The 72,089-nt window shown below is 39.1% G+C and overlaps 3 protein-coding genes across 3 annotated transcripts; all 3 read left to right on the forward strand.

Annotated features, from left to right (window-relative positions):
• Positions 1–30,505: 30,505 nt before the first annotated feature.
• LOC109155941 lies at positions 30,506–34,540 on the forward strand. Its single transcript, XM_019303666.1, has 2 exons — positions 30,506–33,329; positions 33,390–34,540. The coding sequence occupies exons 1-2, from the start codon at positions 30,506–30,508 to the stop codon at positions 34,538–34,540; spliced, it is 3,975 nt and encodes a 1,324-aa protein (XP_019159211.1).
• An 8,618-nt stretch (positions 34,541–43,158) lies between these two features.
• LOC109154815 (annexin A13-like) lies at positions 43,159–56,652 on the forward strand. Its single transcript, XM_019302557.1, has 4 exons — positions 43,159–43,659; positions 45,263–45,484; positions 46,185–46,274; positions 56,299–56,652. Exons 1-4 carry the CDS (start codon positions 43,210–43,212, stop codon positions 56,527–56,529), a joined length of 993 nt encoding a protein of 330 aa, XP_019158102.1. The 5' UTR covers positions 43,159–43,209; the 3' UTR covers positions 56,530–56,652.
• Positions 56,653–57,262: 610 nt separating this feature from the next.
• Positions 57,263–58,162, forward strand: LOC109155949. Its single transcript, XM_019303678.1, has one exon. The coding sequence runs from the start codon at positions 57,263–57,265 to the stop codon at positions 58,160–58,162; it is 900 nt and encodes a 299-aa protein (XP_019159223.1).
• Positions 58,163–72,089: the final 13,927 nt, after the last annotated feature.

The following is a 72,089-nucleotide window of genomic DNA, read 5'->3' on the forward strand; positions in this document are numbered from 1 at the left end:
TCCTCCTTCCTCCAGACATTTTTTGGTGGATTTTTTGATGGATCGTGTTGCGGCTGTTGCTGCTGTTTGGATCGCTTGACAAAATGTCGGAAGTAACCCTGCTAGATGAGTTCTTCTATTTGTCTCTTCAGCATGTTACATTCATCTGTGTCGTGCCCGGGTTGCCTATAGAACCTGCAGTACTTTGTTTGGTCTCCTTTCAGGGAAACCTTCATGCATTCTGGTGGGAACTCCACTATTCCCATCTCCTCCGCCTGTTTTAGAATGACACTGACGGGATGGGTAGGGGAGTTAAGTTACGCAAGGGGACCAGGCGAGGCCGTTCATGGTCTCGGCCTTTCCCTGCGGCCGGGTGGTTCGAGCGCGGTGCCTGGCTGGGCGGACCAGCTTTCACAGGCTTCCCACTTTTCCTACCGTCCTCTTCATCTTTCTTCTTTCTATCGACGTCCTCTACTTCGGCATAGCGGCTGGCCGTCCTCATCAGATCTTCGTAAGAACGGGGGTGGTGGGCATTCAGCTACTTGTGAAAATATCCCGATCTTAAGGCATGGATAAATATCGGGATCGCCGCCTTGGATTTGAAGTCGTAGACATTATTGACTTCCTTTTTCCATTTGATCAGGAAGTCTTTGAGGCTCTCGCCTCTATCTTGCTTTACTACGCAGAGGTGAGAGAAGGGTTTCTTACGTTGTATGCTACCGGAGAAGTATGTCAGGAAGCTCTTGGACAACTCCCCAAAGTTTTGGATCGATCCATCTGGGATGGTATTGAACCAGTCCTGGGCCGCTCCATCCAGGGTGGACAAGAACGCTCGGCACATGATGGCGTCCCCTGCCCCGATCATTACCATAGTAGTCTTGTACCTCGTCATGTGGACACGTGGGTCAATGGCTCCCGTGTACGCTTTGATAGCGGGTAACCTAAAGTCCCTCGGCAGAGGTACGTCCATGATGCTTGGGGAGAACGGTGCTGCCATCCGTACCTCGGGTTCCGGCGATTGCTCCCGTGCCTCCACCCTTCTTGCTAACTCCTCGATCCTTCTCTGCAGCCTCTCGACCAGGGCCGACTCGTCAGGGTCTCCATGTGTTGCCGTGGAGCTAGTTCATCGACGTGCCGTCCATCTGAGTGTCGACGCGGAGCTGGTTCCTCGACGTTTCGTCCATCTAAGTGCCGGTGTGGAACCCGCTCGTCATCGCGTCGCTCGCCTGCTGAGTGCCGACGCGGAGCCGGCTCATCGACGCGTCGCTCCGCCGAGTGCCGACGCGGAGCCGGTTCATCGAAGCGTTGCTCATCCGAGTGTCGACGCTCGTCAACGTGCCGGGGCGGGGCCGGCCCACGAGACTCGCCCATCCTTTCTGTGGGCGACCTCTCTGCTTCTCTTTCCTCGTGCCGGCGAGGGTCTCTAGCGGAGGACCCCTCTGCCAGTGACTCGGGCCTTTGCCGAGCGGGCGCCCCGTGTCCCAACCATTCCAGGGCAGAGCGGGAGGGTCCAAGTTGTCGTCTAGCCGGTCCACTTCTTTGGGCGCCCTCCCCTGGTCTCCCTGTCCTGGTACGACGCCTTGCGTCCCTCGCTGTACGGGCTGCGTCTCGGGCATCTACCCTTCGCGGGGATTCTACCTCTATTTCCTGAGGCCGCGGCGGGGCCACTTGGCCTTGCAGTCCCACCGCTACCTGATTTAGTGCCGCCGTCACTGTTTACTGAATGGTCGCCTGGAGGTTCATAACTTGGTTCGCCCCTCCATTATTGAGTTGGTCTCGGAGGTCCCCTTCATTGTTGAGTTGATCTCGAAGGTCCCCTCCATTGTTGAGTTGGTCTCGAAGGTCCCCGGGTCTCCCGTTGTTGAGCTGTTCTCGGAGGTCCCCTCCGCGATTGTTGGTGAGTTGGTCACGGAGGTCACCTGAGGCATTGCCATTGTTCACGTTGCGAGATCCGTGGGAGCTGCGGGACACCATTCTTTGCTGTTGAAAGATGAATGAGTTGTGTATGTAGTCGCCTGCTTGAGTTCGGCTCTCAATGAAAGAACCAATGACGGTAAATATGTTACCGGTAATAATTATATCAGAATAACGGATTGTAACAATGGTTGTATTGCCTTAGTTTCAGTATAGAAAATACAGTGTCCTTTGCTAGCTGAGGAGAGCCCCATTTATACTAAAGTCCTAACGGTAACAACATGGGACATAAATGGGGAGCCTAAGCTTTTAATTCATTCTCATCAATGGTGACTTCAGTGGCAGTAAAGGAGGCACCTGTTGGAATTCTGTCCGTTGAGGTTCCGCCCGTTGGTTTCCATGTGTTGTCGAGTCGAATACCCACTTGTGATCCTGTCGAGTACATTATTATTTAACATATTGAGTCTCTTTTGGTTTGGACTTATTGGTGTTTGAATATTAAGTTTATACTTTGAAATCTCATATTGTAAATTTGCCTTTTAATTTTTATGCAATTTATTTAGAATATATGAGTTTAATGTTTAATTTTATGCATAGTTGTCCTAAGCATAATATTCTGTTTTAAATTGTGCAATTTTATTATGCCTTTAGTAATGCATACTTTAGATGAAATTATATTAGTTTCTTATTAAGTTGGACTTATGCATAAACTTTAGTTGCAGTAGTACATGAATTTAAGCACGTTTAGTCCGTTAATTTAGTTCACCATTTAAGCTTTAATCATAGGTGAACAATACAGTTTACTGGTGTATACCCTACAGTTTTAGGTTCATACCCAAAACAGTTATACATTAAGTATATATGAATTGGGGAGTTATACTAGTTTTACGGCCATGACTTAAGAACATCTTGTGCCACTAGTCTCCTCCAATTGACACTTTACCTAAGATATTGGTTTTCAGTGAGACTTTGTCTCTTACCACCTTTCTTGGGTGTATATTTAGATTTTCCCATCACAATTTGGTATAATCTGTTTGCTTTTTTTTTTTTTTTTTAAGTATTCCTTGCCAATGTGATTTGTTTTTGGTTCATTAAAGAATAGCCATAGCATCTTTAATTTACTGAAATCTCCTAAGTTTTTAATCTTGGTTAATTAAAAAATAGCCACAGCATATTCAACTACCTAAGATTATTAAGTTATGATCTTATAATTTTAATTTGGTTAGGGAGTAACCACAACATCCTTAATCAGTTAAAATTATACGGAGTATATGTTAGGCAAGGAATTGATAGTTCTCTAGTGATCTTATAATTTTAATTTGGTTGGGGAGTAGTCACATCATCCTTAATCTGTTAAAATTATATATTAAGCAGTTTATCTTGATCACATACAGTTTTGGACATATCATTTGTGATTAATTATATGAAATATGATGGAATTTAGCCCACAGGCAATTTTGTTATATTTGTATGATTAATCACTATGAAATACTGGCATTCAAAAAAAAAAAAAAAATCACTATGAAATACTGGACTACGGTCATAATTTAGCCCACAGGCGATTATGTATCGGAATGTAGTTTAGTAATTTTATCAGTGATGAAGTTTAATTTTATGATGTAAACTTTAGATCATATTTCTTAATTTGCCCACAGGGATTAAGAAAATGCGCATTATTTCTTAAGTTTTATCATAATGGTTGTAATAAATCTTATTGAATAAAACTTTAGCCTACATGCAAGTTTTATGTCAATTGATTCTTCAACTCATTTGATAATTGTTTCATCATAAATAAATTTTTCAGTTGAATCTAATTGAGTAAAACTTTAGCCAACAGGCAAGTTTTATGTCACTAGGTTCTTCTGTCTATTTAGTAGTTGTGAAAAATATTATCATAAGGGTTTAATTGGATTTAATAGAATTAAAACTTTAGTCCACATGCAAGTTTTAAAATTATTATTGTGTGGACCATGGTCCATACAAGTTGTATCGATCATATTTGTATACTGTAAAATAATATACATTCAGTACAAAAATAATGTACATTGTATTCAGGGGATGTACATTATTTTGGTACTGAGTGTACATTATATTATATAATGGACATACAATACAAAAATAATGTACATTTAATATATTAAAAATGTACATTTTATTATGGTCCGCATAATACTGTGTGGACCATGGTCCACACAATAATTGACCCAAGTTCTATCTCAATAAATCCTTCAACCCATTAGATAATAATTTTATCATAATTTTTTAAGAATTTATAAATTTAGCTCAATTATAATTCTAAGTTTCATGATTTGCATTGGCAAAACATATATTCAGTCACTTCCCAAAATTTAGCTATTTTTATTAATTGATCTACGGATCTTGCTCAGTTCTTCGGACTAACTGTAGTAAGTTACGTGATTGGACATACCTCTTTTGGATTCCATTAATAATAAAGTGTATCTCTTGAGCCAAATTCTAACTTGGTTTTGGAAGGTGTATTTTTTTTTCTAGTATGTCCAACTATGGTGGGAAATTATATCTTCATTATTTAGTTGGACTTTAATTGGTACCAAAAATTGATTATTTAGTATGTCCAACTAATGGTGGTGAATTATATCTTCATTATTTAGTTGGTCAAATCAATTATGAGTATGTATATTATTAAGTTCATTTTATTAATTTCGCTAAAAAATATCTTAATCAGTGGAAGTGATCACTTAGAAAAAGATCATTAAGATGCTCAACTAAAGTTTATTGATTTAATTAGCTTCATACATCCTAAATTAGATTGTATGTCAAACAATATGTAACACCCATAATTTTTAAAAAATTTAAAGCTTATGAAATCAAGGCAAATCTATTATTAATCATCCCAACAGGGCATAAACTAATCATAAGAGTTGGGGTGTTATGCCACACCTAGGTTTAAGAACCTAGATGCACAGGGACAACTAACTAATCTAAGCATAATCCACAATTAATTTTCAAATACAATTCAAGGCACACAGGCCACAGCAACTATGACTAGAACTAACTAACGCTAAATCTGCAGGTCCGTCTAGTGCACTCTGAAGCTACTGGTCAGTACCTAAAAAGCATGCGCTGTAACAACCGTCAGCGAATAATGCTGGTAACTCACTCCAACACGTTAAGTACAATATAGGTAGATATAAGAAATCATTTTGAAACTGGAATACATATATACTTACGAGACTCTAATTTAAATCCAAGATCAAGACTCAAGACACAACAACAGACTCGATATTATAGAACAATCATAAAGACTAGCAAGCGTCCTAAGAAGGCGATACAATACATAATAGACAGATAAGCATATAAATAGCAAATAGAGACAACAAAGGAATTCAAGACAGTCAATTAGCAAGTAAACATCAAGGCACGCAATCCATCTTCCAACCTTATACCAAGTTCCAACCTTGTGGCTCCCCTCCGTCCTTATATCAGTTCCAACCTATACCTCCAGGCCACCTTTATATCGCCTCCCTTATTCCTCTGGGCAACTACATGCCCCCACCGGCAAACCACCTATCATCCACCAACATATCAAGATAGCACCGTAGTGCCATTCGCATGATCCGCACCTCTATTGTCAATATCAAGGGGTCAGTGCATATAGCCCCAACATGGCACCGCAACACTTATAATATGACCCATGCTCAACGGCAAGCTAGTCGAAGGTGGGTTTGTGTCTTTAACACAGTAACCGCTAGGCCTGTACCTTTAGTACAATGACCGGGCACTCGTTGTGCCAACCGCTAACAATTCATTCCCACCAATCACAATCTCAACATCAATATCATCTGTCACACCGGTCATTGCACAATGACCACGATACTCATCATCATTCAATCCATCAACACATAAACAATCAATAACAATCAAGACATAGCAACAACGATACGTACTACACATAAATTTCTAGAACGGTACTCAAAACATCAAACGAGACTCGTACACGACAAACGGGGTACAACGGGACACGAGAAAAAACACCACGACCTACCAAAAAATTCCAGCGGGTGGGTGGCTGGTGGAGGACCACTCGCCAGCCACCCGCCGGCGGGCAGCCACCATTCCAGCGGGTGACCGCGGGCAGACCACTACCCGCCGGCTGCCCGCTGGAACAGTGTTCTCGGGCAGCGGGTAGGTAGCGGGTACCCGTGCCCCCACCTACCCCCCACTGATACTCAGGCAACTGTTCGGTCCCGGTATCTCTCGTGGAATCCAAAACCATGTCCAGACACATTCAAACACATAACAACAACACCATGGCTTAATTAACGGAATCAAATCAAGAATCGCACCAAATACGTTCTAACACCATTTCTAGACATGCCAAGACTCAACATTAATCATATAACGGTTCAGGAGCATCCAGAACCTCAAGAACATCAAGAAATCTATATGGAAAGCCCTAAAGACAAGTTCTACGCTAGACTCAACACCCGATCATGCACAAACCCACCTAAATATACCAAGAACATCACAACAACGAGATTCACGATATAAACCCTAGGGACAAGCTCTAGACATAATTAAAATACAAGATCACACATATACTCAATCACAATTATCAAGATCACTAAGATTATCAAATAAACACAATATAAATCCTAGACAAAGCTCTATCAAGACTCAATCACAGAATCACACATCAAAGGATCCAATAAATAAGATATAGCAAGGAAAATAGGTTTTGTAAGACATGGGTTACCAGTAGTTTTAATTAAAACTCCTTACAACTTCCTAATGTCTTTCCTCAATCGATCCTCCCTAAGCTTGGTGATGGGGAATTTCTTGGCCTAGAGGAGATTTCGTGTAGGGAGAGGGAGATATGGGTGATAGGGTTCTAATGCCTCCTAATCCCCCCTTTATATAGGTTAGGATCCCTAATACGGATCTAACTGGGTAAGAGGTTTAAGATTCCTAATTAGAATATGAATAGTAAAATGTCTACTTTCTTTATTCCTAACAGGATTAAGGGCTTAATTAGAGATAAGGGTCCATGGTCCATTGTGGACCACATTAATTAATCAAGGGAATTCTAACTAACTTTAATTCTTTTTAACTATTTGTTTAACGGAATTAATTAAATAATTAATCTGGGATTAAAGTCGTAACACGGAGTGTTACACCCTCCCTCCTTACAAGAAGTTTCATCCCCGAAGCTTAGAAATCATTTTGGGGATAAAGAGTCAGAATTAGTATATTATTACATAAGGAAAAAATATATATATACACACACACACACACACACACACACACACACATACACATATAAATATACTGGTATAAGCTTAACTATTGTGCTAGCAAAATGCACCAAATAATAAGGTTATGAATATGCAACTCATGTTATGTAAATTTTATGGATGAATAATAACATAACATAGAAGTCTTGCCCACAGCATGTTTATTGTTTAAATAATTTATAATGATTTAACATATAGGATCACAAGTTGCATCGAACATGCAAATATAATTATTTATGTACCTAAATAAGAGACTAATACCACGCGGGTGCAGATTCAAATAGCCATATAATCATTATAAAGCACATATGCACATATATCAACACAGGCAAACCACATTTACAAATGGATGCAAACATTAATATGTAGTGTAGCATGTCGTGAGCCAAATGCCATATATACAGGATTTATACCTAATCATTGTGCTAAACAGACTATACCAAATACTCACAATTACAAAATAACAAGCCTAACACGTATGATAATTAACTACTATGTTATATGCGGAACCTGCAAGTCGGCATGCCTATATGTATACAGTCATAATTATGCTAAATATGCAATTTCTTAAGTCTATAGGCATAGAGTATGAAGGCATGTGAACATATTTCAAGTCTTAAATAATAACTAGTCCTATGGAATCACACAACACATACACGTATTATTCAACGTGTTAAACTAGTGCATGATTTACAAATAAATTCACGTACTCAACATCGTGGCATAAGCCAAACAATTATCATATAAATTCAGGAAGGTCATAAATCATATTATAATTACCCGAACTAATAAAAGATCGGTTTTCGATGAAAAGATCTTCATGTAAGCAATTAAGAGAAAGGTTCTTGTTTCTTATGGGGTAAATAAACTTTGGGGAGACGATAGAATTAGGACCTTCATATTGCACATCACGAATAATGATGGATAATCAGAAGTATTTACATAAATACTAACGTTTAGCACATACGAAATATTTCACCGGATTTCATATACGAATACTTTATGTCTAATTCGTACGCCATGAATACACGGGGTGTTATACGGGATTGTTCATAGCATACTAAGTATACAAGTATTAGCACGTATATTCAGATTGCTTGTAATTAATAATATTGTATATATATGCATAGTGTGATACCTTATAGCATACAGTTTTGTCTAACATGAATGTGTGTAAGTATGTATTTTAACACAAACATGCGAGCTATCTGATTTGACACACAATACATACACTATGGAAATATAAATCTCCACCTACAATTTGAACATGCAATTCACATACAAATATTCTTTAAAATAACATAGGTTCATAAATACTAAAAGGTTTATCTTTGAGAAATCTTGACAGAATTTGATCACACAAGCATTTAGGAAGATCAGTTTTATCTCGGGATAAATAAATTTTAGATAGGCATAAATCTTACCTCTAGAAGCCAAGAATACCTAAACAACTTAGAATTCAAGACCCTTGATTGCTAATTTCCTGAATCAATTGATGACCTGATGATGAGGTTAAAGTTTTTGATTATTTAGGGAAGATAGGAGTTGCAACATAGAGATTATGCGAGGAGGAAATATAGAATTAGCGTTATCTCAGGATATGTGTGTGTGTGTGTATATATATATATATATATATATATATATATATATATATATATATATATATATACAAGGTAATGTAATTTGTACGGAATAATATTTCAGGGTTAGGATATAATAATAATAATAATAATAATAATAATAATAATAATAATAATAATAATAATAATAATAATAATAATAACGATAATATGCGTGTAAGTGTAGCATACGAATATAGTTGGGATAATTACATACTTTAGGATCATATATATATATATATATATATATATAATAGAAGTTTAGGGGAATATGTTTAGAATAATAGGGATATATCTATATATGTATAAGTGTTTGTTCGGGGGTTCTTATCTTAATGGTAAAAAGTATAAGGCATTGGAAGCTTGTGGTCCACCATGCAACATTGACCAAAGTCTAGAAGGATAGTTTTAAAATAGTTTGGGAGGGTCAAGATGGATTTCTTCCAAAAATAGTTTTGAAGTGACCACTTGGTTTAGGTTTCCCAGATTTCTCTCAGTTTCTCTTAGATTGTCTTCTGGGTCAAACTTGGTACATATATGTATAACTATGTACACGTATATTAGAACTACGAGTATAATATTGGGCCCAACATGTAATAGGTTTTATGACGATATTAGGTAATAGAGTTTGGGGACAAGGATTACTACGTACCTTACATATATATGCTCCTACGTACTTATGCATTTATCTATTAATTATATATATATAATTAGGAAATAATTCAACCTTCATGTTTAAGTATAGATTGTTATTCACATATTAAACACATAAGGAATTATCAAGGAAGACATACAAACGCACAATCGATCAATAAAACGAGAAGTCAAGAAATCAACATATCTACAGTGGGTACGAGGTAGGCAGTCGACCGCCTGTCAGGGTCCCACTGGAACACGACAGTGGGTACGCGGTGGGAGGTCGACCTCCTGCCAGGGTCCCACTGGAATGTGACTGCGAAGAAGGAACCACTTCGGAAAAGTCCCAAGAATGAACAAATTCAAGTCCAAACAATTCCACACTCATATGAACAACAAAAGGGACTTGAATACATGGTAAACATCAAGGAATAACATTATTATGATATCAACAAGGAACACGGGAGACTTAAACGAAAGTTCAAGACATCATAAGGACCACACATCACATTCCTCCCCCCCCTAAAGAATAAAGCTACGTTCCCACAACTTTCAGGCAAACTCATGCATGTACTTATCAAGCAATAAGTAAGTTAGCTATCAAAATAATCGAACAATCACCAGTAAGAAAAGTGAGCAATTATCGGTCAAATAAAGTCGTTAATTGCAAGTTCCAAAATATTCCATCAAATAACAAATATCCAAATAATGCATATTGACCAAATACTTAAGCAATAATATGCAAGTCCTTGGCCGATATATGAATGAATTAATTAGAAAAATAACCCAACTTTCATGCTTAAGCAAATAACCAAGTCCAGCATTTATTAAGAAACATAATCAATAGCATGTCAAGGTAAATTATAATCAAAGAATGATATGTGACAAAGAATGTAAAAGTATGCAAGGATATCACAACCTTGGAGCAAGCGAAGGAAACAAGGAACAAGTATAGGGAACTTAACAGAAAGCGATAAATAAACTCACAATCTCACCGCGTGTCCTAAGATTCTTATATCCTAAGAACTTAAACACCTAGAGTTCAAGCTTAACGTCCTAAAGTCTTGTCTTAAGGGCCTTATCCTAGGGTCGAACTTAGGCTCTGATACCAACTGTAGCACCCCTAATTTTTAAAACATTTAAAGCTTATGAAATCAAGCCAAATCTATAATTAATCATCCAAACAGGGCATAAACTAATCATAAGAGTCGGGGTGTTATGTCACACCTAGGTTTGAGAACCTAGATGCACAGGCTACAACTAACTAATCTAAGCATAATCCACAATTAATATTCAAATACAATTCAAGGCACACAGGCCATAGCAACTATGACTAGAACTAACTAATGCTAAATCTGCGGGTACGTCTAGCGCACTCTGAAGCTACTGGTCAGTACCTGAAAAACATGCGGTGTAACAACCGTCAGTGAATAATGCTGGTAACCCACTCCAACGAGTTAAGTACAATATAGGTAGATATAAGAAATCATTTTGAAACTAAAATACATATATACTTACGAGACTCAAATTTAAATCCAAGATCAAGACTCAAGACACAACAACAGACTCGATATTATAGAACAATCATAAAGACTAGCATGTGTCCTAAGAACGCGATACAAGACATAATAGACAGATAAGCATATAAATAGCAAATAGAGAATAAAGAAATTCAAGACAGTCAATTAGCAAGTAAACATCAAGGCACGCAATCCATCTTCCAACCTTATACCAAGTTCCAACCTTGTGGCTCCCCTCCGTCCTTATATCAGTTCCAACCTATACCTCCAGGCCATCCTTATATTGCCTCCCTTATTCCTTTGGGCAACTACATGCCCCCACCGACAAACCACCTATCATCCACCAACATATCAAGATAGCGCCGCAGTGCCATTCGCATGATCCGCACCTCTAGTGTCAATATCAAGGGGTCAGCGTATATAGCCCCGACATGGCACCGCAGCACTTATAACCTGACTCATGCTCAACGGCAAGCTAGTCGAAGGTGGGTTTGTGCCTTTAGCATAGTAACCGCTAGGCCTGTACCTTTAGTACAATGACCGGGCACTCGTTGTGCCAACCGCCAACAATTCATTCCCACCAATCACAATCTCAACACCAATATCATCTGTCACACCGGTCATTGTGCAATGACCACGATACTCATCATCATTCAATCGATCAACACATAAACAATCAATAACAATCAAGACATAACAACAACTATACGTACTACACATAAATTCCTAGAACGATACTCAAAACATCAAACGAGACTTGTACACGATAAACGGGATACAACGGGACACTATGAGACATTGGGAAACATCAAATAGGGAAAAGCACCATGACCTACCAACAAATTCCAGCGGGTGGGTGGCGGGTGCAGGACAACCCGCCAACCACCCGCCGGCGGGCAGCCACCATTCTAGTGGACTAGGAATTACATTCATATATATATATATATATATATATATATATATATATATATATATATATATATATATATTACATTCATATACAAGAAATGATTACAACTTCAGTTACAACAAATTATATTCAAATTGGTGCGGCTAAAAAGTCAAACGTTGTGGAGAAAAGGGAACCAATATGGATGCAATTTAAGAATTTAAACATGGTAATCCACACGAGAACGAAATGCACAATATTTAATAGTAGAGGAGAAGTCTCTCTAAGAGGCACATATTAGACATTCTTAACATTTGCTACGAGAGAGACTAATGACATTCATCCATTGTTATTTAGTACAAGAAAAAGAGAAGGATGAAAGAATGGTGTTTTTGGATGATTGGATTCAAGTTGGGAGTTGTTAGATTGGCCATAGTTGAACTGGTTGAGAAATTATGTGTTAAAAATCTTAAAGGTAAGAGAATCAAGGAAATGGAGAATAAACTAAAGAAAGGTGTGAATTCATGCGTACCATTTGAATTGATGAGAGTACAATGTTTCATGCAATTACCACAATAACTTTTCTAATGTTGGAGAATCTATCTTTTTAGAACTATAAAATTTTCCTTTTACATTTTAGTGTAGCGCAAATACTCAAAACATATTTCATATCAAATTTTATATGGAGTACTTATTTTGACTTGTGATTTTGGAGAAGAAATCGATTTTTCAAATTTTCCCTCACATGAACATCAGATTTTAACATATACATTGAAAATTTGTAAAGCGTAGCACATAATGATGTTGAAACTGACGTTGTAACACAAACGATCTGTAACGCAGTTCGGGCAAACAACCCTAATCTGCGAGGCACTTCTCAATTTGAGAACTTGCCTAAATCCACTAAAAGCTCAATATTTAAAGTACACTGTTTGGAACCTGAGATTACACAATAGAATGATCTTTCCTACCAAACTATTGAAACCTAAACACATGTACTACTTTCTAGGGGAATTTAGTATCCTATTTTAAAAGACTCTCATACCTCACAAGATCAATGTTGAATGCCTTGGTTCTACAATAAAGGACAATCCCTATTTATAGTAACTACTCCTAACATATTCGTGAATAACAAAACTATTCCTAATCAAACTAGAACTAGAAAAACTTCAATAACAATTCCCTTTAGAACTAGTATTCTTCATTAGCTATTCCTCTTATGACTGGTATTCCTTTATAGAACTGGAATTCTTTTTGCACAACTTTGACAAAACACTTTGAGTCAACATTCTCCCCCTTTGTCAAATTTTTGGCAAAAACCTTGATTCTATAAAAAGCTTTGACTTCTGACTCATCTCCCCCTTAATTGATTCCATGTAAAAAAAAAAAAAAACATTGACTTTTGACTCATCTCCCCCTTAATTGATTCCATGTATCTTGGTTATTGGTGAGTGCTATCGTTGAGTATGATTTGTTTAAAAAAAATTCCCAATTAAATCAGCCTATCACATCTAATTTCTCCTCTGTTATTACCATTAACGCCTTTGATTTCATCACTTCTCCTCAATCGCGACATCCCGAAGGGACATTGCACATCAGAGGAGCGCGACGCCAAAGCTGATATAATCTGTCGAGAATTCTTTTAATCGGAGATGTATTCTGGCTATGTAAACATGAATCCACTGAGATTCCATCAATCTGTCTCTTCTGCCTTACGATCGCATCTAGATTTCCTGACGGAATTTCGAACGTACTAACTCTGCGCCATCATTAATTTCTGGAAATAGCACAAAATCTGGTGAAAGTTTTTCCAAATGATCTCTAAAATATCTGATATGATCTTCATGGGATAACCTAGACGAAACTGGAATTTCTCCAATTTCCGGTGACATAATCATCGCCGGAAAACGCTCCGTTGCGACCGCCATACCACCCTTGCCCTCCAGTCGCACAAACAGGTTGGTGGTGGTTCGCGCTCATCTTGAATATTTTGGTAGGGTTCCTGTGAAATCAGAATAGGGCTCATAATGATCGTTGCAGAGCCATCATCCTTTTCTTCATCTGGTTCTGTTTCTGTTTTGTGATTTTGCATAACAGTAGTCAGAGATGTTGGAACATTTGTTTCAACAACTCTGGGACTTTCGTCATCATTAGTGGTTATTCTTGAAATTGTGTCATTAATAACCACATTCATGGATTCCATTGTACTGTCTGCACTGAAAGTCTTACTGTTTGATGAATAACTTGAATAGTCTAGGAATATTTCTTGGTCCCCTTTGATGTCATGAGAATTTATGTGTCCCATATGTTGGTGCCGTGATTGTTTTTTCTTATTAGTTGTCTGTAAACCAGATAGGTCACCATCCCATGTATAGCATTTGTTTGCGGACCTTTTTCCCATCATGACACACGTGTGATTCTGATTAAACACAGTGCATTTGTCTTTAGAGAATTCTACTTTGAGTTCATCTTCACAAAGCTGACTTATGGTGATTAGATTTGTTTTTAGACTTTGTACTAAAAGGACTTTTGGCAACCTAGGCAGCCCATGGACATTCAAGATGCCGCTTGCAATGGTCCGGCCTTTTCCTCCATCTCCAAAGGTAATATGTCCTTCATTCTTATACTGGATGTTTTCCAGATTTTTTGGATTTCCTGTCATATGCCTTGAACACCCGCTGTCAAAATACCATACGTTTTGTTCTTTTCTTGTTTTTGAGGTGTAGGCAACATTCTGATCTTTTCTTACCCAGATTTTCTTGCTTTGTACTGACCAATCTCTATTGATTTGTCTGTAATACAGATCATTTTGTCTTTTAAAGCAGTATGCTTTTATATGCCCCAGTCTGTGACAGTAATAGCATCTGATCCTCCTTCGGTGTTGGAAGTGATGTTGCGACACTTCGGGAATTTTAGAAAAATGATTTTCATTGGATGCTGGATTTGGAGATCTAGGCCTCTCAGTTAGTTCCTTGCTCTCTTGTAACAGTTTGGCCTCTCTGCCTTTCGACTCCATTAATTCATTCTGAGTATCTTTAAGGCATTTTTCTCCTCTATCTTTTTCATCTTTTAAAAACTGATTTTCTTCCATGAGATCTAGATTTATTTTGATGATTCGTTCCCATTTGGCATGTAGTTGAGTATATGCCTCTAGTAATTCTTGTATATCTTCTCCATTGTTATTTTCATGATTTGCGGTGAATGCTACGAAATTGGTATTAGTGTTTTCTTCACTATCTGAGTCATCACTTAATGTTGTCATGTATGTCTTGTTCTTCCTTTTAAAGTATGTTGGACATTCTGACTGGATGTGTCCAAACCCTTTGCACTCATAGCACTGTATCCCTTCTGTGTTTGATAGTCCTTCTATTGGAAACTCCATTAGGATCCTGCTAGTAACTTAAGCAGTTTGGCTCTGATACCAATTCAAAATTTGTAAAGCGCAGCACACAGTGATGTTGAAACTGACGTTGTAACACAAACGATCTATAACGCAGTTCGGGCAAACAACCCTAATCTGCGAGACACTTCTCAATTTGAGAACTTGCCTAAATCCACTAAAAGCTCAATATTTAAAATACACTGTTTGGAACCTGAGATTACACAATAGAATGATCTTTCCTACCAAACTGTTGAAACCTAAACGCATGTACTACTTTCTAGGGGAATTTAGTATCCTATTCAGAAAGACTCTCATACCTCACAAGATCAATGTTGAATGCCTTGGTTCTACAATAAAGGACAATCCCTATTTATAGTAACTACTCCTAACATATTCGTGAATAACAAAACTATTCATAATCAAACTAGAACTAGAAAAACTTCAATAACAATTCCCTTTAGAACTAGTATTCTTCATTAGCTATTCCTCTTTTGACTGATATTCCTTTATAGAACTAGAATTCTTTTTGCACAACTTTGACAAAACACTTTGAGTCAACATATATACATGAGGTGATAGACTGAAATGGCAACTACGTAAATAATTCATGTACTAAATATGGTCACTCTTATAATTAAAGGACTGAGTTACTATTATTATGGCACAATTGATAAGCTAAAAAGACCTTTTTCATATTATTATTATCAAAAAAAAAAAACAAAACAAAACAAAAAACAAAACAAAACCTACCATGTGAGCCAAAGCTTCCATGACAGTCATCCATGGTAACCAATACGCCATAGCTTCTTTATCCATGTTGATTTGGACGGAGAAAACATCTTCTTCGTACAGATTAAATGAAGAAGCCAATGCCATTTTTTTAATTTTTTTTTTTTTTAGTTGTTTAAAACCTTTTTGAATAAGATGCCACACAATCAAAATTAATAGATTATCTTTTGGTTGCTTATTAAAAATTGTAATTGCACTATTTTAACAATTTTAATTAAGTGTTTAATTGGCTTTTTTATATAGTTCAAGCCCTCAAGAATCTAATTGCATTTTAATATATACACATATAGTTGATCGATTCTTTGATTCTTTTTCTTTCTATTTATTTTATTGTGGTCAAATTAATCTTTAAAAAATGTTACTAACTGCTATAATTATCACTAGATTTTCGCAGTTATATAATATGATAGTTTTTGTATAATTAAAAAAATTAATTAATTAACAGGGATTGACTCTTATAGGAGTGTATAACATTGCTTTTTTTTTTTTTAATGTCATCTTATAATTTTTAATTTGACCTTTTGAACCCAACAACTTGGACAATTGATAAGTATATTGTTAATTTAAAATAATCTAGAAGTGTGAAAGCTATACCCTTCATTTATATCCGTTTTTTCATTATTCTTTATATATATATATATATATATATATATATATATATATATATATATATATATATATATATATATATATATATATATATATATACATATATATATATATATATATATATATATATATATATATATATATATTATACTATAAGAGTTGTACTATACAATATTTTGGTAAAAAATACCCCTAATGTTATAACTTTCGTTATCTTTTCCAACTATTGTTGCCATATACCTGCATCCACCATATATTTTCTTATATTCTTCAATGGTAATAATATATGGGCATTATATATTGGAGTAATATATAAGTTATTTCCTAAAATATAATTATCAGATTTTAAAAAATGGTTTACATAATAATAATAATAATAATAATAATAATAATAATAATAATAATAATAATAATTATTATTATTATTATTATTATTATTATTATTATTATTATTATTATTATTATTATTATACCCAAAAATCTAAATAAATCTGGTGTTTGGTTCACACATGGGAATTGGAATCGAAATGATAATCAAATACTTGGTAATGCTATGGGTTTTGGTGAAAGTTGTAACACCCCGTGTTACGGCCTTTAAATTCCTGACTAATCATTTAATCAATCCCGTTAATAATAATTAAAAAGGGTTTAAAATTGGTTAGGATTCCCTTCAATTAATTAGTGTGGTCCACAATGGACCATGGACCCTTATCCTTAAACCAAATCCTTAATCCTATAAGAAATAGGATAAGTGGTGTGACACCCCGTAAATCCTACTCTAGTCAAGGATTAATTAGAGAATTAATCCTAGTCTTCTTGTTAATTTATTCCTAAAAATCCTGAAAATTCAATAGTCGGATGACTAGAATTTGACTAGTCAATCAAGGTCAAAGTGTTGTACCTTATGCTTGTTGGGTTGTTCCCTTGTGTCCTTATTCTTCTAACTTTAGTAACTTTAGTAAGGTGTCTTTCGACCTAAAGTTTGTGCTTCAAGCTAACCTAGCAACATCTCTTCATTTCATCCACCAACACTCTAAACACAAAATCTCTACCTTCTCTCTAAGAATTTGGTAGCTTCTTCTCCAAGCCAAAATTTGGGCATCCTAAATCTTACAAGTTGTCTTCCAAGATTCCTACTTTCCTAATCTTGAGCATAGGGGAGGGTAAGATCCTTGATCTCTTGGTGTTCTTAGCATCCTTTTAGTTGTCTTTTTCTAAAAATAGAATCTTTGTTGTCTTTTGGTTTTTTTATGAAGTTGGTGTTGAAGAAGGGCTTTAGGAGAAGCTTTCTAAGGGTGAGAAAGTGAAGTTTTAGGCTACAAAGGTAACACATGCTTTACAAAACCTATTTTCTTACTTATATGATGATTTCGTGGCTTCTACTTGTGATTCTTGTGTTGAAATGTGAGATGTGATGCATTGTCTTGTGGTAATGCATGTTTAGAGCTTGTTCTTAGGGTTCTTGTATGTCATTGCTTGGCTATTTCTTGGGTTCAAGTCATATTGTTGTATTGTGTGAGATTTTGGGTGTTTTGGACATGAATTTGGACTTGTTGATGAAAATCCCCGAAGGGATTATTTTTGGAGTACAGGTCGGTACCCGCGGGCGGAACGGCGGGCAGTGCACCACCTGCCGCCCCACCCGTGGGGAACCTGGCTCGTGGGTTAGTGTACCCGCGGGCGGAGGTCCACCCGTGGGGAACATGTATGAATGTTGGCGGGGATTTATTCCTCGTGATTCTTTTGACTCGGTATTGATGTTTTGACCTCCCGATGTTGTTTTATTGGGCTATTTGTGAGTCTTCTTGATGTTTTGTATGTCTAGAACGGTATGTTAGGAATCCATGTAGGATTTGGTGTCTTGAATCGTGCTTGTGGTCCAACTTTGTGATTCGTTGGATTGAGGTTAAGTCTTGTATGTTCTATGGAACTACTTCTGGTTTACCCGTTTGATAAGCATGCTAGTTTGATGTTGAAATGCTAGTATGTGCGGTTTGTCCTTTCCTATTGAGATTGGCAACTTGTGTTGACCATCATTTGGTGTCAGACTGTGATCCTTCGTTGCTGAGTATGGTTTCATATCTTTGTTGTGATCCATTGATTGATTCCTATTATGTGAACGTATGTAATCATTGTACCCTTTGATTGATGCTTGATTAAGGTTATTGTGGAACCTTAGTCTTCTTTGTAATGATGATGACTTGTGTGACTATGATTGAAATTGGTGGTGTGACCTGAGCGTAGGCTCATATGTTGGAGATTGTGTGATTGAAATGAATGGTACCCTCGTGTACTCATATGTCGGAGACTTTGTTGGAGATTGTTGGAGTGGGGACGACGGTCCCTAGCGGTATAAGGTTGGAATCAAAAGTACAGGGTGACACTCGAAGGTAATGGTTGGAACTGAAATAAGGCCGGGGGTAGCCATAAGGTTGGAACAGGGCATAAGGTTGGAACTTGGAACTATGATACTTGTGACATGTAGTTGTCACTATGGCATGTAATTGCCAATGTGTGAATGTGTAATCCTTTCTAATGAGCATGTCTTGATGTATTCTACTTAGTGATCAGTAGAATACGTCTCGAGTTGTATTGTTTACAGTTGGCATTCTTACCTTGTGTTGTCATAAGGATGTTGACTTCCTTTTCCTTTGAGAGTGTGAATGAGTCTTTGAAGTTGACTTCTCTCTATGGCTTTTGAAATGATATATACTGTATTCCGTTTCGAAAATGGTTTTGACTTATACTTATCTATATATGCTATTTAACGCGTATTGGTGGGTTACCAGCAATTTCGCTGACCGGGTGTCATCCCCTATCTTTATGTTTCTTTACAGGTTTTGAGTAGCATCTTGGAGAGCGCGCTAACAGATCGTTAGTTAGTGTAGCTCATTGTGGCTTGTTTTAGTTAGACTTATGGCCTGTGAGCCGTGGATCTTTATGAGTATGACTATGACGTTTTGTTTAGACTTAGCCTGTGCACCTATAGATGTGTAGGTGTGGCATAACATCTCCCGTACTTGTTTATTAGCTTCCGCTTTAATTTAATCTTAATGAGTAGACCTTATATCTTCCTTAAGCTTTAATTGGTTTTAAAAGTTGTTGAAAATCGGGGGTGTAACAAGTGGACCCTTACCACTAAGACCCTAGTTGGGACTCCTAAATCTATATATAGGGACTTAGGAAGCATTTAGAAACCCTACCACAGTTAATTCTACCACATCAGATATTCCCGAAGGGAAACCTACAAAGAGATCCCCTGCCACCAAACGTAGAGGAATCCACTGGAGGGAAATCTTAGAAAGAAGAACCTTAGTAGCCAAGGATATCGATTAGGGCTAAGAGGTAACCCATGTCTCGACAAAACCTATTTTCCTTGCTATATCTTATTCATTGGCTCCTTTGATAAATGATTCTGTGTTTGAGTCTTGATAGAGCTTTGCCTAGGGTTTATATTGTGTTTATGTGATAATCTTGATGTTCTTGATATTATGATTGATTATATGAACGATCTTGTATTTTGATTATGTCTAGAACCCTAGTGTTTATATCGTGAATTTCATATTATGATGTTCTTGGTATATTTGGGTGGAATTATGCATGATCGGGAGTTCAGTCTAGCCTAGGACCTGTGTTTAGGACTTTGCATATAGATTTCTTGATATTCTTGTGGTCCTGGATGCTCCTGGACCGTTATATGATTTATGTTGGGTCTTGGTATGTTTAGGAATCGTGTTAGGACGTATTCTTGGTTTAATTCCGTTAATTGAATACGTGGTGTTGTCATTATGTCTTTGAATGTGTTTGGACATGGTTTCAGGTTCCACGAGAGATCCCAGGACCGAAAGTTGCATGTGTATCAGTGGGGGGTAGGTGGGGGGACTGACCACCCACCACCTACCCGCTGCAAGTGTCACTGTTCCAGCGGGCAGCTGGCGGGCGGTGGTTTGCCCGCCGACCACCCGCTGGAATGGCGAGTGACCGTCGGCAGGTGGTTGGTGGGTGGTCACCCACCCGCCACCTACCCGCTAGAAATCGGTCGGGGTTCGGGATGTTTTCCCCTGTTTGTTGTTTCTTCGTGTTCTGTTATGTCCCGTTACACCCCGTTTGTCGTATATGAGTCTCATTTGGTGTTTTAGGTATCGTTCTAGGAATTTATGTATAATATGTGTCATTGTTGTTATGTCTTGATTGTTATTTGATTATGTGTTAATTGATTGAATGGTGATGAGTATCGTAGTCATTGCGCAATGGCCGGTGTGATTAATGATGATGATGATGAGAGATTGTGATTGGTGGAAATGAATTGTTGGCGGTTGGCACCACTTGTGCCCGGTCATTGTACTAAAGGTACAGGCCATAGCGGTGACTGTGCTAAAGGCACACACCCACCTTCGACTAGCTTGGCGTTGAGCATGGGTCAGGTTATAAGTGCTGCGGTGTCATGTTAGAGCTATATGCACTAACCCCTTGATAGTGGCACTAGAGGTGCGGATCATTAAATGGCACTGCGGCACCATCTTGATATGTTGGTGGTTGATAGGTGGTTTGTCGGTGGGGGCATGTAGTTGCCCGGAGGCATAAGGGGTGGTGATATAAAGGTGGCCTGGAGGTATAGGTTGGAACTGATATAAGGACGGAGGGGAGCTGCAAGGTTGGAACTTGGTATAAGGTTGGAGAATGAACTGTGTGCTTTGTTGACTACTTGTTAACTGACTGTCTTGAATACCTTCGTTGCCTCTAATTGCTATTTCACATGCCTAGCGGTCTGGTATACCTTGTATTGCGTTCTTAGGAAGCATGTTAGTCTTTATGATTATTTTATGCTGTTGAGTCTGTTAACGTGTCTTGAGTCTTGATCTTGGATTTAAACTAGAGTCTCGTAAGTATATATGTATTCCAGTTTCAAAATGAGTTTCTTATATCTACCTATATTGTACTTAACGCGTTGGAGTGGGTTACCAGCATTATTCGCTGACGGTTGTTATACTGAATGTTTTTTAGGTGATGAGCATAAGCTTCGGAGCGCGCTAGTCAAAGCCTTGGACTTAGTAGTTGGCCTGCGTGCCTTGAGATTATATTTGAATATTGAATTAAGGTTTTATTATGCTTAGTTAACTTAGCCTGTGCACCAAGGTTCTCAAACCTAGGTGTGGCATAGCACCCCGATACTTATGGTTAGCTATATGCTCTGTTTGGGATTCAATCAACGGATTTGCCTTTATTTTATAAGTTTTAAATATCTCGGAATTTAGGGGTGTTACAAAAGTATTTTGCATGTTTGGTAGAATGGTGGAATTGGAATGATTACTATTGGTTTTACAGCTTTTGGATGCCAGTTGGCGGGCCAACACTACCGTAAAATACGTAAAATAAGGGTTTAAATGAGTGAAAGATTGAAGTGATAGAGAGAATAATGCGATATTATTTTTCTAGAGTTTCGGCCGCTAGAGTGCCAGAATTGCCGTCCCTTTACATGGTGATCCCGGGGGAATATTTATAATAGAGTACAAGATTCCTACAAGGAAAGTATGGCTGACGTAGAGCCAATGCTATATGGGCAGTAGGGCTTGTTGGAACCGTTGGTAGAAAAACAAATAATAATCAAATAAAAATAAGATTATTATTTTTCTGGAAAGAAAATAGGGAAGGAAAGATGGAGAATTTTTGGCTCGTGTTTGGTGTTGGGTTTTTGCAAGAGTCAAGCGATCACTCTTTCCTTAAAACCTTATTTGCCACTTCCCAAAGATGCTAGGAAAATTGTGGCCTAGGCTTCCCAGGATAAAACTTGCTATGATTCAATGTTTGAGCATTCAAACAAAGAATCCGGCGAGCAAGACAATGGCTATGAACACAGTATAGCTCAAGAAAGAGTAAAAGCAGAGAGGTTTTGAGGCTAAAAAGATGAACTTTCGTGTTTCAATTTTCTGTGTAAAAACTCTACTGCCCAACTCTTTCTTATATAGGGGTGGAGGACTTAATTAGCTTTTAATTAGGCACTTAAGGGCACCCCCACTACACCTGGTAACAGCAACCATTACCATGGGTTTCAATTCAAAATTTAAGATTGGAATTAATTCAAAGAATTAATTACGTAACAGTAAGAATTGAACACCCAACGGTCACAGAAAACAGTACAGGTTCGTGCAGGCCGAAACTTCCAATTTCGACCATCAGGCCGAAACATGGAAGTTTCGGCCATGGCCCTTATACAGTCTCGGCCCGCCAGGCCGAGACATAGGTTTCGGCCTGTCCAAGGCCGAAACCATCTAGGCAGCTAGGCCGAAGCCTCTGAGGTTTCGGCCACACCCAGTGGCGTGTGTTAGAAAAGATTCCGAAGTTTGGCATAACTTAGCCCGCAAGGCCAGCCAATTTCCGGACGACATTCGTGCCCGCAGGTACCGGCGCACACGAGCTCGGGCTTGAATCAAGCCTCGTGCGGGAGTCACTGTTTTAACGAGGAGTGGTAGGGAGTCCGAGATCCCCACAGTGACGCGCTCCGTTCCATAATTTAGTTGTCCCATTGAACCTAGATGCCAGCTAGGTTGGGTATCCACTATAGAACTTTTTAGTCCAAGGGCATTAGACCCATTCCTTGTGTCAACTTCTCCACAACTTCTTTGCCTAACCATTTGGTTAGCGGATCCACTATATTGTTTTTTGACTTTACGTAGTCAATCGAGACAACACCAGTTGTGAGTAGTTGTCTAATGGTATTATGTCTACGACGCACATGTCTCGACTTACCATTATACATATGACTCTGTACTCTCCCAATTATGGCTTGACTATCGCAATGCACACATATTGGAGGTACCGATCTTTCCCAATTAGGAATATCCTCTATAAAATGGCGTAGCCATTCAGTCTCTTCACAACCTTTGTCCAAGGCTATCAGCTCAGATTCCATCGGGGATCTAGCAATCACAGTTTGCTTAGAGGATTTCCATGCAACGGCTGCACTGGCTAGTGTAAACACGTAGCCACTCGTGGACTTAGAGTCCTTAATATCATATATCCAGTTCGTGTCGCTATACCCTTCAAGTACAGCGGGATATCTCCCGTAGTGCAGTCCAAGATCACGAGTATACCTCAAGTATCTCATAACCTTTACTATTGCCTTCCAGTGCATAGCACCGGGGTTACTCGTATATCTACTGAGTTTACTAACCGCATAGGCAATATCCGGCCTAGTACAGCTCATAAGATACATCAAACTACCAATAACCCGAGCATATTCCACTTGTGAAATACCTTCTCCGTGGTTCTTGGTTAGATGAATGTTTGTATCAAACGGTGTTCTATCCATTTGACCATCATCCTTGTTAAATTTCTCAAGGATTTTGTCAATATAATAATGTGATTGGCTCAACACGAGACCATCGGGTCTTTTAATGATTCTAATCCCGAAGATTAAATCAGTCAAACCCATATCCTTCATGTCAAATCTCGCATTTAACATATTCTTGGTAGACTTGATCATCCGATCATTACTACCAACGATGAGAATATCATCGACATATAAACAAAGAATGACGTAGCCATCTATCGTTTCCTTAACGTAGACACATTTGTCACTTTCGTTTATTTTAAACCCGTTAGTTAACATCGCATGGTCAAACTTCTCGTGTCACTGCTTAGGCGCTTGTTTCAAACCATAGAGCGATTTAACCAAATTACACACTTTCCTTTCTTGGCCCGGAACCACGAACCCTTCGGGTTGTTCCATATAGATTTCCTCATCTAACTCTCCATTTAGGAAAGCGGTTTTCACATCCATTTGATGAACTTCCAAGTTCCGCAGCGCGACTATAGCAAGTATCATTCTTATGGAGTTTATTCTCGTCACGGGAGAATACGTGTCGAAGTAATCGAGGCCCTCGCGTTGCCTATAACCCTTGATTACAAGCGTAGCCTTATACTTCTCGATGGAACCGTCTGGTTTCATCTTCCTTTTAAAGACCCACTTAGATCCTAAGGGTTTACTACCCGGAGGAAGATTAACAAGTTCCCAAGTGTGATTCTGTAGGATAGAATCCACTTCACTTTTTATAGCCTCTTTCCACATTGGTCCTTCTGTAGAAGTCACGGCTTCTACATACGTTAGAGGCTCGTTCTTTATCAAACAAGATAGAAAATCGGGTTCATTTTCTAATAAACAAGTTAGAGTACCCGAATCATACTCTAACAAGTAAGTTAGAAAATCAGGACCGAATGATTTTCCAACTCTCGCCTGCTTACTGCGTCTCGGCTCGAGCTTGGGTTCTTTCTCAGATTCCCCACTATCATTATCCATAGTTTCGTCAAACGTTCGTTTTGACGTACTTGGTCCCTCATTGGACCTACAAGGAAATATATTTTCGAAGAAATATGCATTCCTTGATTCTATTATCGTGTTCTCGTGTACGTCCGGATTAGGGACTCGATCGTGTACTAAGAATCGATAAGCACTACTACTATGTGAATAGCCAATAAAGATACAGTCCACCGTTTTAGGACCTATCTTTATTTTCTTAGGTGTTGGCACCAACACTTTGGCAAGACACCCCCACACTTTCAGGTACTGGTAGGAGGGTTTCCTACCGTTCCACAACTCATAAGGAGTCTTATCGAGCTTTTTGCGGGGTACCTTATTCAAAAGGTAATTACTTGTCAAAATCGCCTCACCCCACGCATCTTGAAGTAGGCCCGAACTTATAAGCATCGCATTCATCATATCTTTCAATGTACGATTCTTTCGTTCGGCAACACCGTTCGATTGAGGTGAGTAAGGTGTCGTACGCTCGTGTATGATACCTACACTTGCACAAAAGTCACCAATCTGTGCTTCATACTCACCACCTCTATCGCTTCTAACCTTCTTAATTCTCTGATTAAGTTGGTTTTCCACTTCATTCTTATAAAGAATGAATTTATCAACGGCTTCATCTTTGCTTTTAAGCAAATACACATAGCAGTATCGTGTGTTATCGTTGATAAACGTGATAAAATACTTATTACCACCTCTCGTTTGTATCGATCTAAAATCGCACAAATCACTATGGATTAATTCAAGTGGTTCAGTTTCCCTTTCAACCAATTTGAAAGGTACTTTCGTTAGTTTTGCCTCAACACAAATTTCACACTTGTTATTTGTGTCAATTGTAAAGTTAGAAATATGGTCCATGCTTATTAATCTACGCATAGAATTAAAATTAACATGACCTAGTCTACCATGCCACAAATTGGAAGACTCAACCAAGTAAACAGAATTAACTTTGCTTTTATTGATAACAGGAATTACACTGAGCTTGAAAAGCTCATCAGTTACATATCCTTTACCAACAAACATCCCTAACTTGGACAAAACTACTTTGTCTGACTCGAACACCATGCGAAAGCCATGCTTGTTCAACAGAGAGCCAGACACCAAATTCTTCCTCAGCTCATGAACATACAGCACGTTGTTCAACGTCAGTTCCTTCCCGGAAGTCATCTTCAGAACCACCTTGCCCATGCCTTCCACAGCAGACTGAGCGGAGTTTCCCATCCACACCTTTTCACCCTCAACGATCTCAAAGTTGTTGAACATCTCTCGGTTGCAACACAAGTGCCTGGTTGCATCGGTATCAATGAACCACTCACGAGGGTTTGAGCCCACGAGTTTCACCTCGGTCACCATAGCCGAAAGGCTAATCTCGACCTCCTTCTGACTGTTATCTCCAACAACATTGGCTTCAGAACTCTTGTTCTTCTTCCTTGGAACCTTGCATTGAGATGCTCTGTGGCCATGCTTGTCACAATTGTAGCATTCACCAAGAAACTTGTTCTTGGTAACGCCACCTTTCGGACCTAGCTTTCGCTTGTCCTTCTTGTTCCATTTGGAGCTCTTACCGTGCTCCACAACATTGGCCTTAGCGCCAACAACGATAGAAACTTTCCTATCATTCGTCCTGTTCCCTTCCTCAATCCTGAGTCGCTAGATCAGGTCCTCCATATTCATCTCATTTCGCTTATGCTTAAGGTAGTTCTTGAAATCCTTCTAACCTGGAGGCAAGAAGTGGATCACAGATCCCACTTGGAAGGCTTCACTTAGCACCATGCCCTCGTCACGGATCTCGTCAAAGATTAATTGCAAATCTTCTACCTGACTTAGCACGGTCTTTGAATCAACCATTTTGAAGTCGAGGAATCGGCCAACCACAAATTTCTTTAAGCCGGCATCCTCACTTCGGTATTTATGATCCAAAGCTTCCCACAACACTTTTGATGTGCTTATCTTTCGATATACATCATATAGCGTGTCACACAATCCATTCAGGATGTAGTTTCGGCAAAGGAAGTCCGAATCCTTCCAATAGCCAACCGCCATCACGGATTGTGCATCTTGTTCCTTCAACTCGGGAACCTTCTCGGACAAGAACCTTGCCAAGCCGAGAGTTGCTAGGTAGAACAACATCTTCTGTTGCCACCTCTTGAAGTTCGAACCAACACCGATGAACTTCTCCGGCTTTTCAGCCGAACCACTCGGTACCGAAGGTACCCGAGACATGGGAATATATCCCTCAGTGCTCCCACCATCTTGTGAACCAACGTTCACTGTTGTAGCTTGGGAATTAGCAACATTGTTGCCGTTTCCTCCATTGTTGTTCTCAACAACATTTTCTTCCCCATTGTTAACGATAGGCACCTCTGTGTTCTCCATTTCTTCAGGGAAATTAGAGAAAACAACCAACGGGAAATCAAGGAATAAGGTTTTAAGACTGTTGGAACCGTTAGTAGAAAAACAAATAATAATCAAATAAAAATAAGATTATTATTTTTCTGGAAAGAAAATAGGGAAGGAAAGATGGAGAATTTTTTGCTCGTGTTTGGTGTTGGGTTTTTGCAAGAGTCAAGCGATCACTCTTTCCTTAAAACCTTATTTGCCACTTCCCAAAGATGCTAGGAGCGTTGTGGCCTAGGCTTCCAAGGATAAAACTTGCTATGATTCAATGTTTGAGCATTCAAACAGAGAATTCGGCGAGCAAGACGATGGCTTTGAACACAGTATAGCTCAAGAAAGAGTATAAGCAGAGAGGTTTTGAGGCTAAAAAGATGAACTTTTGTGTTCCAATTTTCTGTGTAAAAACTCTACTGCCCAACTCCTTCTTATATAGGGGTGGAAGACTTAAATAGCTTTTAATTAGGCACCCCCACTACACCTGGTAACAGCAACCATTACCATGGGTTTCAATTCAAAATTTAATATTGGAATTAATTCCATAACAGTAAGAATTGAACACTGGAATTAATTCCATAACAGTAAGAATTGAACACCCAACGGTCACAGAAAACAGTATAGGTTCGTGCAGGCCCGGTCACAGAAAACAGTGTGCCGGCGCACACGAGCTCCCTTTTCAATCTCTTCTAGTTGGAATTTGATTTGCACCCCCCCCCCCCCCCGCCACGCGAGAGAGCCTCTATGCTATACAATTCTACAAGCTTCAAAAGAGCTCTTATATATAAGGGGGGAAAATCCTCATTCCAAACCAATGTGGGACAAAGCTCACTTTTTCCCTTCATTTTTCCAACTCAATGGGTCTACTTTGAGAATCAATATCTCATTCACCCATTATCCGTTTTGAGCGTACAATATATCGATCTCTTCGTCTCACTACGAAGAATCCGAATCCACTTTGGCCCGACCCAAATTGGAAGTGGACCCCACTGATAATTATACCACAAAATAGCCACTTAACATGCTATTTTATGCCATTTTAAGCTATTTCTTCCAACAGGGCTAACGTAGATCCAATTCGGATATGGAATCCGGCCTACTTCATACCATAACTGTCTAAGCTAACAAAGGAAGCTACTTAAAATAAATAAGGAAGTCTTCGTGAAATCTGCCTGTAACTGCCTCTAGATTAGGGATGGGAATTCAACCCGTCCCCGACGGGGAAAACCGATCCCTGCCCCGACGAGGGCGGGTTCGGGGATTTATTTCGGGGAACGGGGGCGGGGATAGGGGGAATTTCCCAATCCCCGCCAGGGACGGGGACGGGGATGGCATTCCTCACCCGGTCCCTGTCCCCGATCCCCGATCCCCGCCTCATCCCCGAATCCCCGTTTTTTTATATAATATATAATATGTATTATATTAATAATAAAATTTTAAAAGTAAAATACTATTATATTTAGCATGTTGTTACTAGTATTCTACATCATATTTGGTTGTTTTTCCAACTGTTTAAACTGCCCTATTTTTTTACTGTTAAAACTATCCAACTTAAATAGTGAATTACCCCATTTTTTTTCCATTGCAATATGTCTAACTGTTTTATATTTTGCATGCTGTTAATATCATATTGTAACATAATAATATATTGATAAAATTATATAATGAGGTTTGTTGATTAATTTTATATTTGATTAATTAAATTATTCTGGATTTGGACTTTGTTTAAGGATTCGCTTAAAAATATGAATTTTTGATAAAATATTAGTATATTTTTTTCATAGGTATAAATCAAAAAATGGGACGAGGATTTCCCGTCCCCGAAAAATCCGCGCGAGGACGGGGATGGAGAATAATTCTCCATCCCCGCCGGGGAACGGGGCGGGGATGGGGAATGGTTTTATGTATAGGGTTTCTCTCTAGGGTTTTTCTAGAGTTCTCTCTACATCTCTACTAGGGTTTCCTAGGGTTTCGACTATTTTGCTAGGGTTCCGACTGCAATCAACGTTGTTTTCACCGGCGAAACATCTTGCGTTAGCAGCGTGACGTTGCTGTTGAAGGAGGCCGTGATGGAGAACCAGCCGAACGCCGCTGTAGAGGAAGAGCTGGTGGAGGGCTACGCGGGAATATCCTTGATTGACGAAGAAGAGGTTCTGGTTCCGGCGGGAGGGGCAGCGACGCCAGACGGTGGGGGGGAACGCCGGACATGGGTTCTAGTAGGGAGGTTTTTGACTCGCAAATTGGTCAAACTTGAGTTCATGCGTGAAGTCTTGGCATCCGTGTGGCAGCCGGTGTGTGGTGTGCAGGTCTCGGAATTACACCCAAATCTGTTCATGTTTGTTTTCTACCATCAAACGGATTTGCAACGGGTAATTGATGAGGGACCATGGGCGTTTGATAATCATACATTAGTATGTAAACCGGTAGAAGATGGGGTGTTGCCGATTGATGTGGAACTGGATAGTGTTGACATGTGGGTCCAAGTCTATGGTCTCCCGATGGGCTACACGTCTATGGTCATTCAGGAACAAGTGGGTAATACTCTGGGTCGGTTTGTGAAGGGGGGTGAGAGATTTGATGACCGGCCGTGGAAAGCGTTTTACAGGATACGTGTTAGTATTCCGGTGGCAAAACCGCTGCGTCGAAGGATGAAGTTTGCAAAGCGGGATAAGACGTGGTGCTGGGTGAGTTTTAAGTATGAGAGATTACATACTTTTTGCTTCTTCTGCGGTTTATTAGGCCATTCCTACAAATTCTGTTTACAAGCAAGGAATTCTACTCTTACTGTGGATCAATATCCGTATGGGGTGGAGATGAAGGCAGGGTTACCACGAGGGCCAAGACCCGTGGGTGGTTCTTGGTTGATACCCGTGGGGGGGAAGAGGGAGGAGGTGGTAGGGGAGGGGAGAGGGCGGGGTACATCGGGAAGGGAGGGTGCGGTGGTGGAAGGAGGGTGTCCGGTAGGGCAGCCGGTAGATGGGGAGGGTGTGACATGCGGGCCTAAGCGGCGTAGGGAGGAGACGAGGGGTGGTGAGGGAGGAGGGGAAAGGGTTGGAGAGGATGTGGTAATGACAGACATCTCAAAAAACTTGTTCATGGCGGGTTCTAGTTCCCAGACCCGCCCGTCCCAATGAGTACCTTGAGCTGGAACTGACGTGGCTTGGGTGATCCACGAACAGTTCGGGAAATGTTGGATATGGCATCCAGAAAGAAGCCCGATTTTATTTTTTTAATGGAAACAAAAGTTGCTAGAGATCATGCTGAGCGGTTACGTGTGAAGTTAGGGTTCCAGGGGTTGTTCTATGTGGATAATAGGGGACGGAGTGGCGAGTTGGCTCTGTTCTGGAAAACGAATGATACAGTGCGTCTATTAAGTTACTCTCGTAACTATGTGGATGTAGAAGTCCAGGTGGATGGTTTGGCACCCTGGAGGATGACGGGCTTTTATGGTTTCCCAGATCGTGGTGATAGGGAGGAGTCTTGGAATCTTTTGAGACGCTTGAGGTCCCGTTCTATGTTGCCTTGGGTTGTCTTGGGGGATTTTAATGACTTACTATTTCAGTATGAGAAAAGGGGGCGATGCAGGCATCCGGAATCTTTGTTGAGGGGTTTCGGTGAAGCATTAGAGGACTGTGGATTGATACAGTTACCCATGATTGGCTATCAGTTCACATGGGAAAAGGGGGAGGGGACGGAGGATTGGGTGGAGGAGAAATTGGATAGAGTGGTGGCGACTGACGAGTGGCGGGAGGTGGTGGAAGGGGCCCGGGTGTATAATGTTCTGACCAGGAGATCGGATCACTCTGCTCTGTTTCTTGACATTCGGCCAGGGGAGGGAATTCGAGTTGGGTCGCGCCAATTTCGCTTTGAGATGGCCTGGCTGTTGGATGAGGGGTGTAGGGGGGTGGTGGAGGAGGCGTGGGGGCGGGGGGTGGAAGGTTTACAGGCCCGGATTGAGAGATGTGGTATCAAGTTGCAGAGATGGGGTGGTGATCGCTTCCATAAATTTGGGAAACGGATTGCTAATCTCAAGAAACAGCAATTGAATTGTCGTGGTCGTGTGAGCCCCGAGGCGTTAGCCGAGTTCCGCCGTTTGGAGTCTGAGCTAGTAAGATTGGAAAAGCAAGAGGATGTATTCTGGAGGCAGAGGGCGAAGCAACATTGGCTTTGTGGGGCGGATGCAAACACTCGCTTCTATCACAGGTATGCTTCTGCCCGAAAACGAAAGAATACTATTTTACGCCTTAAAGATGAGTCGGGGGGTTGGGTAGATGGTGAACCAATGAAAGCAGTTGTGATGGACTACTTTAATAATATTTTTGCTGCTAACCCCGATGTGTGTAATGGAACGGACTTTTTTGCCTCTATCCCAATTCGGGTTACTCACACACATAATGAATGGCTGAATCGGCCGTTTGACCCGGGAGAAGTGAAAAATGCGTTATTTGCTATGTTCCCAGACAAAGCTCCAGGACCGGATGGAATGAATCCGGGATTTTACCAGAAGTTTTGGGATATAGTTGGTCCAGATGTGACTAGTTGTGTGCTGCAGTGTCTGAATACAGGGTCTTTACCAGTTGGGCTTAATGAATCGAATATTGTGCTTATCCCGAAAACACAGTCCCCTGAGATGGTTACGGATCTACGCCCGATTGCCTTGAGTAATGTTGTTTACAAGGTTATTGCAAAGGTAATTGCTAATCGTATGAAACCCCTGTTGGGCGATATTATTTCTGTATCGCAGAGTGCTTTTATTCCTGGCAGGTTGATTACTGATAATATCTTGATAGCAGCTGAGGTGGGACATTTCCTTAACAGGAAACAGTTGGGTAAAGTGGGGTGGGGAGCATTGAAGCTGGATATGGCGAAAGCCTATGATAAGATGGAGTGGGCATTCTTGAAAAATATGATGTTGGCGTTAGGCTTCCAGGCTGGATGGGTAAATTTTATCATGGAATGTGTCACTACTGTTTCGTATAATATTATGATCAATGGTGTGTCAGGAGGACAATTAATCCCATCTCGCGGACTCCGGCAGAGAGATCCTCTGTCCCCGTACTTGTTTCTTATCTGTGCAGAGGGGTTATCATTATTATTGCAGCAGGCCCAGGACAGAGGAGAGGTTCATGGCTTAAGGGTCGCGAGGGGTGCACCACCTCTTTCACATCTTTTGTTTGCAGATGACAGCCTTCTGTTCTTTAAGGCAAATATCGGAGATGCACAGGCGGTTAAACGGTGTCTTACTAATTATGAGAAGCTCTCTGGTCAGACTATTAATTTTAATAAGTCAAATATATGTTTTAGTAAGAATACCCAGCAGGTGGAAAGAATTTCGGTGGCGGCAGTTTTTGGGGTTCATCAGGCACATAACTTTGGAAAATATTTGGGGTTGCCGGCTTTTGTGGGGAGGAATAAGCGGTCAGTGTTTGCTTATGTGGAGGATAAAGTAAGGCAGAGAATAGGCTCCTGGAATAAGAAACTTTTGTCGCGGACGGGTAAAGAAATTTTACTCAAAGCAGTGGCGCAGGCAATGCCAACGTTTACTATGAGTGTATTTTTGTTGCCTGACTCATTATGTAAGAATCTGGAGCGAGTTATGAATAGATTTTGGTGGCGCAATGGAAGGGATGGAGGGGGAATACATTGGCTAGCCTGGGACAAATTGAGTGTACCAAAGAAATATGGGGGCCTGGGTTTTAAGGACTTGAGAGCTTTTAATGTGGCTATGCTGGGTAAGCAGGGCTGGAGATTTTTGACAGACCCCAATTCTTTGGTCGCAAGAGTTTTTAAGGCAAGATATTACCCGAACACAGATTTTTTGAATGCCTCAGTTGGAAATAACCCAAGTTTTCCATGGAGAAGTATAATGGCCGCCCAGGAACTCATTAACCGAAATGTTAGACGAAGAGTTGGAAATGGGGACTCAACGTTAGTTTGGGGGGACCCGTGGTTGATGCGTGAATCTGAGCCAAGAATCGTATCAGAAAAGCCCCCTCACCTTGGGGAGGTTAAAGTTTCAGGTTTAATTGATCCGGCAACAGTTACCTAGGACATACCTTTGCTCAATGAGCTTTTTTCAGAGGTGGAGGTGAAGCAGATTTTGGCTATTCCAATTAGCCCAGCCTATGATGATATGTGGTATTGGCATGGGAACCCTAAAGGGGTCTATACGGTAAAAGCTGCTTATCGAAATTTAATGGGAACCATAGACGCACCCCCAAATGGGTTCACATCTTGGAATAAAATTTGGAACCTCAAAGTACCCCCGAAGTGGAAAGTTTTCTTGTGGAGAGCTGTGAGAGGAGTATTACCCACCACCATGAACCTATATAATAGGAGGGTAGATGTCCCTTTAGCATGCCCTTTGTGTGCTCTAAACTCTGAAAATGTTTTACACTCTTTGGTACAATGTGAATTTTCTAAAAGTGTGTGGAATATTTCGGGATTTGTTGTGCAGAGTACGGTGGATGGTGACTTTGGTGTGTGGCTTGAATTATTGCTCCAAAATATTGATGCGAAACAGTTTACTTACATGGTGGCTATTATGTACAATATTTGGATGCAACGGAATACGGCGGTGTGGGAGCATAAGGTGGGTAGACCACGGCTTGTATATGAACGGGCAATGGCTACATTGGCGGCTTGGAGCACGGCCACGAATCGAGGGGAGAGGCAGCATCAACCTTCCGCTGCTACTGCCAACACAGGGCAGCCCGTGTCACGGCAGTCCGCTGCCGACGCTGCGCAGGCCGCTGCCGACGCTATGCAGCCCGGGTCGCGGCTCCGTTGCTTCTTTGACGCAACCTATTCGGCCACAACACAGCAAGGGGCGTATGGTGTTTTACTCCAGGATGCGAATGGAAATTTTTTGGCAGCCAAAAATGGCCCCTTACTACTTTGTCAGGGACTGTTTATGGCGGAGGCGTATGCATGTAAGGAGGCACTGTCTTGGCTTAGAGATCGTGGAGTCACGGAGGTGGAGTTACGGTCAGATTGTTCGAATTTATGTCACACACTTGGCAATTCAGCGACGGAGGATCGCACTTATGATGGTTTAGCTGTTTCAGCATGTCGAGATTTGATGTCTATTTTAATTTTCTGCTCTATTATTTATATTCCTCGATCGTTAAATATTTTAGCTCATACGTTAGCTCAGTCAGCCTCTGCGCAGGCAAACTCGATGTTATGGGAGGATAACCCTCCCTCGTTTATTTCGGCTTTGATTGATTAATATATACAGCAGTTTACTTTCAAAAAAAAAAAAAAAAAAAAAAAAAAAAAAAAAAACCTTTTTTAATTAGGGAATAGAGTTTTTAATTGAAGGGGTAATCAAATCTCATAGTTGTGTTGTAAAAAGTTGTCAACCAAACACTAACTATGATTTTGATACTCATTCCTAGTGTGTAAACCCATGAACCGAACACACCCTAAGATTTTAATATAGAGTAATAATATTAGGCATTGATTTTTGCACATCGCGCATAGAAAATACTAGTATAACTATAAATTTGAATAATTTATTCTTGTATATATGCACCATGTTGTATGCAAAAAAAAACAAAAAAAAAAAAACAAAAACAAAAAAAAAAAAAAACAAAAACAAAAACAAAAACAAAAACAAAAACAAAAACAAAAACATATAAAACTTTCTTTTTATTTTTATTTTTAATATAATTTTTAAATATATAAATTTTATATAATACTACTAAACTAAATATCGCAAAAAATTAAATTGCACAAAAAGGAGTACATAATATCTAATACTATCTAAATATAAATACTAAAAAATTTCACTAGTGAAAATATTAAAATCTTTATAGGTTGTGACTAGAAGTGATCACATGCCAATTTAAGATTGAACCAAATAAAAGCCGGTGCATAAGTTAAGCATTTTGCCACCTCTAGTTGTGACCTAATGTAGTCAATTCAAATAAAATTATGTGATTTGACATAAAGTTTGTTATAAAATAGTTGAAAAAATAGCATTGCTGGATTTGAAAAATCACAGAAATCAGAGAAAAAAGTTGGTAATAGTACTTTTGAAGCAAGTGAGGAAATTTATGAGTGAATGGGAGGAGAGGATGTGGAATTGGGGTGTTGGACAATAAAGTAGAGAAAAAGGGGAGAGGCAGTCCGGAATCAGAGTCATTGTCTACTAGACAACCATTATCAAAGCTATCACTACACAACAAAAATTTTCGGGACTGTACTTTAACTTGTTACACATCATTTTCAGCTAACTTTTCCTTCTTTCACACTCAAAAGCGAAGTCCTATTTGCCTCCAAAATGTAGAATCACTACTTTTTTTATTAGGGCTTGAACTCATAATCTCTTACTTGGAAGAGTCACTTCGTGTCACTAGATCACAAAATCATTGTCTAATTCAGTGACTTTTTAAATAAGAGAATCAATGCCTGATATCCAAATACAAGTGGCTATCAAGACTCGGTCACATTTAATCTACCACATAAATATTAACTGAGCCACCTATGTGAACAACTTTTTTCCAATTTACTCCCCCTTAGGTCTTGGCTTTCTCCGGCCTACTCCCTTTAGTCCCTTTGAATTTTGGATGTTTTTATCGTTCACACATCTCAATTCCACATCAACAAACAATCAACTCATGAATGGGAGAACCATCTTTTTCTTCCCCTCCAAGTCTTTCCTTTTATAGTTTTATGCATCATTAATGTATATATGACTAAAATTGTGGTGTAGGATTCACGTTAACATTACAATTCACTTTAACAATTTGAAAGTGTTAAAATACAAGAAAGAATTATTTACACGAATTTTTTATGTAAGTATTTTTCACTTTTGATTTTCGATTATTATACATCTTTTAAATTTGGTCTTCGACCAGTGGTGGATCGGTGCCACAATGGGGACAGTGGGATCAGCTGCCCCCACTCACCTCTTCCCACTAATATATATTCATATGTAAAGATAACCAAGTATTTAGCAACTCAGTTGGTTAAACTTTGGTTATAATATATGAAATGGTATGGGTTTAAATCCCACCTATAACACTTTTTTTTTTGTGAAGTCTATAACACTTTAGTATATTTTAGTTCTACCCACCTTTTTTGTGAATCATTTAGTTAATGTAGTCCACAATATTTTACTATAAATATTTTTATAACATTTCAAAGTGTTTTAAAATTTCACCTTACCCAAGTACAGTTTTGGCTTCATTCCTAACTATCATATAGTCTATCATAAATATTTTATTATAATTTATTAATGTATTTGAACCGTATATATTATAGGTGTTTGATATTTTGGCATTAATAATTCTAAAATCATTTTAAGTACGCCCCCACTCATGTAATTTTCTGGATCCGCCACTGTCTTTGACTATATGTAATTGTGTGTTTTACGTCCATGTTACTCAAACTCAAATAATAGAAATATCTTATCCTTTCAAATAACTAACATGACAATGATGTGCGAGATTTTAACTTAGGGTCCGTTTGGAAAGCAGGAAAATGACTTCTGGAAAATGTTTTTTGGAAAATGAGTCATTTTCCGGAAAACATTTTCCTTTCCAGTGTTTGGTTGCATTATGGAAAACTGTTTTTCTGTGTTTGGTTCATTTTCTGGAAAATGAGTAGAATTGTATAATTAAACATTTTAATTATTTTATTTAGAATATTACAACATGTATAATAATATATAATAATATAATATTAATTTTAAATATAATAAAAAATAGCTAAGTTTTTCAAAAAAAAAAAAACTAATAATATATCAAAAATATTAAGGTGGTGGTGGTTGTGGTGTAGTGGTAGTGGTGTTATTCGTTATATAATAATAATAATAATAATAATAATAATAATAATAATAATAATAATAATAATAATAATAATAATAATTGGTGGTGGTATGACGGTGGTGGTGTGGTGGCGGTGGTATGGTGGTGGTAGCGACGGTGGTGGTTGCGGTGGTATGGTCGTGGAGGTGGGGGCGGCGGCGGTGTGATGGTGGTGGCGGTGGTTGCGGTGGTATGGTGGTGGCAGTGGCGACGGTGGTTGCGGTAGTATGCTGGTGGTGGCGGCGACGGCGGTAGTGGTGTTTGTGTGCTGGTGGTGGTAATATGACGGTGGTGGCAGTGGTCGTGTGGTTGCGGTGGTGGTGGCGGCGACGGTGGTTGCGGTGGTATGATGGTGGTGGTGGCGACGGTGGTTGCGGTGGTATGGTGGTGGTGGTGGTGGCGGCGGCGGTGGCGGTGTGGTGGCGGTGGTGTGGTGGTGGTGGCGGTGGCGGTGGTATGGTGGTAGTGGTGGCGGCGATGGTGGTTGTGGTGGTATGGTGGTGGTGGCGGTGGTAGCGGCGACAGTGGTTGTAGTGGTATGGTGGTGGTGGTGGTGGTGGCGGCGACGGTGGTTGCGGTAGTATGGTGGCGGTGGTTGCGGTGGTATGGTGGTGGCGGTGGTATGGTGGTAGTGGTGGCGGCGACGGTGGTTGCGGTGGTATGGTGGTGGTGGTGGCGACGGCGATGGTGTGAAGGTGGTGGTGTGGTGGTGGTGTGGTGGCGGTGGTATGTGGTGGTGGTGGTGGTGGTATGGTGGTGGTGGTGGTGGTGGTAGTGGTTGCGGTGTTGGTGGTGGTTGTGGTGGTGGTGTGATGGTGGCGGGGGTATAGTGGCGGTGGCGGCGGCAATAGTGGTGGTGATGGTGGTATGGTGTTGATGATGTTGGTGGTGGTGTGATGTTGGTGTAAAAGTTGGAAAATGACTTCCCCCCAAAAAAAGGGGAAGTCATTTTCCTCCAAAACAAGCCTATTTTCCAAAGTCAACGGAAAATGATTTTCGTTGACTTGATTTTCCAGGCACATCCAAACACTGGAAACTTGGAAAATGATTTCCAGAACTCATTTTCCAGGTTTCCAAACACACCCTTAGTTGATCAGAAGGATAAAATGTAACATGAATTTGATAGTCAATAACTAAAAATGATAAAGTTACAATATAATTGTTAGAGAAATAAAAGTGAAAATAACTCGTTAAATTTTAGTGCATATCTTGCTCCGCAAATTATGCCATGGAATCGTGTTCACCGAGAATGGTGAACACAAGGCAAAACGACGTCGTTTTTAAGCAAAAAAAAAAATATTTCGCGAATGTGGAGTTAACGGCGCGCGTTTGATCAAATTATGAATTTTCTGTTTTGAGATTATGAATTTTATGAAAATTCATAATCCCATAACAGAAAATTCATAATCCCATAACAGAAAATTCATAATCCCATAACAGAAAATTCATAATCTCACAACTGAAAATTCATAATCTCATAACAGAAAATTCATAATCTTATTAACAGAAAATTCATAATCTCATGGTTCCAAAGTGAATGTGTAGGCATGGTTCCAAAGTGAATGTGCAGGCATGGATTCATAATTTATGAATGTCCGTGATTTCGGACGGGAATATGTAGGCATGGTTCCAAAGTGAATGTGCAGGCATGAATTCATAATTTATGAATGTCCGAAATTATGAATGTAATGAAAATTCATAATCGCATAACAGAAAATTCATAATCTCATAACTGAAAATTCATAATCTCATAACAGAAAATTCATAATCTTATAACAGAAAATTCATAATCTCATGGTTCCAAAGTGAATGTGTAGGCATGGTTCCAAAGTGAATGTGCAGGCATGGATTCATAATTTATGAATGTCTGTGATTTCGGACGGGAATGTGTAGGCATGGTTCCAAAGTGAATGTGCAGGCATGAATTCATAATTTATGAATGTCCGAAATCTTTGTTCACCTCAAATTAAAGTGAAACCGCAAAAATGTGAAAATAAAGAAAAAAAGTCACGCAATTAATTAAGAAAAAAAAATAAAAAAAAATAAAAAAAATAACGGTGTACTAACACCGTTGGAACCGTGTTCACCATGAATGGTGAACACGGTTCCATGGCATAACGTCCCATCTTGCTCTCAGTAAGGCTTGAATTGAAATAAAATGGTCTTTTTTTTGCCATTAAAAAGGGTAATTGGTGAATTACATGCAATATGTACAATATGAATTAGACAGTTAACTTATTTATGATGTAACTCTGTAAACTTATTAATTGCACTATGACTTGATCGATAAATCGGAGATGTAAATATAAATCAAACGTCCAAATACATGCATCACCGGGGCATACCCCTGTTTACACCAAAAAATAAAAGCCAAATCTAAAATAAATGTGTCTAAAAGAGAAACAAAACACAAGTGAGCCCTTACGGCAAAATAAAGTTTGCTGTGCATCACATGATTAAATCATGTGCACCAAAGCCCTTCAAATGCAGAACAAATCATGTGGATTCGAACCCCGGCCAAGCATGCCCTTGCGCGCCCACTCTGCCACTGCACCACACTGCACTGTATGCTCAATCTCTCAAAAATAATATATGTTAAGTGAAGCAGCCAAGCGTCCACAATAGATAGGGAGAACTCAAGAAAATCCTCCTCCATGAGTGAGAGTCGACCCAACGCCCTGAGGCTTCAAGTGTTACTCTCTTCCCGACCAACCAAGAAGTCCACGTTGATAAATCCATACAAAATAAACTAGTTGAATTCTGATGCCAAGAATCGGGTTAACCCGCATCTAAGTTGGTCGACCCGATCCAGAACATGCATGAATCATGCATCACGTACAGCTATCCTCTATCATCAGCAAAGCGCGTTGTGTAAAAGAAAATCAGGAAAAAAATCAATCAAAAGCAAGAATCACCTAATAATCCGGTAGATACCAAAGATAGCCATCCTTCCTTCCACGGATCAGAGACGGTCAACCAGCCAACTCACCGGAGCTCCGGCGTTCCCGATTGACTCGCCGGCAAATGGAGAAATACGGCCACCCAGAATCCACCGGAAAGAGAACCAACAAAAAAACATTACGACATACACCCAACACATCCCGGCAACACAGTCCGCCGGAAAACTTGAACAATCCAGACCCAAACCTCAATCTTCGCCAGCGGCCTTTTTCTTGTTCTTCTTCTTTTTCTTTTTCTGCTTACCAGTGCTAGGAGGTTCCGGGTTTCTGATTCCAAGACTAGATAATAGTTGTTAGCTCATGATATTAGTTAATTTGATTATTGATTGCATTAATTAATTGTATATGTAAATATACTTGATAAAATCATTTATAATTTAGATAGAGGACAAATTGCGATCAACAAATAAAAGATAATGAAGTAATGAGTCAAAATTAAAAGAGTAAAATTAAATGTGACAATGTTACAATATATAATCGAAGACTAAAAATTAATTTTTTTTCTCTTATAATTTATAAGTAATTATTCAATTCAATCCCGTTTAATGATAGAACAGTTTGTATCAAACACTACTAAAATTAATTTTTCAAAGAACTTATCATGAATTACTATGGTAAAGCTCCAAAAAATATAATTTTCAAGCACGCCAAAATCATAGATTAAGACCGATGGGTCCGATTCACATGAGGATCCATCCTTAGGTGATTACGTGAGGCTAATTTTGTGCGTTTATTTTTTTATTTGGATGGTCCAAATTTGATTTCCTAACATAGATTGATATGTTTTGTTAAAGTGAGGTTAGTAGTGTATTTTTATATTTTTTTTAAAGTGTGAATCATGGGTAATCCATGACCAAATTGGTTTCCCATTTTCTTAAATCATCACTGTTGCGATTTGGAGTCGCGATTTCTTCATCATTGATCGAGTGTTCGCCCATGCAAAGTGTTCAGTATATTTTATTTTTTTCGCTTGTGCTTTTGAGTATAATATTGCATATATTTAGATGCTGGTATATATGGAAAAATGTTTGGGTAGTACGATTGTGCATTCGTATGTGCTGGTTGTGCAACCTGTCGTTATATCGTGGACCGCGATGCATAATCGATTATGCACCGCGCATCAAAACGGCGTCATTTCTTTAAGTAAAGAAACGACGCGATGTTAGTGTTAACGGAGTGACACTACAGTGTATCTAAACCGACACTGACTCACGTATTATTTTTATATTATCAAATGAAACTGCAGTTATATCAAAATGATACTGTAGTTGTGGTGAAATGAAACTTCAGTATATATAAAATGAAACCGAATAACATTTCACATATTTGAGTGTATATTGTACAATGAAGCTGTAATTATATCGAAATGATCATGTAGTTGTGTTTTAATGAAACTATAGTATATATAAAATAAAATTAAATAACATTTTCACATATTTGAGTGTATAAATATTGAATGAAACTGTAGTTATATCGAAATGAAACTGTAGTTGTGTTGAACTGAAACTGCAGTGTATACAAAATAAAACTGAAGAACAGATCAGAGTTATTTTTTGTGGAACGGCGCGAAACGAATTCTGTTTCTTTTCATTAAATAAAACGATGTCGTTTTGATGCGCGGTGCATAATCGATTATGCATCGCGGTGCACGATATAATTTGCCTTGTGCAACCTAGTGTTGTAACTTGTAAGTTGTGTACCGTAGGCTGGTGGATGTGCATTACTGAACGTAGTTTGGTGCATCGTAGGACATTGAGATGTCCATCGTAGGATTTTTTTTTTTGGTGGTGTTTGAATGCAAAACCAAAGAGTTACCAATGCACAACATTCGGTATAAGAATGCATGATATTTTGTATATGAATGCACAACTTCTAGTAAGACTGATTTACACCTAACTGTATATTTTGTAATATTTTAAAGGAATTTTTTCCTTAATTTGGTTCCTTTTAATCTCAGTCGTGCATCATTCTGATTTAATGGTCTAGATTAGTCCTCATGTCCTCACCTAAGTATGGGTCCTTATTTGATTTGAACTATATATATATATATATATATATATATATATATATATATATATATATATATATATATATATATATATATTTTGTATATGAATGCACAACTTCTAGTAAGACTGATTTACACCTAACTGTATATTTTGTAATATTTTAAAGGAATTTTTTCCTTAATTTGGTTCCTTTTAATCTCAGTCGTGCATCATTCTGATTTAATGGTCTAGATTAGTCCTCATGTCCTCACCTAAGTATGGGTCCTTATTTGATTTGAACTATATATATATATATATATATATATATATATATATATATATATATATATATATGATCAGGTGCAAAGCTTGTGAAACGTGTGGATTAATCACATCCTTTGATCTTGCCAAAATCAACAGCCCAGAACATGGTTGAAAAAATCCAGGCGTCTAGCGCCTAGGCGGTGATTAAACGGCATCTAGAAGTCTATGCATTTTTTATTTTTTTATATTTTTTTAAAGACTAATAATTATAAGTTATTTAATACTTTAATAGTTATTACTAAAATATTAAATATTAACCTAAAAATATGTAAGGTTTGAACAATTTATAGTTATTTCATTCAAAACGATATCATTTTGAGTAAAATAATCTATTAAAAAAAAACAATAGCTAATCACCCGACTAGGCGGCTGCCTAAACCACTGATTATGGTGATACGCTAGGTGCGTTACTTTCTAGTTTAAGGTGCGTTACTTTCTATTTTAAGGTGCATTAGTTCGAAGCTTAAGGTGTCAGTTTTTTTTTGAATGCTACTGACCCTATTACATTGTAGTATCTGTTTAAACATATTTTCTCAACCTATTGAAACACAAAGAGTCAACAACGCCTCAACTGATGCTCGATCTCATGACCCCCCATATGAAAAATTCACCACTGACACTTGATTATTTGCATTCACACGTTGTCAAGGAAGCACATTTTGTTTTAAATTTTTTTTTTTTTTTATTGAAGCCGTTGATCAATATTAGATAAAGTACTCACCTCATTTTTTATTTGGGAGAAGCTCGCATGTGGACTATATATAAATTCTGCCCCTATCTGTCCTACTTACCCAAAAAGGTACTTTTCTACACATGGCCACCAACTCCTCCATGGAACCATACTCAACCCAAGCCTGTGAAAATATCTGCAAACAGATTCATGCCTCTCTGCTTCACCACCGGCTGAGCCTCCTGATTGGAGTTCTTGCCTCCCCGAACCGGGTCGAGTGCGAGAGGATCAGGGAGAAGTACAAGGAAATGTACGGAGAGGACCCGGTCCAGAGCCTTGAGGCCGCTGATGAAAATCAACCGGAAACCACTCAGGCTCTGGCCACGGTGCTGCTCAGCCCCCACGAGCGCGACGCCGCCTTCGCCCGGGAGGCTCTCCGGCGGGATGACGTAAATTTCAGGGCGCTGGCGGAAATCTTCACGTGCCGAAAATCCAGCCACGTTCAGCTCATACACCAGGCTTATGTGGCCAAGTTCAGAAGGCATTTAGATCATGATATTGCCAGCATTGAAACACCCTCCCCCTACCAAAAGGTTAGCACTCTTAACATGTAATAATCTATTTTTTTTTTTTTTTTTGAATGCTACTAGCTCTATTACATTGTAGTATCTGTTCATATACTTTCTCAACCTACTGAAACACAACGAGCTAATAATGCCTCCATTGAGGCTCGAACTTACAATCTTCCAAATGGAAGTCCAACCCGGGTACCATTAGACCACATAGTCCTGGTCTATACTAAAATTTATGCTAAAATTTATTTGTATATTTATGCTAAAATTTTACAATTTCCTGATTTAAAATTTCAAATGAAGTCTTATTTTGTAAATAAAGCCAAAGACTGGTATTGTGCATTTTATACAGATTCCAAGCCAAAAAGTATGGGATAATATTGATACTAGTATGGAGACAAATAATAATTTTTAATAAAAATATAATCTTTTTTATTAATAAAAAAGTAATACATTTTCACTAATATTTTTCAAAAATAAGTAATATTGTTCAATGAAAATATAATATTTTAACATCTATAAAAATTATTACACTTACACTAAAAAGTATTATATATTTACAATATATTTCATATGATAAAGTTTCTTCATACAAGGTTTTGTTTTGTTTTTTTTTATTCATATAAGTTTACATTGTAAAAAAATAAATAAATAAATAAATAAAAAAATCACGCCTTGCAATTTGTATACAAATGAATTAAAAGAATTACTGAAGTTTCAATTAATCTAAAGTAACGAATATTGAATATTTAATTTAAATTTATCAATAGTATTATATCAGTGAAGATTTAGTTGAAATGTGATATATCCATAATACGAGGCTAAACATTATATCATGAGCCAATATGTCAAACATTTTCTTAATTGGCTAACAATTAAGATTAACTTAGTGTAATATTGTCTCAAATGAGATGTGTAATATACAAATTTTTTTATTTAAAATAAAATAATGCATTTTATGAGATTATATAAAATAGAATTAATTCCACTAGAGGTCTCTTGTCTTTGGTGACAATTTCAAATTTAGACACAGACTATCGTTTTTGTCATTTTACATCCCAGACTATCGTTTTTTGGACACATTTAGTCCTTTTCATGACTTTATCTATTTTTAGTAAGGGTATTTTTGTCTCTTCATATTTTTCTTTTATTATTTTTCCGGTTTCAACCCGTTTAATTGGTTTAGAACTTTAGGTAACCTCTGATTTTTAGTAACCATATTTTTCAATCGATTTTTAGTAAAGTTCTAAACTAATTAAACCGGTTGCAACTAGAAAAATCACAAAAGAAAAATATGAAGAGACAAAAATTCTCTTACTAAAAATAAAAACAGTCATGAGAAAGACTAAAAATGTCCAAAAAAACGATAGTCTAGAATGTAAAATGGCAAACACGATAATCTGGGACTAAATTTGGAATTGCCACAAAAAACAAGGGACCTCTGATGAAATTAACTCTATAAAATATTATATTTTAATTATAAATATTACATGTCTCATAGTGCTATTTTTACTTTAATTTGGGGTTTTTCTTTCTCCTGTCTATGCATTTCCAGTTTTTCTTTTTCTAATTATTAAAAGCAAGATTTTATTTTGTGTTTTTTTTTGGGGATTAATTATTGTAGATATTAATGGCATTGTCTGCATCACATAAAGCACACAATGCTGATATTAGCCAACACATAGCCAAGTGTGATGCTAGGAGGTTGTACCAATCAGGGGAAGGAAGGTCAGGGGGAGGCATTGATGAAGCTGTTGTGTTGGAGATTTTAAGCAAGAGAAGCATTCCACAGCTCAACCTCACTTTTTCTAGCTATAACCACATCTATGGCCATACTTATACCAAAGTAAGTCTTTCTTTACTACCTCCTTTTATGCACAATCTTTTCGGCTTCTTTCAAATTCTTCTTGTTAGCATCAAGTGCACAATTGATGGGCTTGACCCTTTACCGGTCTCTACCCAACAATTTTTGTTTGGACTCAATTCCGTGATTTTTTTTATATCACTTGTTAAATCAAGAATTTACCACTATATTAAAAGCTATAGCTAGTAGCGAAGACACAACTTTATTTCCTTATGGACCGCCATCACATTTTTGAGAGGAAGGTGTTGGACTTGGCCATTCACCGATCTCCGCCCAACAATCCCTCTAGCCACCAATTGATGAACTTGACCATTTAATGGTTTCCGCTCCACATCATTTTAAAGCAACAAAAAATTTTAGATCAATATTTTTTATTATAGACTCAAGCCTTACTAATGTAGTTGTAGTAATGTGGCGCTAGTTTCTTGCAATCATTTTATCCTGGACCATGCTTCGATCACCTTACAATGTAAACCATTGACATAATGTCTATTTTTAATACATTAATTAAATGTTCATATTTTTTTTTTTTTTTTTTGTATCAAAGGTTCATTATTAAATATATTATCCAAAATTGAATTTTTAGTACATTAAAATGAATTTTAATCTCCGGAATTCCATATCATTTATTGGAAATTTTATTAGTTATTTTGAGGTTTGTTTTTTATTGTTTGTGTTGCAGTCTCTAAAGGATGGATGTTTGGGGGAGTTTGAAGATGCATTGTTGACTATAGTCAAGTGCATATGCAGTCCTTCCAAATATTTTGCACAGGTGATTTATATACTTTTCACGTTACTATATAGAAAGAGGTGGTGACATTATTATTATTATTATTATTATTGTTATTATTATTATTATTATTATTATTATGTAAATAGTAACAATGTATTATTATTTTATTTAAAAAACTAACACGTCTTTTTATTTATAATATTCAACATTATTACTATTTAACATTATAAATGTTTTCATAAACCAATATTGAATTAACTAAATTTCATATAATTTGTTCTTAAGCCATTTTCTATTCCGTCCATACAAGAAGTTACTCAAAAATCACATAACTCAAATCGACAAGTATAAAATTGAAAATTTATTTGGTTAAAAGTGGTTGTTTTGAATAGTTTTTAATTTACTCTCAAAATAAATAATGGATTAATGGTCTGTGCAGGTTCATATTTTAGTATATTACCTAGCACATTTTATTTTTAATTTTTTTAAGTGGGTAATAAATGAATAAACCTACTATTCGTCTATTCGAACCCATCTATTAATCAAAGCTTGTATAACCCCATAAATTATTTCTCAATCAATTAGTTCCTTAGTTCTAATGCTAATAACCTTACAGCACGTTTGGTTCACGGAATGAATTTGAAGGGAATAGAAATGCTATTCCATAGGAAATGGAATAGGTAAGGAATAGAATAAGAATTATATTATGTTGTTTGGTTGACTGAGGGAATAGACTTTAGTAATTGTATTTCAATGTTTGGTTGGTTAAATGAATAGAAATGCAATAAGTTTTAAAGACATAAATACCCTTATACAAAATAATAATAATAATAATAATAATAATAATAATAATAATAATAATAACAATAATAATAATAATAATAATAATAATAATAATAATAATAATAATAATAATAATAATAATGGAATTAATTAAACCGGGGGTCCGACTTAATTAACTCGAATAAGAATACGGAAAATAAATAAGTAATATGAACGTTATAACAAAGGCCGTGAGACCGTAGATTGTATTAAATGCCGTAGAATTGGCGGTTACAGTAGTATTTCAGGACAAAGTATGTAAGAACCGTAGATCGTAGATAGCCTGCCTTAATGAGACAATGTGGGGGGTTTTTATACAACCCCCACCCCTAACCGCCACCCCCTAAGGCAGGGGGTGGTTGGATCCGAGTTGACCGCGCCCGGTCTCGCGACCGGGCCGCGCTGCGGGGGCCAGGCCGAGCTCATCATGGGCCCGGGCCGGGCTCGGCCTCCTGGAGAGGCCGGCCTGGCCTCCAACGTGGCCTGTGCGGGGGCCACGTGGCGAGGCCTCGGCCGAGGCGGGTACGTGGCGCCGCCCCGGGACCCGTTCTTGCTTCGCGACCTCGGGTCGGTTCGGGTCGATTCCCAATATATCCGTCATCAGTCCCCTACTCTCCGAGCTGCGAGTAATCGTCAGTGAAGGAGAGTAGATGCCCGGCCGACCCACCAAAATGCCGACCCCGAGATGTCCGCGTCCCAGCCTTATAGGTGACGTCAAAGTGCACTTCTTGTGATAATAATGAGAACTCCATCCAGACCATGACTCCTTCATCTGCTAGGGCGGGTCGGCCGAGAATCATGTTGTGGGCGCAGTTCATTTTGACGACTACGAACTCGACCTCCCACCTCTTGGTGTGAGGTGGGGTGCCTATCTCCACCTCCAAAGTGATCGATCCCTCTGTCTCGATTGAGTCCCCCGTGAACCCGGATAGGGGGGTTCGTACCTGCTCCAGCTGCCCTCTTGAGAGTCCCAGCTGGGTGTATGTGTCGTGGTACATGACGTTGACCGAGCTACTCGTGTCCACGAGCACCCGGTGCACCACCACGTTGTTGATGTCCAGCTTGACCACCAAGGCGTCCCGGTGGGGGAGGGGCCCGTCAGGTAGGTTGGCGTCGGTGAACGTGATGGACTCCCTCTTTGGTTTCTTCTCGTGGGGTGTTCGTGTGACCTCCCCCACGTACAAGTTTCTCGCTCACTTCTTCCGCTCGGCTGGCGAGTCCCCTCCCTCGGGCCCCCCGAAGATGACTTAGATAGTACGTTTCCTCGGGGGCTGGGAGTCCTCTGTCATCTTCTCCTCCTCCTCGGAGCTGTTGTTGTGGTGGTCCCTCTTACGGGGAGCCGAGGTGGATGGCGCCTGGCCACCCCCTTCCTCCATACATTGCCTTGCTTCTGGCCCAGCGTCTGGCCTTGCGCCTCGCCGGGCTTCTTAATGAATTGGCCGAGGTAACCCATTTGGATGAGCTCCTCGATTTGTCTCTTTAGGAGGATGTATTCGTCTGTATCGTGCCCCTTCTGCCGGTGGAACCTGCAGTACTTGTTGGGGTCCCCCCTCGCCGATATCTTCATGCACTCCTCCTTCGGGAATACCACGATTCCCTGGTCCTCCGCATGCGCCAAGATGGTACCCACAGGTTGTGTTAGCGGGGTGAGATAGCATGTGGGGTTCAGCCTAGGCCCCTCAGCGTACTCACGTCGGTGTGGCCGCAGCGCCTTGCGCTCCTCCTGGGGTGCCTTGTCTTTTCGACCTCTTCCTTCCTCCTGCTCCTTCTTCCTCTTCTCGGCAGCCTCGGCGTCAGCGTACCTTGCTTCCTTGTCCATCAGGTCGGTATAGGTCCTGGGGGGGTACCTGATGAGGTCCTGGTGAAAAGCGTCTGACCTCAAGTTGTTTCGGAAAATCACCATGGCCGACTTCCCATCAAAGTCGGCAACCCCCATGGCGTCTTTCTTCTACTTGCTGAGGTACTCGGCTAGTGACTCTGAGCTCCCCTGCTTCAAATCACACAGGTCGGCAATTTGCTTCTTCCGCTGTATGCTGGTGGCGAAATGGGATAGGAACTGCCGCGTGAGGTCCGCGAAGGTGGAGATGGACCCCGCCGGGAGGGATCCGAACCAATCATGCGCCTGCCCGTCCAGGGTGGTGAAGAACCCCCTACACAGGATAACGTCTGTTGCCTCGGTGATCATCATGGCGGCTCTGTACCTGGTCAGGTGTGCCCGCGGGTCCGTGATCCCTGAGTACACCTTGATGGTGGGAAAACGAAAATCTCGAGGTAAGGGCTCCTCCATGATGGTGTTCGTGAATGGGGAGGCCAGCACATCCTGGGGCTCCGTGTTCGCGAATGGGGAGGCCAGCACATCCTGGGGCTCCGGAGACCGTCCCTCTCATCGATCTTCTTCTGGAGCTCGTCCATCCTCCTCCGCAGCTGCTCGACCTCTTCCCGATGGGAGCTCGGAGCTCTACCATTCGTTTCACCCGATCGTTCGACCCGGGAGGCCTGTTCACGTCGCGGGTGGGGTCGGGGGACCCGCCCCGCGGACCCACGCGAGGCTGCCTCGTGTCGCGGGGCCCATGGATCGGCGACCTCCGAGTGACCGATTCTTGTCGCAGTGGCCGGCGGGAGCATGATTCCGCCGCCGGTGGCCCGTTGGTCGGTCTCGGACCCAGCCTGTCCCGGGCCGACACGTGATCGCCCAACCTCTCCAGGGCGGGCCTGGTTTGGGTTGGTGCCCTTCCATTGTCATCGCGCTGGCGGTCTCGGCGGGAGTTCCCTCCTCCCCGCCTCTCCGATGGTCGAGGCGAGTTGACCTCCCCCTGGGTGATAGGTGCCTGGGGTGGCCGGGTGCTTGGACCGCTGCGCCCCCGGGTGGGAGGAGGTGGAGGTGACGCCGGTGCCCCTTGGGTGGCGCCTAGGTCGGCTTGTTCCTCTGCCCGAAGGCCCGCCGCGACGCGCGCCAACACCGTGGAGGCTTGTTCAAAGACCGCCACCCCCTCCTGGATGAGTGCGCGAGCCGGAGCGGGGGCAACATGGGGTGGTGACGGTGCACCACTGCCACGGTGGTTGGTGAGCTGGGCCCTTAGATCCTCCCCCGACCTGGTGGAGGCAGCCGGTTGGATGCTGGGGGCGGGGGCCCCGTTGGGACCGTTCCCGTTCGCGACGAGCTGGGGGCCGCAGGAACCATGGGTATGACGAGAGCTGGATCTCGATCTTGCCATCGCTGTGGATGTTGATAGTGGGGAGAGCGCTTAAGCTTGTACAGCAGCTCTCAAAAAGAGCACCAATGATGGAATTAATTAAACCGGGGGTCCGACTTAATTAACCTGAATAAGAATACGGAAAATAAATAAGTAATATGAACGTTATAGCAAAGGCCGTGAGACCGTAGATTGTACTAAATGCCGTAGAATTGGCGGTTACAGTAGTATTTCAGGACAAAGTATGTAAGAACCGTAGATCGTAGATAGCCTGCCTTAATGAGACAAGGTGGGGGGGGGTTTTTATACAACCCCCACCCCTAACCGCCACCCCCTAAGGCGGGGGAGGTTGGATCCGAGTTGACCGCGCCCGGTCTCGCGATCGGGCCGCGCTGCGGGGGCCAGGCCGAGCTCATCATGGGCCCGGGCCGGGCCTATGTGGAGGTCGGCCCGGCCTCCTGGAGAGGCCGGCCTGGCCTCCAACGTGGCCCGTGCGGGGGCCACGTGGCGAGGCCTCGGCCGGGGCGGGTACGTGGCGCCGCCTCGGGACCCGTTCTTGCTTCGCGCCCTCGGGTCGGTTCGGGTCGATTCCCAATATATCCGTCAAATAATAATAAAATATGATTATGATATACTGAATGTTATATATATATATATATATATATATATATATATATATATATATATATATATATATATATATATATATATATATTTATTTATTTATTTATTTATTTATATACATGTATATGCATGTGTGTGAGAGAGAGAGAATACAATAATAATAATAATAATAATAATAATAATAATAATAATAATAATAATTATTATTATTATTATTATTATTATTATTATTATTATTATTATTATTATTATTATTATTATTATTATTATTATTATTATTATTATTATTATACAAATACATATTTATACTTATATTTATATTTATTTTCCCACTTATCCCACATCGGTTGGAGAAGTAAGGAACGGAGCCTTGAAGCTCCTATAAAAGGAGCCTCAAGGCTCCATAATTTCAATTACAATGCTCATCCGCTAGGTAAGCTTGCAATGCCCATCCGCTAGGCATGCAGATGGGCAGGCTCCATAATTAAGGAGTCTTATACATTTAATTTTTTAATTATATATATATATATATATATATTTTGATAGATTGATGGATAAAAATTATAATTAATTAAATATATACATTTATATAATACATTATATTTATTAAATAAATATAAATGTTATATAATGTGGAAATGGTATTTTTGGTATTTGTCATATAAAAGCTATTCCCAAAACCATGGGAATAGCTAATACCAAGCCCCCCTAGGAATGGTTATTTCCCTTGCGAAGGTAATAGCTCATTCCTAGGCATGTTATTCCCATGAAAAAAAAATCCAACCAAACGATGGAATAGGTCTATTCCAAGGAATGTTATTGCATTCCTGACCTATTCCATGAACCAAACATGCCATTATGGTCTATTGACATGAAGTGGCTCTCCCAAATAGAAGATCATGTGTTTAAGTCTTTATTGACTCGTTGTGCTTCCCTTTGGGCTTCAATAGGTTGAGAAAGTAGCTATGAACAGATACTAACACATACTTTTTAGTCAAACATCCATCAAATAGGTAGGTTGTACGCAAAATTTATTCTGTGGAGCTAGGTCCACCTTGAAAGGTGGACCAAGGTCCAAACGTTCACAATTTACATACTAAATTTTCATAATTTATCTTTTAAAAATTCACAATTTGTATACTATAAACACACAGTGTTAATATATATGTAATTGATTACCTTGTTTTATATTCACAAGTTCCTTTCAAATACTATAGTCACACAATATTAACAAATTAGGATTTGATGACTCTGTATTATATTCACAAATTCTCTACTACAGCTGTTATGTGTTTTGACTTAGAAACACAATTTATATTCTAGAAGTTCACAATTCTAATACTAAAAATACAGGATTTGTACGTCATTTAGGACCAAGGTCCACCTTGCAAGGTATACCCTGGTTCATGGTATAACAACTCTAGGTTGTAGTTGTAGGTTTAGATAAGTTGGCTGCAAATTAAAAAAAAAAAAAAAAGTTAATTTCATTTTTGGTCCTAGATTTATAGGTGAAAGTCCACTTTTAGTCCTTTTTGTAAGATATATTAAATATAATATATATATTATATATAATATATCTATGTATTTATATATAATAATATATAAATAGGAAGAGAGAGAGAGAGAGAGAAAGATTAGAATGAATAATGTTTATTCACTGGGATGATTTAACAAATGAAAATACACCACATATTTATACTAAGAGAAAGCTAATAAATAGGAAGCTAATGCTCCATGTACTACTCCTATAATCTAGGCATGTTCTACATTAACATACATGACTCACCCATGTTTGTTTTTATTAAATTCTTTGACTTGGTTTAATTACTAATAATATTAATAATATTATTATTATAACATTGCCTCCTCTAAACCAAGTTGGATATATTGGTCATCCCAATTTCCTTCTTCAATTTGAAAAATGTCTCCGTCTTCAAGTTGGATATACTGACTTGTATTTCGTTCTGTAAACCCACTTGACTCCAATTGGCTTCTTCCCAGGAGGTAAATCTGTTAACTCCCAGGTACCATTCTTTTCAATGGCACGTATCTCCTCATCCACCGCCTTAAGCCAATGAGTTTCTGTAGCAGCCTCCTCAAAAGTTAAAGGATCACAATCTGCAAAGAGAGAAAATTGAATAATCTCTTCATCAGACAGGTCATTATCATGACCCAAAACATAATCTTGCAAGCGAGCTGGTAAGTGGCGCTCGCGCTGAGATCGCCGAACTGATGACTCTGGCTGTGAAGGAGACTGGACATTATCTGGAATCGGTTGCTCTTCAACAATATTTTCAACAGCAGGAATAACAACTGAACTTTCATCTTTAGCTAACCAATCCCAGGCACCATATTCATCAAAAGTGACATCACGACTTATAACAACCTTTTTAGTTTCAGGATTGTATAGTTTATAAGCCTTTGAAGCGTCACTATAACCAATGAATATGCATTTCTCACCTTTATCATCCAACTTCTTTCTCAATGGATCTGGCACATGTGCATATGCCAAACATCCAAAAACCTTGAGATATTTGATAGTGGGTTTTCTCCCACTCCATGTTTCTTCGGGTGTCTTATCCCGGACACTCTTAGTTGGACACCTATTCAACACATAGACAGCACAAGCAACAGCTTCTGCCCAAAAAGGCTTAGGCAGATTCTTGGATTTCAACATGCACCTTACCATATCCATGATAGACCTATTCTTCCTCTCAGCCACTCCGTTTTGTTGTGGAGTGTATCTAGCTGTCATCTGATGTTGAATACCCTTCTTCTTCAGAAAATCATCACAGGCAATATATTCTGTACCTCTATCAGTTCTCAAGATTTTAATTTCATATCCACTTTGCTTCTCAACAAAAGCCTTAAATTGTTTGAAAACATCACATGCTTCAGACTTTTGCTTCCGAAAGTAAACCCATGTTTTTCTACTAAAATCATCAATGAAAGTAATAAAGTACTTACAACCTCCATGTGAGGGAACCTCCAACGAACACAGGTCTGAGTGAACAATCTCCAACTGTTTTGTAGCTCTCCTTGACTTGCCTACAGGGAAGGGATCTCTATGCTTCTTCCCAATCACACAAATCTCACATATACGATCAGGGACATTCACAACAGGTAAATCAGAAACAAGTTCCTTCCTCGCAAGATAGTGTAATCCAGAGAAATGGAAATGCCCAAATCGCATATGCCATAACCAATTTTCATCACAAACTTCAGAATTAAAGCAAGCAAGAAGTGTATGCTTAATTTTCAAAGGAAATAGTCGATTTTGGGACATATTTACCTTTGCAATCAAAACTCCCTTAGCATCTTCAATGGTACAACACCCCTGAGCAATATGTATCTTATATCCTTTTTCTGACAACTGACCCAAACTCAACAAATTTTGGTGTAGTTCAGGAACATAGAACACATCGGATATAAAATTGTGAGTACCATCCTTCAACTGAATAGAGATTTTACCTTTTCCCAAAATTGGCACCTTTGACTTATTTCCAAATGTCACTTCAGACCGGACTGATTCATCCAGTTCAGAAAACAATTCTTTCTTCCCACACATATGGTTACTACACCCAGTATCCAAGAACCATATGTTTTTATCTGCAGAAAAACTATCGCCGGCTAAAAGTAAAGTTTCAGAACTCTCACCAGACTTTTCAGCAGTATTTTCAGCAATGTTTGCTTGATTTCCACGATTGTTGTCCTCATTATACCAACAATCTGCAATCTTGTGTCCATACTTGTCACAATTGTAGCAATGAAATGGAAATTTACCTTGTTTGGTATTACCTCCACCTCTTCCTTGGTTGGAGTTACCACGACCTCTTCCACTAGAACCTCCTCTTCCTCTTCCACGACCTCTACCAGATCCTCCACATCTTTGATTAGTGTCAGTCACATTAAGGGTGACTTGACTCTTCAAAGCTTCTTCTGCTAGTGGTTCCGATTTTGACGCAATACTGTCAATATGACTTTCTACCATACCTTTCAGCTCTGCAATTGATAAGAGCTCGGTTTTGTGTGACTCTGTTATTGAAGCCACCACATGGTCATACTTCATCGGCATAGTTCGAAGGACTTTTTCAACCACTGCACCATCTTCAATCGTATCTCCATATAGCCTCATCTTATTCACCATATCAATAAGACGAGTGAAATACGCATCTACTGTTTCTGTAGAGGTCATCTCACAATTATCGTACAACCTTCTCAACGACTGCAACTTAGACTTCTGTGCCCGATCGACTCCTTTGTGTAACACCTTTAAAATGTCCCAAGCTTGTTTTGCTGTTTGAGCACGAGCTAATTGTCCAAAAATGGAATAATGAACACCTTGGTGAATCTGACCCAAGGCCAATTTATCTCGTCGTATAGCGGCTGCATCAGCTCCTTCGGGTAGACCGGGATCAACAAAGCTCCAAAGATTTTGAGCTTGCAAATGTGTGGACATCATAATTTGCCAATAATTGTAATCGAGTTTCCCGTCCAATTTGGGACCCGACCATACAATATTGAAATTTGTTGACATATTTCACTACGAGAAATATTTCGGGGTTGAAAGGTTGAATTGACTGGCTTTGATACCAAATGTAAGATATATTAAATATAATATATATATTATATATAATATATCTATGTATTTATATATAATAATATATAAATAGGAAGAGAGAGAGAGAGAGAGAGAGAGAAAGATTAGAATGAATAATGTTTATTCACTGGGATGATTTAACAAATGAAAATACACCACATATTTATACTAAGAGAAAGCTAATAAATTGGAAGCTAATGCTCCATGTACTACTCCTATAATCTAGGCATGTTCTACATTAACATACATGACTCACCCATGTTTGTTTTTATTAAATTCTTTGACTTGGTTTAATTACTAATAATATTAATAATAATATTATTATAACACTTTTTAATTTATTAGAACATTCAATTTTGGTCTTAGTATTATCGTGGCATGACCATTTTTAGTTCTTTATCAACAAAATAGTTTAATTATCGTTAAATACAAGGACATTTTGGTCTTCAATTATGAATGTTTTCAAAAAAAAAAAAAAAACATAAAAAATATAGCGATTCAACATACTTTATATAAAAAAGATTGAAATGTCTTTGTATTTAACGATATTTCAACGATTTTGAAGGTGGAGGACTAAAAATGATCATGACATAATAATACTAGGACTAAATGATGATGTTCTAATAAAAAAAAGACTAAAAGTGTATTCCCCTATAAATCTAGGACAAAAAATGGAATTAACTCAAAAATAAGTTATAGAATGTACTATCTACCCCTTTTTATAACAATTTCAATGTTATCAGAAACTTTTACGTATCACATTTAAAAAAAAAAAATTCAAGATTATATAATAATAATTTTTGCGTTTCATCATCGTTTTCAGATGTTGTATACATGTCTAAATGGAAGAAGAGTGGACAAGGGAGGTTTGCTTAGGATAATGATAAGCAGGGCAGAGATTGACTTGGATGAGATTCAGTTGATGTTCAAGAATAAACATGGGTTGGAGCTAAAGGATGCAATATGTGAGAGTATCCCTCAAGGTGACTATAGAGAATTTCTTGTCATGTTGGCTACAAAACCCTCCAAAAGGGCTAGGCTTGGCTCTTTATGAATTCTGGAACTCTATATAATTAATAATTTTTATTTTTGTTTTTGATATTTAAATATTTGTATTGTGATGCCATGCCATCATGTGTGTAATGTATATATACTATGGAAAAGTTTGTTAGTCCAATGAGCATTCAGGTTGATGAAAGCTAATATATAATCTTAAATGTAGGTGCTTAATATGTATATTTAAAGATTAAACATATAAAAATTAAATTATTAATTCAAATAAAAAAGAGAGTAATTAATTAATTAAAAATATATAATTACTTTAAGAAGAATGTAATAATTAGAAGTGAATGTAGTATTATGTAATATATTTTTTGGGTAACGAGAAAAATTTCTCCATTATTCGAGGATATGCACTAGATAAATCGGTTCAAACCAAGAAGGCTAATAGGTCGACCATATTAGGAGCCGAACTTGTAACCTAGTGGTTAACAAGTCAACAACATGATCAAATTGGTTGGGGTTATCCCCATTAAAAAGAAAAAAAAAAAAAAAGACTAGAAGTGTTAGTCAATATTATATTTGTAATATTATTGTTACATTGTTTAGTATAAGTTATAGTTGATTTAGTCCTTAACTACTTATCTGATGTATAGGGCTAGTTGGTTAGGCTTAGACTCCTAGGTCTATTGTATCTCTGTATTGGCTTTACGATTGAATGACTGAGATTACACATTCATCTGGTATCAGTTAAGCTCAGGTGATCCACTCTCTCTCCACCCAAAATTATGTCAACCAATTCTAGCGAACGCACGGTGACTGCCGCCACCGTGCCGCCGTCGACCATCTCAACTTCCCTAACCACCGCCCAGCACCTTGTCTCTCTCAAGCTCACCATGAAAAACTATGTATTCTGGTGTACCCAATTGATACCATTTCTTCGTGGACAAGGATTATTAGGCTACGTAATCGGCGATACTCCATGTCCACCGGCGGTGCTCTCAACTCCGGCGACCAGCGATGCGGCTTCCGGTGGCACGCCGTCGACGCCAATGCCCAATCCGGCTTACGGGTTTTGGATCCAACAGGATCAATACATCCTGTCTCTCCTAATTTCATCACTGTCGGACGAAGTCATGTATCTCGCGGTTGGCCGGGATACATCGCGGGCTGTTTGGACATCCGTCACATCGGCGCTGGGCTCATCGACGAGGGCACGCTGCTTGAACCTCCTCGCCAAATTCCAGAGTCTCTGTCAAGGGGATAGTTCCCCCGAAGAGTATCTTGGCAGGGCTCAGCTTCTCTTGGAGGATCTAGCGCTCGTCGGCCGCCCCGTTTCATTGGACAAGCAAAACTTATACGTGTTCCGCGGTCTCCGGCCTGAGTTCCGGTCTATGGCGTCCTCCTTAGCCGCCTCAGGTAATCTAGTAACGATCCCCCAACTTGCAGATTTCCTCCAAGCTCAAGAGTTTATATGGGCGGATGATTTTCTGCCGGCTGGAGGCGTGCCGGCGGGATCGCATACGGCGCTGGTTACCGGCCGAGGTCAACGCAACTCGGGTTTTAGAGGCGGATCGCGTGGTTCTAGTTCTGGCGGTGGGCAAGGTTGTGGCCGGAACAACTGGGGTCGCGGAGGATGGCATGGAAGAGGTCGCGAAGGAGTTCCCCGTTGCCAAATCTGCCGGTAGCAACGCCACACGGCGGTGCACTGTTTCCGACGGTACGATCAGCCACCATCGCAGGCGCATGTGGCGGTTTCCGGTGATGAAGGCGCAGTTGTCGCTGATGGCTGGTTCCCGAACACCAGCACCACCTCGCATGCGACGCCCGACCCCTCGATGATGGCGTATTCCGACTCGTACACCGGTGGTGACGTGCTACGCGTGGGCAACGGGTCAGGTTTGGGTATTTCCAGTATAGGCCATGCATCGTTAAATTCCGTGTCTAGATCGTTAATTTTAAAAGATATCTTGCATGTTCCAAATTTGTCCGTTCCACTTTTATCCGTTAATCGATTCACAACTGACAACAATGTTTTTTTCGAATTTCACCGTGATTATTTTGTTGTGAAGGATTGCCGAACCAAAACGGTGCTTCTTAAAGGTCCTAGTACGGGCGGGTTGTACAAGTTGTCTCGGTCTTGGTGTAATACCCGGTATTTTCCTATGGCTATGCTTCGGGGACGAAGCATTTTAAGGAGGATAGATTGTGATACCCCGGTTATTTGAGTATTTTGTTATAAATATTATTATTCTAAATAAAATTTTATAAAATAGATATTATGTTAAATAAAACATTTTTACTATAGGGTCTGTAATTATATTATTTTATGTGACCCAAAACTATTTAAACTAGTCTACTACTGCTACTCTTTTATTTCTAAACGGTGTATTATGGCTAATAATTATTTATTTATATATGTGTTACGTATGTATATATGTTAAGTACTAGTAGGCTAATATGTATATTAATATTATATTAAGTTTTTAAGTATTGTAGTCTCCTACAACTAGAATTATTATTTATAATACAAGTTATTAGTTATGTGTTTAAGTAGTAGTTATATTGTTCCAGATAACCTAATTCGATATGTTTTTTTCTCTCTCTCTTGACAATCCCTCCTCTCTCCCAAACAAAAATAAAACCCTAGCAGTTTCTTCTTATCAATTAATTTCAAGAATTAGATGTCAAGATCGTCAAGCTTAGGTGATTGCTTTTGGGCATTATTAGAGGTAAGATTTATGTTCACTAAAATTTATTTTTCCCCAAATCAAAAATTGATTTTACTAAGTGTTTATGTGATTTATGGTGTTGAAGAATTTGTGATAATTAACGTGGAAAGTTAATTTATTGTATTATGTGAGTAGATACGTGCGTTTAGATGTTTTGGAATCCCTGAATATGTGATACGGTGATTTTGTGGTGATTAAAAAGGAAAATTTTTATTCAATTTGATTATTGCCTGTGAAAATTCTGACTGGCGCAGCTGGAAAGAAAAATTTGTGAAAAATGCTTCCTAAACTTATTTTTTTCTTGAAATTTATTCTGTAGAACATAGACTTGTTACAATTGATGTTTGTAAAAAGTTTTGGTTAAAAATATGTTTAGGTTTTTCCAGAATAATTTCGTAAAGTTGAGGCAGTGTTCTGCCAATTAAATTACAGTCTGGCACTGTGTTGGAAAATATTTCGAGAAAAATACTTCTATGCCTTGGATTGGCTTGAAACTTTTTTTGTGTAGTCTAGACTCTTTGTAATACATATCTGGAGAATTTCATATGAAAATTTGTTACCGATTTTTCTCAGTAAATTCTGCAATTCAGGTCATAGTTTCTGAAAATTTTTGTCAGTTTCTTATTTGAGATATTGAGAAGTTGCTTGCTTGTGAAATATCATTACTGTTATCATTCTTATAAATATGGAGAGTTGTGTTCATAATAATTAGGTGTGGAATACGCTAATATGTGTTATATCTGTGAGGTTAATGAGGATGTTATGAAATGTTTTGAGGTTATGGGTGTATGAAAATGTTGATAAAGGTTATATGGGAATCTTGAGGAAAGAATAATGGTTGAATGATTTTTGGATTATGGAGAGGCAATGCCTTAGTCGTTTTGCTAGAAGTTGTTATGGATATTTTTGTATTTGGATGTGTGATTTCCTCAATATGTATTTTAAATGGTTAAAGTTAAAGATTATTGGTTTGTTGATGAGAATAAAAATGTTTAAGGGGTCATTCTAGATGCAAACTATCTGCCCCTATGTGTTGCATGCTATGTGCAAAATATTTTACGGGGTGAAGTAGATCTTACAAGCTTAATGCTGAATTTGTGTGTTTCTTTGTTTTCTATTCTTTAATTGTTTTTTGCAGGAACTCTTGCATGAGAATGAGCGAACCACCTAGGGATATCATTTATTAGTTAGACAGTTGAATTGTTAGTTGTTTTTGTACCCGTACATATTTTGAGTTGTTTATTGTAAATTGTAAATTTAGCCTTAGCACTTAGGTTGTTGGTTGCCTAAGTGTGGCGGTAACACCCATTTTCTTTGTATTAGTTATGCTTCCGCTATGATTTTAGTAAATTGTAAATTAAGGAAAAAAATTTAAGGAAATTTTGGATATGAGAATTGGGGTGTTACACTTGGTCACAAGTTGCTTATATAAGTGTGTAACACCTCACTTTTCTTAAACTTAATTACAGTTCTAAAACCAAAATCAGGATAAACCAAGCAGCGGATAAACAAACTTAAATTACAAACTAGTGGGAATTTCACCGCCACAAACCACATCTCCACGATGATTGCACAGGCTAAGGATGAAACTAAAGCATTAAATCAAACTAACATTTAAATTACTTAGTTTAAAGTCACTTGGGGGGAAAACACCCCGATGTCTATCATCAACATAGGTAGCAAAAGTCTACAATCCATCAAATAAACATCATAAATAGAACTGAGTTTAGACTATTAGATCTACTAAACTAGTCTAACTCAAACAACTCTCAAACGCTGGGTCCACTTGAAAGGGGTTTTGCAAATCAACAAGTAGACTAGAAGAAAACACCTGTTAGCACGAAGCTAAGTATAACCACACTCAACCCTGTAAAATACTACATTATATACTTTGGGAAAAGCATTTGTTCATATTCTCAAATTAAGCAATTCAATCACTTAGACAAACTTCAAGATAAACCACAAGTTTTCTATATGTTCGTAACCTATAATATCAACAGGCATGCTTCATCAACAAACAACTTATCAACCTGATCATACTAACACATAATCAACATAGCAAAACTCAACTCTATAGAACAACTCCATAACAATCTCATGCTATCAAGCAATTTCGTGTTATCAATCAATAAGAAATTATTCTCATTCTTTCAAGTTCTCATCATGCAAACTAGATATATAGGGCATCAAAATGAAACTAAAGCAATCGTGCTCAATATACAATCTCGGTTAATCATTCTCATTATGCAATCTAGTGCGATACTATACTCAAATGCAATCTCGTGCAAACATTCTCATTATGCAATCTCATGCAAACATTCTCATTATGCAATCTCGTGCAAACATTCTCATTATGCAATCTCATGCAATACTATAAGTATACTCATACAATCGTTTGTAAAATAGAATATTTTTCTCTGGAGGTTTCTTAGAGTCACGATGACTCGCTTTCTTTCTCTTGAGTCTCTTGACTCGATATCTTTCTTGCTCAAACTTTCTCATACTTCTCATTTCTCTTCTTGTGCGAGGCAGGTACTCCGCTGCAGCGAAGCCCTAGCGTACGGTGCAATCTCATGCATCTGCCACATCCGTAATTACGAAACCTCTAACTCGTGGGGAGGTAGGTCTTCACGAACCGTGAATGGACCTAACCCGCTCGGCAATCTAGCCGGCCACATACTCAACTCGCCCACAGAACCACTCTCTTGGTTCTTTATCTTTCTTTCTTGCTTGCTTTCTCTGTGGAATCAGGTATCGTACTTTTAGTGTGCACACCCCCTAACCAGGATTCCAAGCCTGGCGGGCAGTCTCCAACCTCGTAACGTGGGAATACACCACGTTACATGATAAATCTGTCGGATCGCAGTGTACATTACTTTCTCTTTTACTCCGAAAGGACATAGTCCCAACGGGTCCTGCAAAACCTCACTTATAGATATATATATATAGAGATAGATATATCACTCATGCATCTCAAGATATGCAAATATTCTTCTCATGCAATCAATGCACATAATTTCTCAGCTAAACCTCAAAATGATAAGATAACGGATCTCTACATGAATATGAGATTTTAGAAAATATACCTAGGCTCACATTGGCCTCTTATGCACATTTTTAAAACATGACATGCTCATCAATGCCATTTACTGTGAAATGATGCTTCTAACTTATATTTACTGTGAAACTCAACAATTTCATATATCATGCTTGCTACTCAAAACTTAACAATTCATTTCAATAAACACTTAACAAGTATTTAACATGCTATTGGAACTCAAGTTGCTCCAAGGAACTCATTTACTGTAGTTTAACCTTCAATTTGAACATGCTCTGTACCCTTTCAATAATCCTAAACAATAGCAGACAACTCAACCAATCATATAAACGTTTTTGGCATGCTTTTCTATCCAAACTTAACACATAGCGTCCATGCTTCTCTACTTAATCAATCAAAAGACAACAAGCTCAACAAATAAATAAACTAAGTCTGATGTTTCCATTTGCCATTCACTATAAACATGCTTCTGCAACAAATAGACCTACAAATCCTAGCATAAAATGCTCATTTCTTCTCCAAACTCAACAAAGTCAAAGTCCAAACGTGTGTCATGACGGCCCCAAGGTACCGAGCCACAAGGGCCCGTGACACCCTGTCCGAAACGACATGTAGCTGAGCCACAAGGGCCCGACCACTACACAAGACAACCTCAACAGGGCTAGCGGCGGAGCTAGAGGAGCCCCGCCGCCTGGGACCGGCCTGTAACACCCCATGTTACGACCCCTAAACCAAACTAATTAATTAATTACTTACCCTAAAAAGAGAATTAAAATCCATTAATTAGCTAAAAAGGGGTCCACCATAGTCCATGGACCCTTATCCCTAAAACCAACCCCTTAGTCCTATAAGTAATAGAATTGGCAAGCCCATACCATTTAGACCCTAATTAGGACTCTTAGATATATAAATAGGGGCATAGGAGGCACCTAGAACCCACACCACAATAACTTTCACCACACAAGAATTTCCAAGAATTCCCATAGGAGAAATCAAGAAAGAAGAAATCTTAAAGAAAGACCCTTCATAGCCAAGGAATTTAATTAAGGCTAAGAGGTAACCCATGTCTCAACAAAACCTATTTTCCTTGCTATAATCTTCTTCTTTAGCTCCCTATTCTATGCTTGTGTCCTGATGAAATCTTCTATGATAATTGCGATATGATCTTGATAATTGACGAGATGATTTTATGTGTGATCTTGATAATCTTGATGATGATAAGAGGATCTTGATAATTGTGTGATGTTCTTGATTTTTAAAGATAAAGAATGATTTTTGATTTAAATATGACTAGAGCCCTAGGTTGAATCATGAATTTCATATTGGGATTTTCTTGGCATATTTGGGTGGGAATTCGCATGTTCGGGTGTTGTTTATGTTTAGAAGTCATGATAGGATGTGTTCTATGTGATTCTTGCTTTTGATCCATTAATTGTCTACGTGGTGTTGTTATTTGCGTTTAAAAGTGTCTAAGCATGGTTTCGGGTTCCACAGAGGATCCCGGGACGTTTATTTTGATAAAGAGTCAGTTGGGGGTAGGTGGGGGTAGGGGGACCCGCCACCTACCCGCTGCCCAAAGAAGACGCCGCCGGCAGCGAGCAGGCGACTGCCCGCCGAGCACCCGCTGCCCGGAGGAGTATCGCCGGCGGGCAGCCGGCAGGTGGCCCCCCACCCACCGGCTACCCGCTGGTCGTTGCCCACCTCGGGACTTTGGCTTCCCCGTTTGATGTTCCCCAACCCCCGTGGTGTCCTAATGGACTCCATTTGTCGTGCATGAGTCTAGTTTGATGTTTCGGGTACCATTCATAGGATAAAAGAGTCTTATGTATTGCATGCTAGTTGAATCGGTAACCCGTTGGCCTAGGAGGAAGATGCATGAACCCCTTAGGACTATTCTTAGTATGTGGATGATCACGCATAAGTTTATTTATACGCTTTTCCCCTTCCCAATGTGCTAATATGTGCTACTATGTGTTATGTGAGCATGATACCCCAATTTGGTTGCGATCAAATTGGTTATTCCTGAGCTGCGGTTCAGAAGTTGGCTGCGGTCAAATGGGTTACTCATGAGCTGCGGTTCATTCTTCTGGCTGCGGTCAGTGATTCACTTCTTGGGCTGCGGTCCACATGGGCCTCGTGTGCTATGGTCCACCGACTGGACGCACCAGGCGGTGTGTAGGGCCACTAGCCCGAGGAAGGCCATAGCCCACCGAATGAGTGATCAGGCAGTGCGTAGGGCTATGGTCGGCTGCGATCCACCGAGTGTATGTGCCAGCGATGTGTAGGGTCATAGTCTCCAAAGATCATTGCCCACCGAATGAGTCCCTCAGGCGGTGTGTAGGGTTTTGATCAGCTACGACCCGCCGACTGAGCTCGTCAAGCGGTGTGTAGGGTCGTAGTCCCCAAAAGAGGATCACAGTCCACCGACTGAGCGCGTCAGCGGTGTGTAGGGCTGTGATCCGCCGTTGAAACTATCGACGGTCTATACGGTTGGTTGCGATCAACCCCTTCATTCTGCGTATGAGGTAGGGTGCTGCGGGGCCGTGTTAGAGCTATATGCGCTAACCCTCATGTTTGGGGCATGCGATTGGTCCCGTGGCGCCACCAAAGTGTGCTTGTGTGACATGAATGGTGATTGAAGGATGATGTGAATGATTTGAAAGTGAACGGTGACCTTAGATACATGTTCTTTATGATATTATCTCTGCATAATTGATTATCCTCGTTTAATGTGCTTATCCCTACCTGTTGAGTCTATTCCTGGTTTTAAAGCTAGAGTCTCCTAAGTATATATCTTTCTGCTTCAAAATGATTTTCGTATATCTATATATATATATATATATATATATATATATATATATATATATATATATATATATATATATATATATATATATATATATATATATATATATATATATTTACCTATATTGTATTTCAACGCGTTGGAGTGGGGTTACCAGCATCATTCACTGAACATATATATTTGGCTTTCAGACACAGATGATTAACTTCCGGAGCGCGCTAGAAGAACTTGGATTAGATATATAGTTTTCCTTTCGACCTGCGTGCCATGATGATGTATCGAGGATATTTAGTTAGTTTAGCCTGTGCATCTGAGTTCTCCAGCTCAGATGTGGCATAACACCCCGCACTCTTATGTTTAGTAATACTCTGTTTTGGGATTTAATGAGGATTTACCTTTAATATATAAGTTTTAAAAGTTTCGAAATTTTGGGGTGTTACACGCCCAGCGGCGGCCCAAGGTCACGGCTCTGACCTGGAGCCGTGCCCTGGGGCCGCTCCTCCACGGGACTTGCCAACGGTCCCTGCCTAGGGCCGTTGGCTAGTCCCGTGTCTCATCTGGTGCACACTAGTTTGTGCACCAGTGAGTTTCTCCTTCATCTGTAAGACAAAACCAGGCAACCGAACACTCTCAAATCATCAACAACACATCACAGACAAGTAATAGATCACTTCATAGCTCAAACACATAAAAAATATAGCATTTCTCCTCATTTCTACCTAAGAAACAAGGCTTCACAGAGCCAAAACTTAAAGTGGGAGTCCATGGGGTTATACCTTTGTTGTTTCCTCTTCTTTCTCTTGTGTGATTCCCTTTCCTTCCTCAGATGACACTTCCTAGACTCTTCATATAACCATACAACCCAAGCCTAGAGATAGAACTCCAGAGATTTAAACAAGGAAGATGAAACCTTAAGGGAAAGATGAATGAAATAGATGGCTGAGGAAGGTGGAATACTTACTGCCTTTGTTGTCTTTCTTCTACAGAGAGTTTGGAGAGGCAAGGAGGAAATCAGAAAAACACAAGGCATTATGGATGCTTATATAGGGTCCGAAACCCTAGGATAAATGTCAATGATTGGTGGAGGGCAAGATGGTAATTTTGGTGGCTGTTCTAAAAATATAAGACAAGTGAGATATGGCTTCTAGTGGTTCACCAAGCTTCATGGACCAGGGTCTAGAAGGATAGTTTCAAATGGTTTCGGGGTCAAAATGTATTTTCCAAAAATACTTTCTAGACAACTACTTAGTTTAGGTTTCTCAGATTTCTCCCGGTTTCACTCAGATTGACTTTCGGATCAGAAACTTAGAACGCAATGTACCCGAGAATTTTGGATTTTTGAATTAAAATAAGTCCTTGTGTTGAATTTATTTAAAAGTGGTTCAAAATAATTTATTCAAACACTGATTTCATTGCAAAAATTTTTATAGAGTGAAAATGACTATTTTGGAATTTCTTAAAAACTAAATTTATAAAATTAAATTTTGGGTTGTCACAAAGTGCACGTGCGTCATCTGAAGTTTGGCACCGTCGATTAGGTCATCCACATGGTTGTGCGCTACAGCGTGTCTTACAAAAGTGTCCGGTTGATCAGAATAAGTCAAGTTCGTTGCAATTATGTTTCGCATGTCAGCTTGGGAAATCATCTCGTTTCCCATTAGATAGGGTTATTTCTGCAAGTAATAATGTATTAGACTTAATATACACGGACATTTGGGGGTCCGCACCCGTTGTTTCCGCGGGAGGTTTTCGTTATTTTGTATTATTCGTGGATGACCACTCCCATTTTTGCTGGTTTACCCCTTACGGTTAAAATCAGACATATATAAAGTGTTTGAGTCGTTTCGTGTCATGGTAGAACACCAATTCTCGCTTTCTATCAAGTCCGTTCAGTCAGACTTAGGCGGCGAATACCGTCGTTTGCATTCACGTGTCACTTCACTTGGCATTGTGCACAGGCAATCTTGCGCCTATACACATGAACAAAATGGCCGAGTTGAACGCCGTAACCGGCATGTCGTCAAAACTGGACTCGCGCTGCTCGCAGACAGTTCGGTCTCTCAAACTCATTGGGATTCGGCTTTTGAGACTGCAACTTATCTCATTAATTGCCCTCCGTCATCAGCGTTAAAATTCACAAGTCCGTATGAGTTACTGTTCAAAAAGCCCCCACCATACACCTTTTTCCGTGTCTTTGGGTGCAAGTGTTATCCCTATTTTCGACCTTACAATCGCCACAAGATAGAGTATCGCTCTGCACCCTGTGTCTTCCTAGGGTATCCCACGTCCTATAGAGGTTATCGATGCGTGGACCTAAATACCGGGAAAACCTTTATCTGTCGCCATGTACGCTTTGACGAATCTTGTTTTCCCTATGCAACAGGTTCACAAGGAGGACCTACTCCTCAAGCTGTGCACCCGAGCCCACCATGGGCGTCGGGTCCACTAGTTCAATATCAGCCACCTGATCTCCTGCTAGACGCAATACCTATGGCGGTACAAGAACAACCTCTAGCAAATCAAGATCAACATGCTTCACCAACTGTCACAAGGCGTGTCTCTCGCACTCAGCCTCTAGAGTGGGGTCATGTCATGCGCCTCCGTCACATGACTAGAGGGACGAATATGCAGTTCCATGCTCTCATAGTGTCCGCAAACCCCACTTGTTACACTCAGGTTGTGGGCCACCCGGAGTGGCGGTATGCCATGGATAAGGAGTTTAACACCCTCCTTCACAACAACACTTGGTCCCTCACTCCACCTAAACCCGGCATGAATGTCATCGGCTGCAAGTGGGTCTATCGCACTAAGCGCAAAGCTGATGGGTCCGTAGAGCGATATAAGGCCCGTTTGGTTGCTAAAGGGTTCAATCAAGTCGCCGCTGAAGATTTTTTTGAAACCTTTAGCCCTGTAGTCAAGCCAACTACAGTTCGCATGCTGCTTTCAATGGCGGTTTCACAGGGTTGGACTCTACGGCAGTTGGATGTCCACAATGCCTTCCTGAACGGGAACTTAATATAAACAGTTTATATGCGTCAACCATCGGGGTACGAGGACCCGGCACCCTGATTACATGTGTCATTTCAGCGGTCCTTATATGGTCTTAAACAGGCGCCACGAGTCTGGTTTAAGCGCCTCCATGACTTCCTTCTTACTACTGGTTCCTGGTCTCCAAGACTGATGTCTCACTTTTTTATTATACAGCTCAGGACTCACGAGTATACCTGCTGGTCTACGCCGATACATCATGATGGGCAATGATCCCACCCTGCTCACCTCTCTGCTGGACCGACTTTCTACGGCCTCCAAAATACGTGACTTGGGCAAAACCAGTTTCTTTCTCGGCATCAAGACCCTCTCGGTCAAAGACGGTTTACTCCTGTCCCAGCGATGATATATGGAGGATATCTTGAACTGTGCAGGTATGTGTGATTGCACGCCACTATCCACACCGGCCTTTCTTACTCAATCTACTGCACCGTCCTCGGAGCCATACGAGAATCCCACACAGTATCGACGTCTGGCTGGAGCTCTGCAATATTTAACCATTACTCGATCGGATCTCTCTTATGCGGTCAACCGGTTGTGTCAGTTTATGCATGCACCAGGGCCTCCTGAAGCGGGTCCTACGGTATATCAAATGGACCCTCACACATGTTCTCCGGCTGTCTGTATCTCCATCTACGGTCATTCATGCCTACTCAGATTCAGACTGGGCAGGGTGTCCTGTCGACCAGTGGCTATGCTGTCTTTCTCGGCGCGAATCTCATTTCCTGGGTGTCCCGCAAACAACGGGCAGTGGCGCGCTCTTCGACTAAGGCAGAATATAAGGGCCTGGCTGATGTTGCGGCCGAGGTCACTTGGGTTGTATCTCTACTTCGTGAGCTTGGCCTGCATGACGGTACTCCGGCTACTCTCTGGTGTTATAATCTAGGGGCCACCTACTTGTGCGCAAACCCGGTCTTCCACGCTCAGACTAAGCATGTAGAGATCGATTACCACTTTGTCCGTGATAAGGTGGCGTCAGGTGACTTCTTGGTCAATTTTGTTTCTACGAAGGATCAATTGGTGGACATCTTTACGAAACCTCTAGCAGCAGCGCGGTTCGGCACATTACGAAGCAAGCTCAACGTTGTGTCTCACCCACCTTGTGCTTGAGGGGGAATGTTAGTCAATGTTATATTTGTAATATTATTGTTACATTGTTTAGTATAAATTATAGTTAATTTAGTCCTTAATTACTTATCTGATGTATAGGATTAGTTGGTTAGGCTTAGACTCCTAGGTATATTGTATCTTTGTATTGGCGTTACGATTGAATGACTGAGATTACACATTCATTAGAAGCCTATCAAACAACTAAGAGACCTTCCCAACCATGAACCCATAGTTGAGAATGATCTTGCATGACTTCACACGGGAAGGTAGACTTGGTTTCCTGTCTCCTTATAACTCAAGGATATAGAGGTATGAGCCTATATATAGAACAGATGTTGCTTAAGTAAGCATGTAAATTATGACATGTGGCAAGATACTCATCTGATTGTGAATTTCTACGCACAAGGAGTAGAAATAACAATATGCTTATTACAAACTAAACCACTTAAACCTTCAAATTTTTAATATGTATTAACTAATTAATATGTATTAAAAAATTATTGAATAAAAATAAAAATGACATGCAAATTAAGACAATTGAAAAAAGAAATGTTAATTAATACTTGATTAAAAATGGCATGGAATATATAAATTTAGAATAGATATTGATAATTATATTAATAATTATAGCAGAAATTAATTGATATGTATTAAAAAAATATTTGACTGAGAATAAAATGGCATGAAAACGGATTAACTATAGTATATGTAAATTGCAAAAAGAATCGGTTAGTAATAATTTACTAGAAATATAAAAAAAATATGTTATTAATAATTAACTAATTAATTTATATTATCAGGACTATGTGGTCTAATGGTACCCGGGTTGGACTTCCATTTGGAAGATTATGAGTTCGAGCCTCAGTGGAGGCGTTATTGGTTCTTTGTGTTTCAGCAGGTTGAGAAAGTATATGAACAGATACTACAATGTAATAGGACCAGTAACTTTCAAAAAAAAAAAAAAACTAATTAATTTATATTAAAAAAATCATTAAATGAGAATAAAAATGACATGGTTGGAAAAGGAAATGATAATTAATACTTGATTAAAAATCACATAGAATATATTATTAAAAATATAAAAAATATTTTATTAGTAATTAACTAATTAATTAATATGTATTAAAAAAATAATCACTGATTGAGAATAAAAATGCATGAAATTAGACCAATTGGAAAAAGACATGATAATTAATACTTGATTAAAAATGACACAAAATATATAAATTCTGAATATATATAGACAATTATATTAATAACTAGTTTTTTTTTTTACGCGCAAATTGAGATAATGTCCAATGTTTTTCTTAAATAAGTATTTTAAAGTATATCAAGGCAAGATTATATTGGAATTGTTCATGCATAGATAATTGAATGTTAAATTTGCGTATTTAAATTGGTAATTCTAAGTTTACAAATGCAAGATAATATAGTCAAGATTGATTATAATTGTCAATAAAATAATTGTATGGGTATGGTTGAAACCAAATACGGGACATAAGGGAGAGCAAATAAAAATTAAAGCATAAAATATTAAATATATACTAATATTATTTGAGGAGATTCCGGCAGTATGATTTGTGGTTAGAGTTCTATTAAGACTTTAATATGAGAATTAGATTAATGTTGTAGTTATAATTCTATATTAGACTTTAATACCACATGAAGTCCTCCGAGTATAGTGGTCTTGCCACGTTTAGTCCTAAACTTTCAAATTGACCATCTGTGGTCATTCGACTTTTAAATTTAACCATTTGTGGTCCAAGTTGACCACACATGGTCCTTCAACTTTTGAAATTTAACCAACCGCGGTCCTCTTGAAAGGACCATGATTGGTTAAAATTTAATAGTTGAAGGACCATGGGTGGTTAATTTGGACCATGAATGGTTAAATTTGAAAGTCGAAGGACCACATATGGTCAATTTGAAAGTTTAGGACTAAACGTGGCAAAACCATTATACTCGGAGGGTCTCAGATGGTATTAACTCTAAGTAATTTTTTTTTGAATGTTACTGGCCCTATTACATTGTAGTATCTGTTCATATACTTTCTCAACCTACTGAAACACAAAGAACCAATAACGCCTCCACTGAGGCTCGAACTCATAATCTTCCAAATGGAAGTCCAACCCGGGTACCATTAGACCACATAGTCTTTGGTTAACTCTAAGTAATTTAATGTTTAATTTGTTTATTTAAATATGTAATTCATTGTATATGAATACAAAGTAATATAGGAGATTCATTATAATTGTTACTAAACTTTTTTTAAGTAGTAACCAAGTATTTTTGTTGCAAAGGGTTCTAATATATTTAATGAATGCACATGTATACAAGATCAATGAATGAATCAACGGTACTAGTCCTTTAGGTGTTTTGCTCAGTGTTCATTTAGTTCAATCATTATTGTTGAATAAATTATTATGGATAAAGAAATTCCTAATTTAAGGAATTTAGATGTAGTAAAAATTTAAATTTTTTAAATTATAATGCAACCCAAAGATATTGGACGATTGGTAAATATGATGTAATGCAAAGATCAAAATGCAAAGAAAGTGTTTTGGTTATTCAACATTTTGAAGCAACAATTTCTTCCAAACCACTGAAAATACAAACATTGCAATTTACAATATTTTCACTTAGCGTTTTTTAGAATAAATTCCCCAAAACACAACTATATTTTTTAAAAAATTATTATTAAAACAATAATTATTATTATTATTATTATTATTATTATTATTATTATTATTATTATTATTATTATTATTATTATTATTATTATTATTATTATTATACCTTTAGGTCATTTTAAATGTTAATTTAAACAGCTAATTTTTTCAAATATCTTTTTACTAAACGTT

The sequence above is a fragment of the Ipomoea nil genome, unplaced genomic scaffold (genome assembly GCF_001879475.1).
Source record: "Ipomoea nil cultivar Tokyo-kokei standard unplaced genomic scaffold, Asagao_1.1 scaffold0276, whole genome shotgun sequence".
Taxonomy (NCBI): Eukaryota; Viridiplantae; Streptophyta; class Magnoliopsida; order Solanales; family Convolvulaceae; genus Ipomoea; species Ipomoea nil.

Excerpts from the sequence above, each read along its gene's own strand:
- LOC109154815 (XM_019302557.1), top strand. The coding sequence starts at position 43,210 with ATGGCCACCAACTCCTCCATGGAACCATACTCAACCCAAGCCTGTGAA. Across the intron at positions 45,485-46,184 it reads ATGGCCATACTTATACCAAA|TCTCTAAAGGATGGATGTTT; the intron begins GTAAGTCTTTCT and ends TTTGTGTTGCAG. Across the intron at positions 46,275-56,298 it reads CTTCCAAATATTTTGCACAG|ATGTTGTATACATGTCTAAA; the intron begins GTGATTTATATA and ends CATCGTTTTCAG.
- LOC109155949 (XM_019303678.1), top strand. The coding sequence starts at position 57,263 with ATGTCAACCAATTCTAGCGAACGCACGGTGACTGCCGCCACCGTGCCG.
- LOC109155941 (XM_019303666.1), top strand. The coding sequence starts at position 30,506 with ATGGCATCCAGAAAGAAGCCCGATTTTATTTTTTTAATGGAAACAAAA. Across the intron at positions 33,330-33,389 it reads TGGGGAGGTTAAAGTTTCAG|AGGTGGAGGTGAAGCAGATT; the intron begins GTTTAATTGATC and ends AGCTTTTTTCAG.